This window comes from Capricornis sumatraensis, chromosome 21 (genome assembly GCF_032405125.1).
Source record: "Capricornis sumatraensis isolate serow.1 chromosome 21, serow.2, whole genome shotgun sequence".
Taxonomy (NCBI): domain Eukaryota; kingdom Metazoa; phylum Chordata; class Mammalia; order Artiodactyla; family Bovidae; genus Capricornis; species Capricornis sumatraensis.
The window spans coordinates 3,002,724-3,059,462 of NC_091089.1; the positions used below are offsets into that span (position 1 = coordinate 3,002,724).

Consider the following 56,739-nt stretch of genomic DNA (forward strand, 5'->3'; position numbering starts at 1 on the left):
AAAATTATAATCTAATAAGCAAATACCTTACAAGAAGAAATCAGCATAAGTTAATGCAGTGCATCCTTAAGGAACCAGACATGTCACGGAGGCTGCTACTCACTTCTCTAAACATTTACTGTATCGTCTGCTGCTACTTGGGAAGCTGAGGGAGAGCAGTTTTAATTTGCAGTTAATCAAGTGTTCTGAAACAAGCTGAAATTTCCTTAAATGAAAAATAAACATAGATAGATTTCGGTTTTTATCATACGATACTGACACTACTGGGAAAACAAGGCGTGCATGAATTATCAAAAGATTTAATTTACATGACAGAGGAAAAAAACAAAAAATAATTGTTACAAAATCAAACTGCAGGAAACAAATTTGAAAGAACTATTCACTTCTTTATACAGAAGTCTTTCTGAGCACCTGAAAGAAATCTAAAGAGCAGCATAAAGACCACTGAAATTGATTAGTTCAACATACAGTGAAGAAAATAACATTTTTAAAAATCTCAATTGAAAAAACTACTAATTATCTAATACTTTAGATTTCCTAACTTTTTTTTTTTTTTACAAGTTTTGTGGTTCATGCTCAAAGTTCAATCTGTGTTTAACATTTTTAAGTTCAGACATGTCAAAGCCTAAAAGTACAGAAGGCTTGTGATTTTTTATTGCTTTCATGCAAATATACCTTCTTTTTCCAAAAAATGAAGCCACATCAATTTTCCACACCCATAAAAGTGAGGATAACAATTCTATTTCCTTTTTACTAGGATATGGTCTCTTGTGGAAATAATCCCTAAGAAACTGCTTTTTGTCTTCGTAAGAACGGTCTTCGTACTTTTTAGGATTTAATGCTAAAATCTGAAGAGCGTCGTCACTAATGGGCGGTCCCTCCGTCCTGCCCTCACTCCGCTGCCGTTTAACAGGTGCAGCGCTTGGTGCCTTTTCCGGGGCTGGGTCTGCGTCCGCGTCTATGACGAGGGGCCGCTCCGCGCCATCCCTCTGGTCTTCGGCCCCGGGGTGGCCATCGGGCAGCTTTCTCTTCACTGAGAAGCTGGCGTCATGGATCACCTCGCCGTTGACTAAGAGCAGCTCGCTGTTCTCCAGGAGGCCGGGCTGGCCCTGCAGGTCGGGGCTGCTGTCCTTGGGGGCGCTGCGGCAGCGCAGCAGGTGGATGGCAATGGCTGCCAGCGTCATGTTGCCGGTGTAGACCCCGCAGCAGTGGATGCACTTGAAAGCCGGAGACTTCAGAATCGTGTGGACTGTGGGCGTGATGTGGTGCCTCTCCTTCAGATGCAGCTCGTATGCCTCCGTTGTCACAAAGGTGCCAAAGCAAAAGGGGCAGGTCAACACCTGCTTGCCGGGCCTCCCAGATGCACCTTCAGCCTGGGGCCTCACCTTGATGTACACGGGCACCAGCGACTTGGAGTGTATCCCCGCCAGGATGGCCAGGTAGACCTCCCGCTCGCCCAGCTCCTCCCTGGGCAATATGGTAATAAAGTCAAGGTGGGGAAACAGCAGGTTGCCGTTGGCGTCGATATCCAGTTGAAAACCTTTGTTACTGTAATCCATGGGCAGCTTCTTCTTCCCCAGGTGCATGGTCCGACTGTGCTCTGAGAGGCCTCTGATATCATGGAAGGTGCACGGGCAAAACAAGCAACCCAGGCCATGCATCAGTAAGTGATGGATAAGCTCCTCCTCCGAAACTAAGCACTTACAAGACAGACACCGCACTGTCTTCTCTCTCATCCACTTCAAAAACGGCGCACATGCGGCCAGTTTCTCTGGCTCCAGTTTGTCGGCAGCTTTGGATTCACTGTGCTTATGTGCCACTTCCATATGGACCTGGTACACATTGGAAGGGAAGAGCTCGTTGCAAACGGGACAGGTTTTCCATTGCTTGGCCTGTTTGAGCACGTGATTCGCCTCTGCCACAGACGAAGAGGCCTGAACAAACATACTCTGAGTGGCATTTACCACCACGGGAGGGGAGGGCATGCCGGCCATGGAACTGGCCATGTGGGCAGCTGTGCCTGACTGCAGGAGCTGGATGGGCATCTGGGGAGGGGCAACGGTGGCAACGCTTCCAGGGGGCACAGGCAAAGTGACAGATACTGGGGCAAGTGTGTATGTGGGAATGCCATTCACTTGTTTCCCTGTGGGGATGAGTTGTCGAAGAATAGAGCCCGACGTCAAGAAAGTGGTGTTTGGCGAAGCACCGGGTCTAATGGTCTGATTTGCAGGCAGAATGTTGGTATTCACAGACTGATTAAGCTGCAGGACCCCAGGCCTCACTGACTGGCCCACAGGAAGAACTCCTGACATGACCGGCTGACTGAGCTGAAGAACACCAGAGTTAATGCCCTGGTTCACAGGAAGAACGGCTGACGAGACTGTCTGGTTGGGGGGAAGGAGCCCAGGTGGGACTACCTGGCCAGGCGGGAGCACCCGCAGCGGGACCGTCAGCCCTGTGGGCAGTGCTCCCGAAGGGGCCGTCTGTCCAATGGGGAGCACCCCTGACTGAACCACCTGGCCAGTAGGGAGAACCCCAGAAGTCGCTGTCTGTCCTGAAGGGATGACCCCAGCAGGGGTCACCTGTCCTGCAGGAAGGACCCCTGACGGGACTGTCCGACTCACAGAAATCACCCCTGGCGAGACTGCCTGAAGCACTCCAGGGGTGACAGAGGGGTTGACAGGGAGGACCCCAGACCCAACAGGTCTATTCACCGAAAGAACTCCAGGTCCAACTGGCCTGCTTATGGGCCCCACAGGCTGGCTGAGTGGCAAAACCCCCGGGCGGATGGTCTGATTTATGGGGAGGACACTGGTTCCAACAGACTTATTTACAGGTCCAACCGTCTGACTCAAGGGCAACACGGGAGGGTTTGCTGCCTGATTAAGTGGCACTCCGTGAGAGAGAAAGACAGGCTGAGGCGTCGAGGGCGGCAGAGTGAGGCTGCTCTGGCCCACTGGCAGAGGGCTGGAGACCAGAGTCACGTGAGGCTGGGCTACGGCCGGCGGAGAGTGGGTGACACTGCCCACAGCCCCTGCAGCCCCCGCAGCCGGAGGGGCTGCACCCTGAACCGGCTGCACCATGGTCTGGCTCTGGCCGTTCTGTGGCAAGGAAAGATGGAAGCAAGATGAAGCTGGGATGCCCGGAGCGCTGCTATTCGGCGGTACGGCCATGTGTGCAGCTGGTTTGGGAGCAATATGCATCTGCTTCAAAAGGCCAGTCTTCTTAATATGTTCTGAGATCACAGACCTAAGCTTATTCTCCAAATCCCGGTGTATATCGGATGTCAAAATATGATACATTAAAGCGTCCTGGCTGCTGGCATTGGCGTTGCACTTTTTACAGTAATACCTGTCAGAAGGGGGCAACTTCTCTGCACAGAGGGTGTCGTCAGCTCCTGGATGCTCACCCATCTCCTCAGTTCTCAGGCCAAAGTAGGAGTTAATTAAGTAGTGAAAATGTGCTACCAGCACATGCTTCTTCATGCTGTAGTACAGTGTGTTTGAAAAGTTACATTTTAAACATGTAAAACTTATCACATCACTCCTAGATGATTTAGTTTCACCTGAAATATTCACTGTGTAATTCTGGACTTTCCGAGCAGGTGCATGGAACATTCTGAAGTGCCTTCCCACAACTCTGGGTTGAGAGGAAAACACGCAGTTTGGGCAAGGGATCACCAGCTCCTGGTCAATTTCATCTTCATGGTAACGATGTAAATGATTTTTGAATGACGTAAGCACTTTTGTGGAGTATTTACAGAGGCTACAACAGTATGGTTTTGTTCGATATCTCTGTTAAAAAAAAAAGTCAAGCATAGTTTAATAAAACTACATAGTTTAATAAAAATCAGATGCTACACAATCTACAGTTAACAAGTAAACAATTTTTTTTTCTTCTAACTTGCTGGATCTAGGACTGTGTTGTAAGGAAAAGCACCTACAGATAACACACATCACAAAACCCTTTTCCTTTTTTTTCCTAAAATACTTAAAAAATGTAACAACTGTTCTCAGCATTTAGGCCATACATACAAACTGTGTTTGGTCCCAAAAACATAGCTACCTGAACCCCGTTTCCAAAGCCAGCCATTAAAATCACAAATCTCATTATTTAACCCTGTACTCTGAATCATCTGCATCAACTGAACTCAATTCTCAGCAAGAAAAAATTACTTTCTCCCTTTCTCATTCCACTTTTCTTAGTTCCAAGTTGCTTTTACTCCAAATTCTAAAACTTCTGGAATGTTCTAACATAACCAAAATTTATAATTGTTAAACCGATCACCCGTCTTTCATTTCCCAGATTCCAGGAAAAGTTATGACCAACCTAGACAGCATAGTCAAAAGCAGAGACATTACTTTGTCGACTAAGGTCCGTCCAGCCAAGGCTATGGTTTTTCCTGTGGTCGTGTATGGATGTGAGAGTTGGACTGTGAAGAAAGCTGAGCGCCGAAGAATTGATGCTTTTGAACTGTGGTGTTGGAGAAGACTCTTGAGAGTCCCTTGGACTGCAAGGAGATCCAACCAGTCCATTCTGAAGGAGATCAGCCCTAGGAATTCTTTGGAAGGAATGATGCTAAAGCCGAAACTCCAGTACTTTGGCCACCTCATGCGAAGAGTTGACTCATTGGAAAAGACTCTGATGCTGGGAGGGATTGGGGGCAGGAGGAGAAGGGGTCGACAGAGGATAAGATGGCTGGATGGCATCACTGACTCGTTGAACGTCAATCTGAGTGAACTCCGGGAGTTGGTGATGGACAGGGAGGCCTGGCATGCTGAGATTCATGGGGTCACAAAGAGTCGGACACGACTGAGTGACTGAACCGAGGAGACAAATGGACAGTGACAACCACTGAAGACAGAGGGGCTGTGGCTCACTCATGGTGAATAAGCCTGAGGTAAGTTCAAGCCACAGATTGCCACTCTGACAATGTGGTATCTCTATGTAAGGCAAATATGGGGAATTCAACAAGCCTGGGGCACAAGAACAGACAACTGTACAACAGCTCACCAACTGAGAAGCACAATGTGTTCTGACATCCAGGAAGCCTTGCTGGTGTGCCGTGAGAGCAGCACGGCAGGCACCAGATCCTAGAGCTGGAGCACCAGAAAACACTGCGCCTAGCTTCACAAGCAGGAAGGCCGGGGCGTGGACAGGTTAGACAACGGGGCAGAGGTCTTCCCACTCTGCAGCTGTTTCCTGCTGACGCAGTGGCCGCGGCCACCCCCGGTCTTCCCAGACATGTGCCCGGAGACCACTCTCTCACACACACACATACAAATTCCCCTCCTGTGGGTTTTGTCCCTCTCTCTGCTAGTCACGCAGTCTTCCTCTTGGGTCACTGATCAGAGAAAGCACCCGAACACATTCAACAACATGTCACTACTGCCTTTTCAGCAATCAAGAAATCTCAGGTTCTGACACTTCCAGGAGAACCTATAAGAAACCTAGGGGACAGCCAACCACACATCACATTTTAAAAAATATGTTTCACCAATTCGGACACACTTTTTTCTATTTTAATATCTCAAATCTGGAAACACCTTACAACTGACAGTTTAATGCTGTACTTTAGTTTTATTTGTGGTTCATTTAAAATGGAGCCATGTTATACTTCATAAATACTGTATTGAAAAACCAGATACACCAGTTAAAGAGTCAACAGAACTAACAACTTGTTAATATCTGTTAGTACTAAACAGATCTTTGGATCAAGGAAAGATTTCTTAAATAAGACATCATAAATACAATCCATAACAGAAAATACATGCCTCCTGAGAAATCTGTATGCTGATCAAAAAGCAACAGTTAGAACCGGACATGAAACAACAGACTGGTTCAAAATTGGGAAAGGAGTACATCAAGGCTGTATACTGTCACCCTCCTTCTTTAACTTCGATGCAGAGTACATCATGCAAAATACCAGGCTGGAGGAAGCACAAGCTGGAATCAAGGTTGCCAGGAGAAATATCAATAACCTCAGATAGTCAGGTGACACCACCCTAATGGCAGAAAGCAAACAGGAACTAAACAGCCTCTTGATGAAGGTCAAAGAGGAGTGTAAAAGCTGGCTTAAAAACTTAACATTCAAAAAATGAAGATCATGCCATCTGGTCCCATCGCTTCATGGCAAATAGATGGGGGGAAAAAAGGCAAGAGTGACAGACTTTTATTTTCTTGGGCTCCAAAATCACTGCTTATGTTGACTGTAGCCATGAAATTAAAAAACACTTGCTCCTTGGAAGAAAATCTACGACAAACCTAGACACCATATTAAAGAGCAGAGACATAATTTTGCCAACAAAGATCCGTCTAGTTATGGTTTTTCCAGTAGCCATGTATGGCTGTGAGAGTTGGACCATAAAGAGGGGCTGAGCATCAAAGAACTGATGCTTTCAACTGTAATGCAGGAGAAGACTATTCAGAGTCTCTTGGACTGAAAGGAAATCAAACCAGTCAATCCTAAAGGAAATCAACCCTGAATATTTATTAGAAGGATAGATACTGCAGCTGAAGCTCCAAAACTTTGGCCACCTGATGCAAAGAGCCGACTCACTGGAAAAGACTCCAATGCTGGGAAAGATTGAGGGCAGGAGGAGAAGGGGATGACAGAGGATGAGATTGCTGGATGGCATCGTCAACTCAACAGACACGAGTTTGAGCAAACTTTGGGAGATGGTGGAAGGACAGGGAAGCCTGGTGTGCTGCAGTCCGTGGGGTTGCAAAGAGTCAGACATGACTGAGTGAATGAACAACAGTAGAAAAAAATTATAAACAGGATTTTATCAAAGTAAGAAATCTTCTCTTTGAAAGATACTTTAAAAGATAAAAAGACAAACCACAAGCTAGAAGACAATATTTACAAACCACATATCTAATAAAGGACTTGTGTCCATAAAACACACTGTGGACATGTTCAAGTCTCAGTAAGGAAACATATGACCCAATTTTTAGAAAACTGGCAAAACATTTAAGAGTCGAATCCTTTAAACTAAAGAGGGTATCCAGATGCCAAAGAAACACACGTAAAGACGCTCAACAGTGTTAGTCACTAGGGAGATGCACATTCAAACCAGAGAAGACACCACTACGCGCCTATTAAAATGGAAAATAAGCAGCTAAATCCAAAAGCACAAAAACCTTGACAGAGTCCAGTGAGGACGCAGAGCAGCCGGGACACCCACCACTGGTGGGAAAGCAACATGGTACAGGCACTTTGGAAAACAGTCCGGCAGTTTGTTACAGAGATGGACCATATAGTGTACAACCCAGCAAGCTCACACCTGGCAATTACCCAAGAGAAGTGAAAGCAAATGTTTAAAGAAAAACCTGTATGTCAAAGTTCTAGGAAAGTGATCAATCAGAAATAACTGGAGTGTGAGACCTTGGTTCACTGTAACAGAAAAATAACCAAGGAGAGCAGCAGAAAGAAGTGGAGTCAGGCATCCTGGGCACTGCAGGATGCCTTGTCTCCGAGATCATCCCTGTCTCCCCATCTGCCTAAGGCCCCATCTTCAGGTCCCGGAACAGCTGGGCTTCATTTCCAACATAACACGAGCATCTCCATCCCAATCCCAGATATCCAGCACGTCTCATTTCTCTGCAGCATGAGCCACATAATCCAGCCAAGTAGCACATTTCCGCTACAGTGGCCGAAAAACTGTCTTTGTTCAAAACTCCTATTTCCCAGACACAAATTAAAGAAGGCTGTCTACAGATGCAGAGCAAGGCACTAAAACTAGCAGGTGACACAGCCTCTACCACGCCAGGTAACAGTGGTTTATTTTTTCTGAATATGGTACCTATTTAACATATTCAATCTCCACTATTTCATATTGTTAAACTTTTTGCGGCCATTCACACAAACAAAAACTAAACTCCCTAAGGAAAAGAACCCTAACTTTCACCTCTTTGCATCAAGCACTCAGAAAGTTGTAGCAGAAATTCAAAAAATGTTTCTTGATGACGAGCATATAATTATACATTATATTGCATGTTACATATAATCTTTTAGGAATTCAGATGAGAAAAATCAGACAGGCCTAAGAAAATATTCACGAAGCCACGGTATTCAAAACAAGGCATATTTGAAAAGCCATGAGCTGTTCTGAGCAGAATAGCCAAATCAGAGCAATTTCAAGGAATCTTGTGTCTGTTGGTAGAGAGGGGAATGTCAGGTCAAGAAAGGAAAGAGACACCGAACAGGCAGAAAGCAGGACTCGAGAGGACAAGGTGACAACAGAAATGTTTACAAATAAAATTCTGACAGAAAAACGACTGACGAGTTACAGAAAGCTTTTTTAAGCCAGAATTCTCAAGGGCAACGTTATTTGGACAAATGGGCGGGGGAGGCAATGAGCGGAGGCTGGTCCCCTTGGGGCGAGCTGCCTGGAGTCGAAGAGGTGCTAACCCAGCGGCTGCGCGGCAGGAAGGTTTTCCAGAGGAAACACTTTACAGTGGAGAATTCAGCAGTATGACACACAGTTTAGCTGGAATCTGCTTACCTATGAGGTTTCAAATTTATTATAAATTGTGTTCCCTGATTCAAACTCCATATTTTTAATTTTTGAAACCACAAAACCACAATGGATGCTCAGACTTGAAGTCATTTCTTTTTACTCAGAATAGTTACATAACTCAGAAGCCCTTCTTATATCAGAGACATATAATAATAATATAATAATTTCACTGTATCACTTCATCAACTTTATATGCAGAGAACTCTCACAGCATCAACAATCCTGTATTATAAAACATTTAACTTTTTCTACTTCCCTAAATGTTTACATTATACCCTCCTCCTCCCTTTCATTCGTCTGCAACCCCGAAACACATGATATTCCTCAAAACTAAACCAACACTTACCCCACGTTCTGAGGAAACATGAAAATTGGAAATAAAAATACATACCACTTTCTTTCCAGAAGGTTCCCACAGAGAAATATCTCCCCATGATGTGTTATAAAAGTACTTCTCTCCTGGGTCAAAGCCTTTAAGGTCCTTTTAGAAAGGGAGAAAAAGAGAGATTATTACGTAATTTCAGAAGATAAAGAAGTAAGAACCCAATGGGATTCTTTGGCACTTAAGAAATCTACATGCAAGGGACTTCCCCGGTGGACCAGAGGTTACAAGTCCCAGCACTCCCAATGCAGGGAGCACAGGTTCAATCCCTGTCAGGGAAATGGGATCCCCTGTGCTGCACAGCGCAGAGAAATGGAGGGAGGGAGAGAAAGAAAGGGACATCTACGTGGGAAAACTGACATGAAAATATACCCCATGGCAAACTCTGACAGAGTTCCCATCAAGCTGGAGACCTGGGGAAAATGCTGAAATAATCCAAGTTAATAGTACAGCTTCTGTACCTCAGCAGCTGCCTTTCAATTTATGTCAAGTCCTTACAGAGTTTATACTTAGTAAACATATCTTCTGAGTTTCACGGTGTCTTAAATTCAATACACTTTTTTCTTCCTTTCCCACACTCTCTTGTTTGCGCTTCACTAAACTGTCCTATTACAGAGCTGATCTCCTTCCTGGCCACACTTGCTGGGGTGCTGGATTCTTTCCATGTCTTCAGTCTTCCATAAATTCAAAAACATACTAAATATATATATATGTAGTTTTAAAAATACAGTCTTATAAGAAATAAGCAGATGAGATTTCCCACAAATAATTTCTGAAAGAGAAAAACCACATGAGCAAACACTGTCTTCCCAGTGTGAACCCCATGGAGAAGCGTGTCTGGGGTGGGATGACGTGGGCACGCCAAGTGTTGCTACGCCAAGTGTTGCTAAGAAGTCAGACGGTGAATATGTAAGGCTTCGCCAGCATGCAGTCTGTCTGAAACAACTCAAGCTCACCACTGTGCACAAAAGCAGCCACAGACAGTACGTAAACACAGACAAGCAAAGCTGTATTTCAAGAAGTTTATTTACAAAATAGACAGCAAGCCAGACTTGGCCCAGTTTGCCTACCTCTAGTCTAAACACTCAAATAAGAAGTATAGAATGTCAGACTGAGTTAAAAACCACAATCCAATTATATGTTGACTGACTGGTTCAAAATCGGGAAAGGAATACAAGGCTGCATACTGTCGCCCTGCTTATTTAACTTCTTTGCAGAGTACATCATCCAAAATGTCAGGCTAGATGAATTCACAAACTGGAATCAAGACTGCTGGGATTCATCAACCTCAGATATGTAGATGATACCACTCTAGTGGCAGAAAGTGAAGAAGAACTAAAGAGCCTTTTGATGAGGGTGAAAAAGGAGGGTAAAAAAAGCTGGCTTAACACTAAACATTCAAAAAACTAGGATCATGATATCCAGTCCCATTGCTTCATGGCAACTAGAAGGTGAAAAAGTGGAAGCAGTGACAGATTTTACTTTCTCTGGCTCCAAAAATCCCTGTAGACGGTGACCACAGCCATGAAATTAAAAGATGCCTGCTCCTTGGAAGAAAATCTACAATAAACCTAGACAACATATTAAAAAGCAGACATCATCTTGCCAGCAAAGGTCCACTGCATGAAAGCTATGGTTTTTCCAGCAGTCATGTACGGATGTGAGAGTTGGACCATAAAGAAGGCTGAGCACCAAAGACCTGCTTTCAAATTGTGGTGTTGGAGAAGACGGTTGAGAGTCCCTTGGACAGCAAGATCAAACCAGTCCTAAAGGAAACCATTTCCTAAAGGAAATCAACCCTGAATATGGAAGGACTGTTGCTGAAGTTCCAATATCCTGGCCAAGTGATACAAAGGGCAGACGCATTGGAAAAGACCCTGATGCTAGGAAAGACTGAGGCAAAAGATGAAGTGGGTGGCAGAGGATGAGATGGTTAAGACAGCATCACCAGCAAGAATTTGAGCAAACTCCAGGAGATAGTGGAGGACAGAGGAGCCTGGCAGGTTATAGTCCATGAGGTCGCAAAGAGTGGAACACAACTTAAGAGACTGAACAACAGCAACAATTATATGCTGTCTACAAAAATTTCACTTCAAATACAACATCATAGAGAGGTCAAAGATAAAAAGAAGGAAATCCATGTCACGTGACCACTACTCCAAAAAAAGCTGATATAAATCACCAATGTCAAAAAGAGAGGGGAGGACTTTTCCCAGTGGCAAGTGGATAAGAATCCACCGGCCAATGCAAGGGACACCAGTCCAATCCCTGGTCCAGGAAGATTCCACATGCCGGGGTGCAACCAAGCCCACAACCTGCAACTGCTGAAGCCCTTGCACCTAGAGCCCACGCTCTGCAGCAAGGGCAGCCCCAGCAATGAGAAGTCAGCACCCTGCAAGGAACAGCCCACACTCGCCACAACTAGAGAAGCCCGCACAAAGCACCGAAAACCCAGCGCGGCCAAAAAATAAACAGAGATACCACTACGGTTCCTACAGATGAGAAAATAATATGAACATCATAATGCTGATAAATTCGACAAATTAAACTGACAAGGACAAATCTCTTAAAAGAACATAAGAAAAAGCTCACTCAGGAAAATCAGATAACCCGATAGCCTGATGTCTAGTGTAGAGACTGACTTCATAACTAAAGCCCTCCCCACAAAGGAAACTCCAATTCCAGACAGCTTCACTGGGAATTCTACTAAACATGGTATTATCAATTCTACATAGACTCTTCCAGAAAATAAAAAGGAAGAAACAACTCCCAATTCATTTCACAAGGCTGGCCAAGACTTGACAAAGATGTAACAGAAAATGAAAACTACAGACCGTACCCTTCAAGAACATAGATGAAAAATCCTTAACAAAATGTTTGCAAATCAATCCACGTACTAAAAAGGACCAAGTGGAATTTATCCCAGGGATAGAGGTTGGTTTAACAATTTTTTTTCTTAAAAAATAAAAACCATGTAATTTACTAGACTAAAAAAAGAAAATTATATTAATATAGAAAAGTCATCTGACAAAATTCAACCATCAGTCAATTTCTGCTCTAAGCAAAGTAAGAATAAAGAAATTTCTCAACCTGAAAAGGGGATCTCCCAAAAATATGTAGCTAACAACTATGCTGCATGGTAACATAAAGAACATTCTTACATCTATTTTAAGTTTCATTTCAAAAATTTTTTGAAAACCAACACTATCGAAAAGGGAAACCCTCCCACATTGCTGAAAGGAATGTGAAATCACACAACTACTTTGGATAATACCAAATCTAGGTATTTATCCAAGAAATATCAAAACAGCTGTCCACAAAACACACTTTTATAAGAATATTTGAAAAAAAAAAGTGCTAGCTGCTTAGCTGTGTCCGGCTCTTGGTGACCCCACCAGTCTCCTCTGTCCATGGTATTCTCCAGGCGATACTGGGGTGGGCAGCCATTCCCTTCTCCAGGGGATCTTCCCGACCCAGGATCAAAACCACGTCACCTGCATTGCAGGCAGACTGTTTACCATCTGAGCCACCAGGGAAGCTCTGTAAGAATATTTATAAGAACCTTACTCATAATAACCCCAAACCAGAAACAGCCTAGGTGTTCACATGAGAAGAATCAACAACTACTTACAGAATGGGATCCTCCACAGCAACATAAACGACCAGCTACAGAGAAACAACACAGAAGAATCTTCCCCAGGAGCACCTATTATTTCACTCATGTAACACATCAGACAGGCAAATCTCATCCACAGCGAAAATTTTCAGCATGATGGTAACCAGTGGGGTGAGGTGGAGTCTGACTTCCACACTGGGTCCTGTGCCCTGACAGGGGCTTGTACTGCATGAGTCAGGGCATTTCCAAACCCATCAACTGGAGACAGCTACGGTGCATCTCACAAACATATAAATTCCCCTCCCACTAAAAGCTGTAAAGAAATACTAAACTTGTGTTATGATACACCTATGCTGAAAGAGTTTAAGGGAAATTTTTTCAATGCCTGAAACTTAGAAATGCATCAAAGTATAAGACAGAAGGACTTCCCTGGTGGTCCAATGGTTAACACTCTGCACTCCCAGTGCATGGGGCCTGGGTTCAATTCCTGGTCAGGGAACTAGATCTCATATGCTGAAACTAAAGATCTCACATGCTGCAACTAAGACCCAGTGCAGCCAAACATAATTTTTTTTTAATAAGGTTGACACATGGGTGTATATACATATGCATGTTAATTTTATAGAATTTAGGTGGGAGGTACATGGGTTTTCATGGTACAATCCTTTCAGTACTTCTGTAGGCTTCAATTTTTCGTAAGAAAATATTGGAAAAGGAAGAAGTAAGCAGTAATGTTCTATCGCAGGAGATAAGAAGGGTTTAAGGGAAGACGTGCTTTCCACTGTCAGATGCAGGAAAAAAAGAGCTAGTATGGGCTTCCCTGGTGGCTCAGTGGTAAAGAATCCGCCTGCCAAGCAAGAGATATAGGTTCAATCCCTGGGTGGGGAATATCCCCTGGAGGAGGAAATGGCAACCCACTCCAGTGTTCTTGCCTGGGAAACATCATGGACAAAGGAGCCTGGTGGGCGACAGTCCATGGGGTCAGAAAAGAGTCAGATTCAATTTGTGACTAAAGAACAATAAAACACAATTATTAGGAAATAAACAGATTAACTATTTCAATATTTTCTGTAGATTAAGATATAGGAACATAGTGTAACATTAAAAAATCTGTTTATACATATAATGATCTCAGAAGATTGTCACAGGAGTGGGTTTAGTGCACCTTTTTGTAAAGCCTCCCTAATTCAGATCCAACAACATCAAATTTGCAAACACTGGTTTAAATGTTCCGACCTAATCTAATACTTGATGCACAGAAATTAAGTGCGGGAGCTGCCTCAGAAATGGCAGCTCTGCGTAGAGCAGCAGAAAGCAACACAGTGTGGTGCAGTGCAGCAAGAGCAGGAGCAGCCAAACTTCCAGGCCAAAGGCAGGCTGCCCCAGGGCTTCCAAAAGCAGGGGCGGGGCCACAGAGAGCTCCAGGGAGGGCAGCGCAACAGAAGACTGAGAGGAAAGGCTTGCGAAGTGACAATCCACAAGTCACAAAGCCAGCTATGACCATGGATCCAAGTTTCTACCAGATGGTCAACCTTAACCACTTTTAGCTCATGTCGCTCAATAAATCTGACAGATACTTTAACCAAGGGACCTTCTATTTCTAAATCCCCTTTTCCTACCACTTCTTTTAAGATTTCCGGCCCCCATGTGGCAGTATTTGTATCTCTGACAGTTCCTAATTGCGAAAACACAGGACAAAAGCTGCTAGGAACAGTAACAGTTTCTAATTTTTTAAACTCATTTATTTGGGCTGCACCTGGTCTTCGTGGCTGCACGCAGGCTTTCTCCAGCGGTGCCGAGCAGAGCCTGCTCTCCAGCTGCAGCGCGCTGGCCTCTCCGGATGCAGAGCACGGGCTCCAGGGCCCGTGGGCTTCAGCAGCTGCAGCTCGTGCACTCAGCACTTGCAGCTCGCTGGCTCTAAAGTGCAGGCTCGATGGCTGTGGTGCACAGGCCAAGCTGCCCCACACCATGTGGAATCTCCTGGACGAGGAACTGAACCCATGACCCCTGCACTGGCAGGTGGATTCTCAACCACTGGACCACCAGAGAAGTCCAGAACATTACTACTTTTAAATAAATTTGGATACTATTAATCACCTCAGTATCCATGAACATTTGATATATAACAGTAATTTAATGGAAGAGATCGCTTTCAACTCTCAGATAATGCTTCATTTACCTATGAATTTTTAGCCACCAGAAAAACTGTAATAACTCCCAAATAACTTCATGACTCCTCAAGGGTTCACATCATATATCAGCAATCTCTACCCTAAGCAGCACACACATTATACACGGAAAGAATATCTAATGTCTCCTCCACTTTCCTGGTCCCACCAATTAGGTGTGTGTGTGTGTGTGTGTGTTTAAACTGAACAACCGGTACGAGTCTCCTCTGCATTTTAATGAGATCCAGGCCTGGCCCTGCCTCACTAGGGTGACCAAACACCAGTATGACTGGGACTGGTCTCTGTCGTGGGTCCAGCACATTCAAGATATGCCACATACTCTCCTAGCACAAGTTCTGAGAAGTTTTTTAAGGTTTTACATGAAGAAATGTGAGTAAAATAATGAAGATAATTGATGTGACTATTTTACAGCATTAAAATGTAATTCTGGGGAAGCTCACATGATATGAGTCTCAGCGTCCTGGTGTTCACAACCGAACAGTTTGCTGGCTGCACACCAAAATTAAAACAACCTGAGAACTGAACAAAGATACGAAAAGAGATAATCAAAGAAACCAAAAGTTGTTTCTTCGAAAAGATCAACAAAATTTACAAATGTTTAGCTAGACTGACAGAAAAAAGAGAGAAAATAAAAATAAGTAAAACCAGAAATGAAAGTGGGTGTTTTACAACTGACCTTACAGAAATAAAAGGATTAGATGAAAATACTAACAACTGTATACAAACAAAATAGATAAACTAAATGAAATAGACAAACTCCTAAAAACACACTAATTATCCAAACTTATTCAAGAAATAGAAAATTTCAACAGACCTATAACAAGTAAAGATTGAATCAAAAGGCATAATCAAAAATATCAAAACAAAGAAAAGTCCAGGGCCAGATGGCCTCATTGATTAATTCTACCAAATATTTAAAGAAGAATTAACACCAGTTCTTCTCAAACTCTTCTCCCCACAACAGAAGAGGGGGTAATACTTCCTAATTCATTTTATATGGCCAGCATTATCCTAATAACAGAGCTAAACAGAGACATCACAAGAAAAGAAAATTACAAATATTCTTTATGAATAAAAATGAAAACTCCTTAACGGATACTAATGAACAAAACCCTACAGTGATTATAGATTATACACTATGACCAAGTGGGATTTATATCAGGAATGCCAGCAGAGGCAGCGTAAGAAAATCCATCAGTGTAATATACCAAACATAACAGAACAAAGGGGAGAAAACCCCACACAACTACCTCAAGTGGCAGAGAAAGCATCTGACAAAATCCAACACCCTTTCATGATCAAGAAAACACTCAGAAAAGTAGAACAGAGCTTTCTCAGCATGACAAAAGGCACTGATGGACACCATGATACTCGACAGTGAGACCGAAAGCATTCCCCCAGTACTGCGAACAAGACAAGGACGCCTGCTTTACTGTCCTGGAGCCCTAGCCAGAGCTCTTAGACAAGAAAAACAAATAAAAGGTATCCACAATGAAAGGGAAGAAGTATAACTTTCTATTCACAGGTGATACGATCCTATTAAGAATCCAAAGTGGGGCTTCCCTTGTGGCTGAGTAGTAAAGAATCTTCCTGCCAATGTAAGAGACATGAGTTCAATCCCTGATCCAGGAAGACCCCACATGCCGAGGAGCAAATAAGCCCGTGTGCCCCAACTACCGAGCCTGTGATCCGGAGTCCGGGAGCCGCAGATACTGAGCCACGTGCTGCAGCTACTGCAGCCCCAGCACCTGGAGCCCGCGCTCTGCAACAAGACAAGGCACCACAATGAGAAGCCTGCGTACCACAACTAGAGAGTAGTCGCCACGCTCCGAAACTAGCGAAAATCTGTGTGCAACAGTGAAGACTCAGCACCGCCAAAAAAAAGAATCCAAAATAAGCTACCAGAGGTAATAATAAATTCTGTAAAAATGCCAGGTACAAAATGAACCTACATAAGTTAGTTGTTTTTCTATACACCTGTAATGAAAAATCTGAAAAGGAAATTAAGATAGCAATTTCATTTACAATACCATCTAAAATAATAAAATGCCTAGGTATAAATATAACCGAAGAGGTGAAAGTCTTGTAGACTGAAAACTACAAAACATTATTGAAAGACATTAAAGACCTAAATAAATAGAAACACATCCTTTATTCATGGGTAGGAATACTGCCAAGATGTCAATACTATCCAGCGTGATCTATAATATAATCCCAATCAAAATTCCGATAGTCTGTCAGAAACAGAAACTCCAATCCTTAAGTTCATATGGAATTGAAAGGGGCCCCTAACAGCCTAAACAATATTGGGGGAAAGAAAAAACAAAGAAGTTGAACAACTCACTCTTTCCAACTTCAAAACTTAACACAAAACTATGGTAATCAAAACACTGTAATACTAGTGTAAGGACAAAACATACAGATTAATGAAAGAGAACTGAGAGTTCAGAAATAAATCCATGTAGCTATGGCCAAATCATTTTCTACAAAGCTACCAATTCCACTCAATGGGGGAAAATTAGTGAAATCAATGGCTCCAGAACAACTGGATTTCCACATGCGAAAGAACGAAGGTGGACCCTTGCACCACACCACATACAACATTATTACAGATCAATCACCTAAACAAAAAACTACAACCATCATACTCTTAGAAGAAAACAGAAAATCTTAACTTGAATCTGGCAATGGCTTCTCAGATACAACATAGAAAGCACTGCAAACACACAAACAGGACTCCATCAAAACATAAAACTTTTGTGCATCAAAAGATATTATCAAGAAAGTAAAAAGAGAATGGGAGAAAACATCTACAAATCATACCTAATAAGGGTTTAATATCTAGAATATATAAAAAACTACACCTCAACAACAAAAGGACAAACAATCTGATTTAAAAATGAACAAGACTTGAAAGCAAATCTCCAAAGATATACAAATGGCCAATAAGGACACGAAAAAATGCTCAACATCATTAGTGCCCACAGTGGCGAGCAAGGGAGGGAGAGAAAGAGGACGAGAGAAAAAGAACAAACAGCAAGGTTGTGGCTAAACTGGAACCCTCATGCGTGGCTGGTGGGAACTGAAAAGGGTACAGCCACTTTGGAAAGTTAGGTGGGTCCTCATAAAAGCTAAACAATTATTACATGATCCAGCAAAAAAATGAAAATAGGGCCTCAAACAGACACATGTGAGCCAAAGTGCACTACAGCGTTATTCACAATAGCCAAAAGACAAAATCAACCCAGGTGTCTATCAACAGATAAACTGATAAAATGCAGTATGTGGTTATATAATGGACTGTTACTTAGCCATAAAAAGGACTAACATTTTGACACATGCCACAACATGAACCTCAAAAACATTAAGTAAAACAAGTGAGTCACAAAAGATCCAATATTGCACGCTCCACTCACATGAAATGTCTTTAATAGACAAATCTATGGAGACATATAGTAGATTACAGGTTATCAGGGGCTGAGGTGGGAGCATGGGGAATTATTACTTAATACTTAAGAGTTTCTGTTTGAGATGATAACAACTAGAAGATGGAATCTAGGTGCAAAACAGTGCGAATGTAATTAACGGTACTGAATTTTACAGTTAAAGATGGCTAAATGGGCAATTTCCTGGTGGTCCAGCGATTAGGACTCGGAGATTTTAACACTACAGCCAGGGTTCAGTCCCTGGTCAGAGAAATATGATCCCACGAGTCACACAGCAATGGCAATTTCATGTTATATCTTACCTTTATAAGTACACTTAGAAGATTTAAGGGGGAAAAGAGATTAAAATAGTTCATTACTTACCTTATACTGACTACATACTGAAATAATATTTGTAACATACGAGGCTAAATAAACTAAATTATTAAATTAAAAAAATAAAGAACTGGAAAAGTCAAAGAGGCACTGCAGCCTACGCAGGTGCACAGGGTCCTGGGCTCAGAGAGATCAGTGCAGGCTGAGTCCCTGCCATCACCAGTTTTGAAGTGTTGATAATTTTAACTCTGAATTTGTTTTATGACGTGAAGTCTGACAGGACAATGAAGCACATGCCAGGGGCTTGAAGCTTCAGCTCACACACGGCCTCAGCGCCGCTGTTTCTGGGACAGAGCCTGTCCCTGCTCTCGGCCCCCATACCCTCCACACCCCCCGCCCCCACAACCACTCTGAGGCTCTCGTCCACCACCTGGGGCGCCAGCTGAGCTGTCAGGAGGTCCACATTCCACAGCCGCCCTGCTGAGGGCCAGGTTCAGACTCGGGGAGAGGAGGAGGCAAGGTGGTTACCAGCCTCACCCTGGGCTGGCAGCACCACGGCGTTTGGCAGATAACTTGGCACCTAGGGCCCACTCTGAATACAAGTACCAGAAGCATCCTGGCTCAGAAGCTGAAATCACGTGGGAGCCATCATCTGCCTGGGACAGCACACTTGTGGGGCCTGCTCATGGCCCCACATTTTCATTTTGCACAGGGCCCTTCAAAATAGCTAGCCTTTAATATAACTGATCAAATGTTGTTAACTTTTTAAGAAACTCTTCAAGATACTCTAAGGAGTTGCAGGGTTTAGGTCTACTTTTAGAAAAGGAGATAAGGTTCACGGAAGAGACTGTTTTCCCTCAGGTTTACTTTCTTCAGCCAGGTTTCTGACAAGAACTATACAGCGTATGATTTGAGGTCCTAACTCTTAGGATGAATGGAGTCATACACACTTTGGAACTCCAAGAAGGCAGAGTGAATTCTCACTATGAAGTCTGAAATGCTGGATAAGGAAACAGAAAGCACCCTGACAGGTGTCAGACAAATGCCCTCCTGTTTCATTTGGTCAGTGTTGGTTTTCATCACTTTTAACCAAGAATTCTAAATATTACAATGGATTAAGAGTAAGTACATTTGACATTAAAAAGTTCTTAATGTGGGATTCAGTGAAAAGAAAACACAAAGCTAGCACATGGTTAGAGCATGTCCTGTCTCTAAAAATCTGAAAAGGTATTAATATAACAATGTTTACCATGGAGATTCTAGGGTAACAGCGTACAAGCAAGTTATTTTTTTCTCTATGTTTCTATGTATATTTTCTAATTTTTCTATAATGAACTTTTATATTGCTTGAGTTTTCAGAAAGTCTGCAGAATATAAGACCAACTACAAATTAATAAAAACAAAATTTCCCCCCAAAAGAATTAGTAAAATTTAACCCAATAGTTAATTAACTAAAAATGCTGGTATGCCATTCAAATGTCTTACTTTTGTGAAATATACATAGATCTGTGTCAGCATAGTCTTGGAAAGAAAAAGTTAAGTCTTGAACAAATTGAGATGAGTGAACAATCTTAGACTGACTAAGGAAGCAAGTTAGTGAGCAATGTCCAGTTTTATGCAATGTCAAAATCAAAGGACTCCACGATGAAAAATTTTAGTTGCTACTGACATTTTATCTTAAAAAAAAACAAACAGTAAGTTTGTAACAGAATTCCATTTCAAAAGTGAATTCCCATTAAAGGAGACTAAAGAGAGATGACAACCAAAGGCAATACCTGACCTGAGGGACACAGACAAACACACAGCATCAGGTATTACGAGAGGTTTGGAGAAAAACAGAGCAGGTAAGATAATGAAGTGGAAAGAGCAGAATTTTAGGGGGAGACTTTTCTGGGGCAGCAACGTTTGACAAGCGAACTACTTGAGGTGTTTTCTTCAGAAAGTTTACTTTAGAGCAAAAATCAATTCTGACCATTAATGAGAATCCTGGTAATTATTAGTCTTTCAGCCCCTTTTTATAAATAAAATCAATCTGGTTCAAAGTCTGAGATTTAAAAATTAAGAAACTGAACTCTTCCTGTGCCAATATCTTGAATCAAATTATTCTCAACTCTGAAAAATTCAAAGCAGACGCAGTCCCTATTTTCAATAGGTATGAATTAAACATGCACAGAATGGCTATAAAGCTACATGCTGCTGCTGCTAAGTCACTTCAGTCGCGTCCGACTCTGTGCGACCCCATAGACGGCAGCCCACCAGGCTCCCCCACCCCTGAGATTCTCCAGGCAAGAACACTGGAGTGGGTTGCCATTTCCTTCTCCAATGCATGAAAGTAAAAAGTGAAAGTGAAGTCGCTCAGTCATGTCCAACTCCTAGCGACCGCATGTACTGCAGCCTACCAGGCTCCTCCGCCCATGGGATGTACCAGGCAAGAGTACTGGAGTGGGGTGCCACTGCCTTCTCCGATAAAGCTACATGGCAAACTTTATTTAACAATTTATTTATGCCGGCCATATATTCTCAAGTTATAAAATTATATGAGAACAGAATTCATCCTAAAGAATGTGACTGTGACTTTAATTTTTAAACTTTTGTAAGACTGCATGTATTAAATTCACAAATCAAAAAAGACAAAAGAAAACAAACAACCCTACCATATAAGTATGCATCCCCACTTGGGATTACTCTAATACTGAAAAACTGATTCAGTTTTTTTCTGTTAAATTTAAATAATTCAACATATTCTCCTCAAAGATCAAAAACAAATATACGCTGCAACTAATGGCTGCATACTGTCACCCTGCTTACCTAACTTCTATGCAGAGCACATCATGAGAAACGCTGGGTTGGAGGGAGCACAAGCTGGAATCAAGATAGCCGGGAGAAATATCAAGAACCTCAGATATGCAGATGACACCACCCTTATGGCAGAAAGTGAAGAACTAAAGAGCTTCTTGATGAAAGTGAAAGAGGAGAGTGAAAAAGTTGGCTTAAAGCTCAACATTCAGAAAACTAAGATCATGGCATCCAGTCCCATCACTTCATGGCAAACAGATGGGGAAACAGGGGCTGACTTTATTTTCCTGGGCGCCAAAATCACTGCAGATGGTGACTGCAGCCATGAAATTAAAAGACGTTTACTCCTGGAAAGAAAAGTTATGACCAGCCTAGACAGCATATTAAAAAGCAGACATTACTTTGTCAATAAAAGTCCATCTAGTCAAGGCTATGGTTTTTCCAGTGGTCATGTATGGATGTGAGAGTTGAACTGTGAAGAAAGCTGAGCACCAAAGAATTGATGCTTTTGAACTGTAGTGTTGGAGAAGACTCTTTGAGAGTCCCTTGGACTGCAAGGAGATCCAACTAGCCCATCCCTAAAGGAGATCAGTCCTGGGTGTTCACTGGAAGGACTGATGCTGAAGCTGAAACTCCAATACTTTGACCACTTGATACGAAGAGCTGACTCATTTGAAAAGACCCTGATGCTAGGAAAGATTGAGGGCAGGAGGAGAAGGGGACAACAGAGGATGAGATGGTTGGATGGCATCATCGACTCAATGGACATGGGTTTGGGTGGACTCCAGTAGTTGGTAATGGACAGGAAGGCCTGGCGTGCTGTGGTTCATGGGGTCGCAAAGAGTCAGACACAACTGAGCGACTGAACTGAATGACTATAAACTCCCTCCTAAAAGTAACTAAAAACTGGAGCCTAAAGCAGTCACTTTAAACCATAAAGACATAAATAAGAAGGAATGCTGTTCCTGGGCCTCATTTTAAGAGGTAGCACTTTCCACCTTGAGGCGTCTGACCTTTTCAAAGTCCCGTTCAGAGTCCCATTCAAAGAGTCCCCCTCAGCCCAGGGCCTCCACAGTTACTGTCTTCTCTTCATCCATTACTCGTGTCCTCTTACCTTCAGCAGCTCCTTGCAGCTGTCAAGCCCAATGTCCACAAGAATGCTTTTCACCTTTTTCCGTACCTTCCTGATGTTGTCAAGATTCTCCACGGGAATTTGAAACATTTTTGGAATTTTCCTTTAAAGAAAAGAAAACAAAATTATAATAAGTATATACACACAGACCCACACACACACACCCACACACACACACCCCCACACCCACCCACACGGCACTAGTGGTAAAGAACCCGCCTGCCAGTGCTGGAGACATAAGAGACATGGGTTCGTTCCCTGGGTCAGGAAGATCCCCTGAAGGAGGGCATGGCAGCCCACTCCAGTATTCTTGTCTGGAAAATCCCATGGACAGAGGAGCCTGGTGGGCTATAGTCCATAGGGTTGAAAAGAGCCGGACACAACCGAAGCAACTTAGCATGCATCCATATACCCACACACACACGTATGTGCATAAAATTTTTAACAGGGTAGGTAAAGAAAGCAGAGTAATTTTCAACAAATTATTCTGGGACAATTAGATTTCCACAATCAAAGAATAAGTTGGATTCTTTCCTATTAGTATACACAAAAATTAATTCAAAATGAGTCCTATACATCCATGCATAAGTGAAAACTTTAAGTCTCAGAAGATAACACAGGCATAAATTTTCATGACACTGGATTTGGCAACACGTTCTCAGGTATGCTATCATAGAGCACTAGGAACAACAGAAAAAGTAGCCAAGTTGGACTTCATCAAAATGAAAAACGTATATGCTTCAAAGAAAACCATCAAAATAATGAAAAGAAAATCCACAACATGGGAGAAAACATTTGTAAATCTTATTTCTGATAAGGAAATTATATCCAGAATATATAAAAAAAACTGATGACAATAATTACAGGACAAATATGCCAACTTAAAAACAGGAAAAGGATCTGGATATTTCTACAAAGACCATATACAAATGGCCATTAAGCACTTAAGAATATGCTAAACGACATTAGCTATGGGGAAAAGCAAATAGAAACCATCCTGAGATAACTCGTCACACCAACTAGAATGGCTGTCCATCTTAAAAGGAGCAGTAACAGTGCTGGCACGGAGGTGAAGAAAGCGGATCCCCCGTGCACTGCTGGCAGTAACGGCAGAAAAGTGGTGCAGCTGGTTTGGGAAAGTCCAGCAGGTCCTCAAAGGATTAAACATGTAAGTACCATATGAACCAGCAATACCACCTGAGAGAAATAAAAAACCTGCATCCAAACAAAACACTGCACAAGAATGTTCACAGCACCATTGCTCATAACAGTCAAAAACTAAAAAAGCGCAAATGTCCATCAACTGATAGATAAATAAAACGTGGTGGATCCGAAGAATGGAATATTATTTGGCCATAAAAAGTGAAGTGCTGATGCATGTTACACTGATAACCCTTGGGAAATATTATTCTAAGTGAAAGGCATCAGACACAAAGGACCACATATTATATGATTCAATTGACAGGAAATGTCCAGAATAGACAAAATTTACAGAGACAAAAAGGAGAACATTGGTTGCTTAGGGCTGAGGAGAATGGAAGGTGATGTGCACAAGGTTTCTTTCTGGAACAGTGACAATATTCTAAAATCGACTGTGGTGATGTTATGCACAACTCTGTGAATGTACTAAATAAAAACCACTGACTGTACACTTTAAGCAGATGAACTGTACGCAACGTAAATTACACCTCAGTAATGCTGCTTTTCGGCTTTTCTAGGAGATTAGTTGGTAAAGAACTTGCCTACAATGCAGGAAACCCAGGTCTGATTCCTGAGTTGGGAAGATCCCCTGGAGAAGGAAATGGCACCTCACTCCAGTATTCTTGCCTGGAGAACCGCATGGACAGAGGAGCCTGGTGGGCTATAATCCATAGGGTTGCAAGAGTTGGACACGTCTTAGTAACTAAACCACCACCAACTCTGCTTTTAAAATATCTGAAAAGGCATAAAAATTAAAATAAATCCTGCAGTAGCTGACCAGGATAAAAGGTACAGCTGTGACCTTATTCTCTATAATAAATACAGATTCTAAAAATATATATTTGTTAATGTGTATGCGAATATTGTACAGCTCAGGCCACTGCAAGAGCCTGGAAGTAGTTACACACCAGTAGCAGACCACGCCTTGGGCGCAAATCTTCCTCTCTAAGTATCACTTTCCCTTGAAAGGAAGCAGGGCTCCTGGGAAATGGCTGATTTCAGAGCTGGAGCACCGAAGAGACGAAATGATCCTATAGAGTCTTCTGCCAGAAAATAAAGGGGCTGCTCAGGAAATGGGGAGACATGTCCAAAGTACTCAAAAGAAGTCAGCTTGAAGAAGTTTCCACAAGCCAAAAATATGGGACAATGTGGATACCAAATAAATGACAGTAACAGATTATAACCTGCAGCCCTCAAGTTTCCAAAGATAATGTCACCATATCTTCCATCTACATGCTTTCCTCAGAACATGTCCGTGACATTCCTCCTAAGCAGCAGGGGCATCTACACTCCCACTCCTTGAACCTGTGCAGAACTCGGCAGCTCCCTCAACCAATAAAGCATGGCCATGTGAATGCCCAGGCTAGACCACAAAACGCCACACACTTTCCTTGCCCTCTGGGTACCATTACTCTTGGACGCTAGACTCCTTATTGCAAGAAGCTCAACTAGCCCACATGGAAAGGTTCCACATCAACCACTGGACATGAGAGTGAAGATGCTCTTAGAGCCTGCAGCTGTCCAGTCACCCCGAGTCTTTGAGTTTTCTCAGGTGAGGCCCCAGACATTGTGGAACATAAACGAGCCATCTCCCCCTGCTCCCACCTGAAGAATTACTGAATTTTTATATAAAATATTTCACTCCATGAAGTTTTAGGGTGGTTTGGTATTCAGAAACAGTTATCAAAATATAACCCACTAGAACATAAACTCAAATTCACAATAACAAAAATAATTAAATTTAAAGTTTAGTCAACAACAGGGTGTTTTATATCATTTCCAAGCATCTCCCCACAAAATACTCATTAATAACCAAGGGGAAAAGAGTAATTCACAGAAGTCTGGAAGACATCCAATTAAGAGACAAAATTCCCTGTAAACTTCAGAAGTATCCAGATGATACAAGAGCACCATTCATAATAGCCAAACTGTGGAAAAAATCCAAGCGTCCATCAAATGGTGAACAGATGAGCAAAACAGGACATACTCATACCACAAGACACTACGACAATAAATATAACTAGGCACTGATGCACACAACAGCATGAACATCAGTATCTCAAAAACATGATGCTAAGTGAAAGAACACAGATGCAAAGTCCTCATATTGTCTGAGTCCATTTATATGAAACGTCCAGGAGAAATCTACAGAGATAGAAGGTAGATTAGTGGTCAGCTGTGGGTAACTGCACATGGACAGGTTTTGGGGGAACATGCTGGAAATGTTCTAATACCAGATTGTGTTGTTAGTTGCACAATTCTATAAATTTACTAAAAATCAACTAATTATACTTCTTAAAGAGATGGGAACACCAGACTACTTTACCTGTCTGCTGAGAAGTCTATATGCAGGACAAGAAGCAACAGTCAGAACTGGACATGGAAAAATGTCCTGGTTCTTGGGAAAGGAGTACAAGACCGTGTATCGTCACCCTGCTTATATAACTTATATGCAGAGTTGTTGTTGTTCAGTCCCTAAGTCATGTCTGACTCTTTGCGACCCCATGGTCTGCAGCACACCAGGCTTCCCTGTCCTTCACTATCTCAGAGTTTATTCAAACTCATGTCCATTAAATCATTGATGCCATCCAACCATCTCATCCTCTGTCATCCCCTTCTCCTCTTGCCCTCAATCTCAAATAACCCAGCATCAGGGTTGTTTCCAGTGAGTCGGCTCTTCAAATGAGGCGGCCAAAGTACTGGAGCTTCAACTTTCAGCAGCAATCCTTCCAACGAACAGAGTACATCATGGGAAATGCCAGGCTGGATGACTCACAAGCCGGAATCCAGATTGCTGGGAGAAATATCACAATTTCAGATATGCAGATGATACCATTCTAACGACAGAAAGGGAAGAGCAACTCAAGAGCCCCCTGTTGAGACTGAAAGCGGAGGAGTGAAAAAGCTGGCTTAAAACTCAATGTTCAAAAAACTAAGACCATGGCATCTGGTCCCATCACTTCATGGTAAATAGATGGGGGAAAAGTGGAAACAGCAGCAGATTTTATTTTCCTGGGCTCCAAAATCACCATGGACAGTGACTGCAGCCACGAAATTAAGACACTTGCTCCTTAGAAGGAAAGCTATGACAAACCTAGACAGCACATTGAAAAGCAGAGACATCACTTGCCGACAAAGGTCCATAGTCAAAGCTATGGTTTTTCCAGTAGTCGTGTATGGATGTGAGAGTTGGACCATAAAAACAGCTCAGCACCGAAGAATTGATGCTTTTGAACTATAGGAAAAGACTGTTGAGAGTCCCTTGGACAGCAAGGAGATCAAACCAGTCAATCTTAAAAGGAAATCAACAATGAATTGGAAGGACTGATGTTGAAGCTGAAACTCCAATGCTTTGGCCACCTGATGTGAAGAGCTGACTCACTGGAAAAGACCCTGATGCTGGGAAAGACTGAAGGCAGGAGGAGAAAGGGACGACAGAGGCTGAGATGGTTGGATGGCATCACTGACTCAATGGACCTGAGTTTGAGCAAACTCTGGCACATAGTGTAGGACAGGGAAGCCTGGTGTGCTGCACACCATGAGGTCACAAAGAGTTGGACACTACTTAGTAACTGAACAATACTTAGAAAAAGAACATGCAAGGAAAAACTAAGAACTGTTTCAGAGTGTGAGAGACTAAAGAAAATTAAATACAATGTGTAATTCTAACTAGATTCTTTACTATAAATGATGTTTCTGGCTGGCAAAACTTCAATGTGGGCTGAGGATCAGATGGTAACAATGCATTGATTTTCTGATTTTGATGGTTGTGTGCTGGGTATGTAGAATGTATGTCCTTATTGTAGGAAATGGACAATATTGGAGTCATTTCGTGTCTTTTCTGGCAACTTAAGTTTCCAATAATTCAGGGGAAGTTCTCTGTACTACACCAGCAACTTTCTATAAATCTGAAACTATTTCAAAAAAGGTTTTAATGCACAAACTATAAAAGCTACGAACAAAATCAGTTAAATTTGAGTTAAAGAAATGTCAGGTAAAATAATGCCGATTTTCAAATGATCAAAACAATAACTTAAAGATTGATAATATCCACTGGTAGTGGCATCACTGACTTGATGGACATGAATTGGAACAAGCTCTGGGAGTTGGTGATGGACAGAGAAGCTTGATGTGCTACAGTCTATGGGGTCACAAAGTGTCAGACATGACTGAGCGACTGAACTGAACTGAAATGAACTGACTGGTAGTGAGGGTAAGTAGAAAAACATTAATTTCTCCATGTTTACACATCGACTGGCAGTATCTCCCAAGATTTTTAAACAATTTCTCTGGCTGGAAATTCCACTTCTAAACCCTTTTACAACTCCTCCTCCCTCAAGGATAAGCTTGGAACCCCTTCTAAGAACTCCCAGAATGGCCAGTTTATACTTATTTCACTGCACTCACCTCACTACATTGTAATTATTTCCTTATATACCTATTTTCCCTTTTGAACTAAACATCTCCAGGGCAGGAATCATGTTTCTCTGCACATCTGGGCCTATCACAGAGGTTCAAAATGGACAGGCTATTATGGAGGATTGGTGAGTTGGAGTCCAAGACATTCTAAGTAAATAGATAAGCATCAAAAAAAAATCACTGAGGAGGAGCCTGGTAGGCTGCAGTCCATGGGGTCGCTAAGAGTCGGACACGACTGAGCGACTTCACTTTCACTTTTCACTTTCATGCATTGGAGCAGGAAATGGCAACCCACTCCAGTATTCTTGTCTAGAGAATCCCAGGGACGGGGGAGCCTGGTGGGCTGCCGTCTATGCGGTCGCACAGAGTTGGACACGACTGAAGCAACTTAGCAGCAGCAGCAGCAAAGGAGTATCTGAATGTATTTGGCAAAAGGTAAGTAAACCTCAAAGCATGGACCAGAATAAAACGAGACATGAAAGGGGCATTAGAACTAACAGTGGGAAGAACTTTTCCTACTGGATAATAAGAAAATGTGAAGTATCGAGAAGCCAATTTGGAATGGGTACATTTTTCAGACAAGTTACCTATGTAAAAGTTATACTTCAGGTTCAGTAGAAAGCGAGTTTGAAGGATCACTTAGCATTTTAGAACCAGAAGATACAAAAATCACAGCAAGTAAAGTTTTAAAATAATAAAATTATTAACAATAAAATGCACTGAACTGGGTTCTAGGCTTCAAAAGCATAATTTAAAAGGCAAGTTGTCAAGAACCTTGTGGGACCATTCTTAAAAATTAAGCACAGAGTCACTTTCAAGCCCAGACTGGCTTCTCTGGCCAGAGCAGCCTCAACAGAAACTTCCCTTCACCTTTTCCACTCACTCCACCAGATGTGCTGGTCTGTCCTCCTTAAGAGTTCCCGGAGCGCTTCTTTCCCAAAAGCTGGCTGATAAATAGGACTGCCCAAGGTGAAGACCATCATCCACCTATGTCTACAACAAAGAAGCTAAATGTATTGCTTGCAAAGAAATCTGGCCTCACACAGGAAGTGCTGATCTTATCACAGTTGAGAAACAGTAGTACAGGGACAGGCCACATTTCACAGGATGGTTCCCCAGCTGCTCCTGACAGGCCATCTCTCAGGAGAAAGGCGCTGAAGAGGCTTCCAGTGATCAGGCAAGTTGTAAAGGGCTCTGCAGGTACTTGTTCAAGGCTTGGGAGAAGGGCCAAAGTCTTTGTGAACCTGCAGAATTCACTCCCATTCCCTCATCATTGTTGCTGTGGTTCCCTCCCTCAAAACAAGTACACAGGTCCATTCTTAATTTTTAAAAAAAGTTTCCTGTTTATAGCATTTACTGTTTTAGGGAAACCAAGTAAACACAATAAAATAAAAGACAGGTAAATCACAGAAGTTGTGTCAGGATCCTTGGTCTACTGTTGCCAACCACTTTGGGGTAAAAAAGCTGATTTTTACCATAATTTATCCATTCTCTAAGAGATGCAAGATTCTACACAAAAGGCCGAGTGGATTAATTAACTGGAAAAGAAGCTGCTTAATGCTTCCATGTATCTACAGATCCTTTACTGATGCTATTCTCTATATATTCTTAGTACTCAATTAAATCTGTATTTTCACCATTAGGAAACAGCAGGCTAATGCAGCTGTACTACCTACCAGGTTCAGTTCACAGTAAATTATTCTTTTCTTTTGTATTTTACTATTATTTTCAGCTGTGCTCGGTGCTTGCTGCTGCACACATGCTTTCTCTAGTTGCAAGGAGTGGGGCTTCTCTTGTTGCAGAGCACGGGCTCTAAACCCACAGGCTTCAGTAGTTGCAGCATGCGGGCTCAACAGCTGCACCATGCAGGTTCAGCAGTTGTGGCTCATGGGCATATTAGCCGCACAGTAGCTTCTGGAATCTTCCTGGATCAGGGATCGAACCTGTGTTCCCTGCACTGGCAGGCAGATTCTTACCTACTCTATCATCAGGAAAGTCCCACAGTAAATTACCTTTAATTTCGCAGCGTGTGGTAGACATGAATTTACCAAAAATCGCATTAAAGTGCAAAAGAAAACTGGAGAAAGCAATGGCACCCCACTCCACTACTCTTGTCTAGAGCATCCCAGGGACGGGGGAGCCTGGTGGGCTGCTGTCTATGGGGTCGCACAGAGCCAGACATGACTGAAGCGACTTAGCAGCAGCAGCAAAAGAAACTATTATTTTCCAAAGAGGCACTTAAAGGGTTTTTGTTGCTTTTTAGTATCACAATCATTTAAGAATATCCCATTATCAAAAAATAAACTGTAAAAAGTCATTCTGGTAATAAACAGTAATTTTTTAAGTCATAAAACTTTCTTGTAAGTTCCTGTGAAATCTAAGTTCTGAAACAATTTCACTTGCAAAACAATCCAGAACAATGATCTCACAAGCAAGACTCTGGAGCTACACTGCCTGAGTTCAAGTAAACTCCACAGTTTACTACTAGTTGTGTGATCTTTAGCAAGTTACTTAATCCCAGGGACTGTTTCTTCTGTAAAACAGGGACTGCACAACCGACTCAGTAGTTTTGAGGAAGAAAATTCATTTAACACAATAAAAGCACTTAGAACATAAGACTGTGAGTTTGCTATTATCTAACTCCAAAAACTTAAAATGCAACATCCAAAAAACTAGGATCATGGCATTCTATGGAAGCAGTCACAGATTTTATTTTCTTCAGCTCCAAAATCACTGTTGACAGTGACTGCTGCCATGAAATTAAAAGATGCTTGCTCCTTGGAAGGAAAGCTATGACAAAACTAGACAGTATTAAAAAGACATCACTTTGCCGACAAAGGTCTGTACAGTCAAAGCTATTGTTTTTCCAGTAGTCATGTACAGATGTGAGAGCTGGACCATAAAGAAAGCTGAGCACCTAAGAATTGATGCTTTTGAATTGTGGTGCTGGAGAACACTCTTGAGAGTCCCTTGGACTGAGAGATCAAACCAGTCCATCCTAAAGGAAATCAACCCTGAATATGCACCAGAAGGACTGATGCTGAAGCTCCAATACTTTAGCCACCTGATGTGGCCTCGCTGGAAAAAACGCTGATGCCACAGAAAGACTGAATCCAAAAGAAGAGGGTGGCAGAGAATGAGATGGTTATAGATAGCATCAATGACTCAATGGACTGAATCTGAGCAATCTCTGGGAGATACTGGAGGACAGAGGAGACTGGAATCCTGTAGTCCTGGTGCGGGGAGGGGAGGTGGTGTTGGCAGTCAGACAAGCTCCAAAAAATATAAGTGAAATGCTAAAACTACTCGAATACAGGGTTTTGTTGTTTCTTTTTAAGTAACTTTTAAAACACATGATATTTATACAATACATGAAAGCAAGAATCAAAGGTCTGGGTTCAAATACAGGAAGATTCCTTCTCTGACAGGCACCTTCAGCAAGTCCTCATGATTCAGTGTCCTCCTTGTAACACACTGCCAACAGGTCTGTGATAACCAGAGTGGCAGCCACAGCAGAATACTGGGGTGTGATCACTCAAAGTGACTACAACCATAAATTCACCAGAAACATATTGCAAACTTGGATCAAATTAAAAAGGTGTCCCAGATATCTTCAGATAGATAGGTATCTTCCCTGGTAGCACACATGGTAAAGAATCTGGGTTCCATCCTCGGGTCAGGAAGATCCCCTGGAGAAGGGAATGGCTACCCACTCCAGCATTCTTGCCTGGAGTATTCCATGGACAGAGGAGCCTGGCGGGCTACAGTCTACGGCGTCACAGAGTAGGACACGACTTTCACTCACTACTGTAGAGGAAGGTAGAGTGGTTACAAGAATTTTGTGTGTGTGTGAGTTGCTCGGTCGTGTCTGACTTTTTGCGACCCCATGGACTACAGCCCACCACGCTTCTCTGTCCATGGAATTCTTCAGGCAATACGGAGTAAGTTGCCATTTCCTTCCCCATCCTCTCCCGACACCAATCTTCAATTCCTAACCCTAAAACCAGCTCTCACATCCTTACCACTGCTCAGTCAGACGAGTGAGCCTGTCTCCTCCCAACTCCAGTCCCCCTCCAGACTAGCACCAGTACCCTTACGACACACAGATCGGTCACTTCCATGTCTAAAGACCACTATCTCAACAAACTCCCAATTACAACTAGAATATTAAAGTTCGTTCATAACATGGCTACCTACTCAGCAACAAGTTACACATATTCGTAAACATGTATGTCTGAACAAGTTACACATACATTACTTGACTTCCAACCAAAGCCCAACAGCGCTTTCCTCAACTCGCACTTTTTACGTGGTCCTCTCCCCCAGAGCGCTCCTCCCGACTCCCGGTCCCACGTGCGTGCTGAGCCCTGTGGGGCTCGCCGGTGCCCTCAAGCACTTGCCCATCTGCATCATAAATCACCACACACAAGAGTCCTCCAGGTCTCAAGAGGCTGCCATTACCCATTCCATTCAATTATAAAGTTTTAAGAGCATTCCAGCAAGCCTCCCATTCAAATTCAAAGAAAATACTTTAAACATTTAATTATTTAGCAACTGTTCAGTTAGAACTAGCGGCTACTATTTTCGACGTTCCCAAGCCAAGAGTCAGGAGAAATTCTGCGCGCTCTACGTAAGCGCGGTGAGCGGCGGTATGTGAAAAGTTCAACTGTAATGTCAACATCTGCACATCATCAGTATTCACACTGAGAACTCCAGGGTGAAGGAATTGGGGCTCCTCTCAGCTGTGCGCTCAAGAAAAAACCCGCCACAACGCAGGCAGCTGAGCGCGCTTCTGCCCGGCCCACGTCCGCGCTCGCTCCGGGCGGCCCTCCGGCTCCCAGCCCGCCCCTCTCCCCGGCCCTCCTCGGCCGCCGCCCTGTCCCCGCGTTCCCCTCGCCCAGATGCCGTCCCCCGCCCCGCCTCCCGGGCCCCATCCCCGCCCCCCTCGACCCCGGCCCCACGTGACGCGGAGGGACGACGGGCACCCTTCGGGCCGCGAGCCCCGGGCTGGCAGAACGTCGCGGGATTCGAGAGGCGGCCACGGGCCGCCGGGTGTGGGCGGGGTGGGGCGGGGCCGCCGCCGGGACTTCGCGGGCCGGGCCAGGGGCGTCGCCGCGGGCCGGGCCGAGGTTACCTACCGCTGGGCGCCCGCAGCGCCGCCGCGTCCCTCGCACGTCTCGCCGCGCCCGCTGGGGCCCCGCGCTCGCCCGCCTCCGCCCCGCGCGGCGGGACCCCCGCTCGGCGCGCGCCACCCCGCGCGACCCCGTCCCCTCCTCCCAGCTCGGCCAGAAAGAGAAAATGGCGCTCGATTGGCCTCCGGAAGTGACGCGCACCCTCATTTGCATGCCGATGCAGTTAACCAATGGGAGAAGAGCATGCATGGGACCCCCCACTGGGCACTGTCCCAAAGGCCCCTTTGGGCCCCTGCCTTAAGCTGAACTGGAGGCTCAGCAGTGGGAATGGGGTTCTGTGTTGAAGCCCCCTCCCCTGACCCCACTCTTGCTACAGTGAAGTGGCCTGCTAGCCTCTCACCATATCTACAAACTCTCGTGAGAGTTTGAGGTGATGGCGTCACTAGAGGGGGCGGGGCCCGTGCGTTGTCCTTCACGTGACCAATCACGTGGGTTCCCTAGAGCTTGGTCTTCATTTGCATGAGGTGGGGTGGAGCTAGTGGCAGTAGCAGGAATAGGTGGCCCCGCCCACATCTCAGAGCCAATGGGAAACCAGCTGTGAGTGGAATCCTGCCCTATCATTGGAGGATAGAACTTGAACTATCAGAACTTTGACAAGGATGCTCTTGGTACATCTTGGTGAACTGACTGGATAGGGTCTCCTGACTTCGTAATTATATCCTAAAGAAATTAATTTCACACTTTTTCTTGAGAATTCGTATTTTTAAGTTAGAGCTACTACGTGCTGTGCAGGAAAAAAGTTAATTGCATACATTTATAAAAATTCTTAAATGGCTTGAAAGTTCACTTTTGCCCAGCTTTGTAAAAAAAAATGTGAAGGGATAATATATTTCTCAAATGAATGTACCATAACGTGAATGGAGCTTTCAAAATGCCTATGGGTCTTCAACTGTTGAGTAAAGTGCCCAAGGGGTAAGAATAGAACTGCATTGCCCTCTGGGAACTTGAAGTTTAACGGGGAGGCCTGCTGTGTAGGCAAACTATTTTAATTTATTGCTCCTCAGTGACTACTCCAGCCCTTTCTCCCTTCACTGAAGCTGCCAAGCCATTACCTGCCCCTCCTCAACTTACTTTTCAGCACAAGACCATGTCTACTTCCAGAACACCAAGACCACCAAAAATGGTCTCCATCTATCTCCTCCAGCCCCACGTGCACACATTTTCCTCACCACCATCCTGATCAGAGTATGCGTCGGTTCACGCTCAGGACCAGTCCCTTCATTCCTGGGCCTTGTTTGCCCTGCCCGGCACCTCATTGCCCAGCCATTCAGTTCAGTTCAGTTCAGTCGCTCAGTTGTGTCCGACTCTTTGCGACCCCATGAACCCCAGCATGCCAGGCCTCCCTGTTCATCACCAACTCCCGAAGCCTAGTCAAACTCATATCCATTGAGTCAGTGATGCCATCCAACCTTCTTATCATCTGTCATCCCCTTTTCCTCCCACCTTCAATCTTTCCCAAAATCAGGGTCTTTTCAAATGAGTCAGTTCTTCGCATCAGGTGACCGAAGTGTTGGAGTTTCAGCTTCAACAGTCCTTCCAATGAGTATTCAGGACTGATTCCATCCTTTAGGATGGACTGGTTGGATCTCCTTGCAGTCCAAGGGACTCTCAAGAGTATTCTCCAACACCACAGTTGAAAAGCATCAATTCTTCGGCGCTCAGCTTTCTTTAAAGTCCAACTCTCACATCCATGCATGACTACTGGAAAAACCATAGCCTTAACTAGACAGACCTTTGTTGGCATTCCTCTCCCCTAATTTCAGCTTCTCTCTATGGGTAACTTCTGCTCAGTTTAACCCAATGACTAAAAACATAAGAGGCACTAAGTAAATGTATGAATTAATTTTAAAATATTCTTGAGTGCTGGGTTGATATCACTCAACCACAATTTGTTTTTTTCTCTACAAGAATCCAAGCCATAATTGAAGGAGAATTTGCTCTTTATAGTTATTTATGAATTATGATTTAACTTTATAATAAATCACAGCAGTAAATGGGTATGATGTCCCTATACATCTTTCTTGAAGAAATGGGTGGGATGAAAAGTTACAGCCTTCTGGTCACCCTTGACCCAGACCACGAGGCTCCAGTGGGAGGATCGTATCACATTTCTCCAAATGTCTTGCTGCTTCCACTCCTCACCGTGTGCTCTCTTGCGCCACCCTCACCCGCATCTAAGAGTGGGAAATTACAGGTATCCCTTGACCACCAGGGCTTCCATGGGAAAGAATCTCCCTGCAATGTGGGAGACCTGGGTTCAATCCCTGGGTTGGGAAGATCCTCTGGAGAAGGTAAAGGCTACCCACTCCAGCATTCTGGTCTGGAGAATTCCATGGACTGTATAGTCCATGGGGTCACAAAGAGTCAGACGACTGAATGACTTTGGCCACCAGTGACTTCCTAACTGTTAAAGAACAGATTTTAATCCTCATCTTCCCTTTCCTGAAGCCCTTCCCTCACATGACCTCTAATCTTCTCCACCCTAGCTAATTAGTCCTCACACCTTTACTAGCTTCCCCTTCTCAGCACATCCTTTAACATTTGCCCCATAATTCCTGGTCCACGTTCATCACCACGTCCTGGGTGCCAGGCGTTGTTCCGGGTACTGGAACCCCCATCCCTTTCAGTCATCACTCTCCGTCCTCTCCCTTGTTAATCTCAATGGCAGATTCAAACTTCATTATTTTGATTCCAGTGTATCCACCTCTCTCCTGAGTTCTGACTGCCAACGGGGTAGCTCCACTTGGGTGTCCCACCCACACCGCAGAGTCCACGTGCTCAAGGCTGAATGATCACCCCTCCTCCACAGTCCCTCCAACAGTAAGCAGTGTGCTTACCTAGCCTTCATTTTTCCCATCTCCAAATCTCTGACTTTACATCCTAATGCTCCTCTCCTGTAGCCCTCCTACAACGTGTGCCTCTCCTGGTGGGAACACCTGCACAGCTCAGGTCAGCTCAGGCGTCTCTGGGAAGGCTTCCAGTCAGCCATCCTAGAGATCTAGCGAAAGCAAGTCTGACCCTGTTGCTTCCCTTCTTCCCTTCAGCCATTCTGACAGTTGCTCAGCTTGAACACAAGCTCTCCAGTGCTGACCATCCCCAGCCCATCTCCCGCTCACACAAACACTGCACAGTATTTGTTCATGGGATTCCTTCCTTTTCCACAACCTGAACTGATTTCTATTCCATTGCCATTCAAGGCTGAGTTCTGCTGGCTTCTCTTCCAAGATCTCCCTGACCACCAGCACTGCACACATACCTGTGGCAAGATGTGATGGGTTCCTCTTGATATTCACAGAACACTGCACTAACTGTATGATCCTCATTTGCTAATGTATCTGTCTCTCTCAAGGAGTGCTGTACCAACAGGGGCCATGTCTCCTGGTCATCACTGTATCCCTGATGCCTAGGTTACTTTAATATAATTTATAATAATATTTTGATAAACATAATAAAACTTTAATAAATGCTGAAAGAATTCATTTTTCTCCCAACACCTTGTAAAAATTTTTGAACATACTGAATAGTTGAAATAAATGTACAGTGAACACCATCACCTAGATCTTACAATTAACAATTTTGCTGTATTTGCTATATCACCCAGCTATCCAGCTATTCATCTTTTTCATTCATTTTTTTATTGAAGCATAGTTGATTTACAATGTTTGTAAAGCAAAGTTGATTTACAATTTACAAGGAATTGCTGCTTTATAGCGAAGCGTTAGATACATATAGACATTCTTTTTTACATACTTTTCCATTATGGTTTATCATAGGGTATTGAATATAGTTCTCTGTGCTATACAGTAGGACTTTGTTGTTTATCCATCCTATATATAATAGTTTATATCTGCTAGTTCCAAACTCCCAGTCCCTCCCTCCCCCACCCCCACCCCCTGGACAGCCACAATTCTGTTCTCTGTGAGTTTGTTTATGTTTTGTAGATAAGTTCATTTGTGCCATATTTTAGATTCTACATATAAGTGATAACACATGGTATTTGTCTTACTGACTTACTTCACTTAATATAACCTCTAGTTGCATCCATGTTGCTGCAGATGGCATTATTTCATTCTTTTTTATGGCTAAGTAGTTTTCCATTTCATATACGTACCACATCTTCTTTATCCATTCATTAGTCAATGGACATTTATGTTGTTTCCATGCTATTGTGAATCAACTTTTCATCTCTTGTGCCATGGTTTTTTTTTATGCACTCAAAGGAAATTGCAGTTTTGGTCTACTATGTCCCTAAACACTTCAGCATGCATGGATATGTATGTTACAAATGACATTTAAAACTACAATTAACAGCTTTCATGTTGAAAGGACTGTCCCTCCCCATGACAGAGGAATGAACAATATGACCCAGAGGGACTCAGTCATCAAATCATTCAAAATCAGAAGTTAAACCTGAGGGCATATATGCTGGACATGTCACAGAACAAGCAAGTTTGTTCCGCTTCTTCTCAGTCTACTTGGTTTCAGTACAAGTACCAGATGCTTTGCTTTTAGTTGTTCAGTTGGGTCTAAATAGCCTGTGCTGGACTTTTTCTACACTCTCATCTGGTTCCTTCTATAATCAGCATCAGCTTTTGTAAAAATAATTGTCCACCACAAAAACAGCAATCTGGGTGACTACCTAGCCCCACAGCCTGACATGTCAGCCCACAGGGGGAGACCTTTGGGAGGGTGCTGCCTTGAGGGTCCTAGCTTCCAGATAAAAGTGACACATCATATATATGTGTGTGTGTGCGTGTGTGTGTGTGTGTGTGTGTGTTTTCCTCTGGGCAGACCCAGCCCCACATCAGGTGACATACCTTTGCAAGCAGAGTGGGCTGGATTTCCAAGTCACATAGGCAACTATACCTGCCAACGCACAAAGAGACAACTGTACACATGCCCATCTACATAAAATACATCTCTAAGGTTCATCCAAATCCACTGACATTTCTATGGAGAGATATTCTTTGTGAATACCTTAGATGTGATCTTGCCTTTCTCACCTTTGTTTTACATTTATTTGTGTCTGCTAGACACCAAGGAGACAGTAATGAGCAGAAAACAGAAGAAATTCAATCCTGCTTTCATAGAGGTTAGAGAACCATGAGGGAGATTGTCATTAGTGAAATAAGAACACAGTCAAAGCTTAATTATAACCTGAGCAAACACTCCTGAAGAAGGTAGACTCTCCAAGCATCCGCATCCCAGAGACCTGATGGGAGGCGCATTCTTGACAGAGGGGCAACCTTAAGTCAGAAGGATAAGTCAGCACGAGTGGGTCAAGGCAGCAAGTGGTAGTGAGGGGAGACGACTGCAGGCAGTGGGAACAACCCTGCGAAGTCCTTCCCTTCACTGTACTTCCAGTCTGTCCTCCAACCGTTTCTTTCTGCTTCTCAGGTTCCCCAGAATTATGTCTCACAAGCTGCTTTAATCAAATTAATCCTGCCTTAATGAAGAAATAGCAAAACATTGGGAATTTCTGATCTCCCAGTGGTATTTTTAAGTTTTTTATTAGAAGAGAGATATAAGTATTTTTAGGAGGAAAAAGTCATTATTTTAAAATTGGTTTACATATACTTATTCCCAAACTGAAAAATAAATCATCATAAAAGGTAGTGAAGGGGAAGAAGAATTAATATATAATTTTCAAGAAGCATAGAGATGTTACTGTCTCTCACAGATGAGGAAACAGCAGCTCAGAGAAATTAAGTAGGTATCTGAATTCACATCCCCAGCTGCGTACAGAGACAGGCCTTCCAACTCTTCATTCTTGGTCTTCCCATTTTTCTGCCCAAGTGCCCACAGTTATCTATAATCAACCGTGAACATCTGAACCCGCAAGGCAAGCACAGTGTAACCTCACCCCCTCCCACCTGAGCCAGCAAGCCTGCACTGAAGGCTTCTAAACCTCTTTTCTGGTCATCTTCTTCCTCCATGTCTAGTTTAGCCTCACTTTCTGGGTTTTGCACAAGTTCAGAGCCATCAACAGGCGACACTGGGACTTCATCTACCAAGCCATTTCTCCGTGTCCTCCCCACTGTGATTGAAACAGCTTTTACGGCTCCCATGCCTCTCCATTCCCGCCTTCGTCATTGTCTTTCCTTTCATGAAGTGCTGGTTCCAAACAGCTGAAAATGGAGGTGATTTTTGTTCATTTACATATCAGGACATGCTCTGAGTTTCTTTTAAAGAACCATGGGAAAAAATGACCTCCGAATTGTTTAGAGGAAAAGTTTATGTTTACGTTTTAAAATAAAACATCAGTGAAGCTCACTTTGAGAACTCACTCTGAACCCCAACAAACCGGATGGCTCTCCAGGGGACATGCTCAGGTTCTCAAGTGCTCTGCAGAGCACCCTGGCAGGTGCAAATGAAATAGCAGGCAGTTAAGAAAGCTTTGAAAGTAGACATTTACAAAAATTCAAACTATATATTTTATATAGAAAACAACAGTATAATACCTAATTCAGAATTTCTCCTTTATCAAAATTGTCAATTAATAAATTTCACTCTTTTCCTGTAAAGGCAGAATGCTCATCATTCTTCTAATAGGCACAAGGCTTAAAACTTAGCCTTTAAGATAAAAGCAATTTCCTCATATCTATCTCCAACATTAAGTGCATCACACACAAGCTTGTCTGCACAATACAGTATAATGTTTACATGTACTCTCTATCAATTCCTTTTTGCTTCCTTAGTGGTTTCCGCCTATCCTCTTTTGGGTTTTACTGTCCTTTATCTAACTCAAATTGTAAAGTCAGAAGTAAAATTTTTGTCTGGCCTTGCCCTGCTACACTGCTAATGCTCAGAAATCATAAATGGGAACCAATACTGTCTGCCCAGTGGATGGTCTACGTTCGCACTAACTCTTGTCCATCCTGGGGTACAGCTGCACCGCCAGTGGTAGCTGCAGGAGGTGAGGATCAGCTACCAACGGAGCCCTGTTTTGATGCTCTGATAATACTGACCTCCAGCTTTCAGAGGGGTCTCCATGGTCCCAGGAGTCATAGCCACTGTCAACAGCAGTCCCTTGTTCCCCTGCCCCTCCCTCCAAGCCCAGACAGACGCCCACCAGGGCCCCTCCCTGGTCTCCCCCATTAAAATAACAAGCAACCCAGTTTAAAAATAGGCAGAGGACCTCAACAGACATTTTTCCAGAAAAGACACACACATAACCAACAGGCACCTGAGAAGATGCTCAGTGTCACTGGTCATGAGAGAAATGCAAACTAAACCGAGACGTCACCTCAGCACCTGTCAGAATGGCTACTGTCAAAAAGACGGTAACAACTGTCGGCGAGGATGTGAAGAAAAGGGAACTCTCATGGACTGCTGGTCGGAATGTAAATTGGTGCAGCCTATATGGAAATTCTTTCTAAAACTGAAAACAGAACCACCATAAGATCCAGCAGTCTCTCTGGTGGAATTCAGAAGGAGAGTTGAGTGGAGGACTCCTGGCTTGTAGTTCTCAGACCGAGAGAAGGCAAATGGGTGTTTTGTTTGCAATCGTCAGTTCAGAAGAGACCACACCACCCGGTCCTTCAGCGCGTTCCCTCCCAGGGCGAAAGATCCGCTCCCTTCAAAGTCGCTCAGGAGTCTGGCCCGAGCACCAGAGACTGGGTTCACACCTGCCAGGTTCTAGCAGGCGGTCAGTTCCCGCAACGCAGGAAACCATTTTCTAGATTTTCTTTTAAACAAGGAACCTTGCTTCCATGTTCTGCTTTACAAGCTTGCAGAAGAACGTTGAGCGGTTTTCTCGCCGAGAGTCGGTGAAGCGAGCGGGACCCGGCCTGGCGGGAACTGCGACCTGGCGGGCGGGACACCGAGAGAAGGCTCCCCGCCCGCTGCCCGCAGCCCCCGGGCCCAGAGGCGCCTCTTCCCGACGCCGCCCCGCCCCGCCCCCCAACCCTCTCCAGGCTAAAGGGGAGCTCTGCCCCCGGCTCAAAGCATCTGGAGGTGTTTCCCGAGACCTGGAGACCCGCGTCCCCCCCGACACCGCCGGGTCTGCGCAGGGCCCTCGGAGGAGCCTGCCCGCGGCCTGGGGAGGGGGAAGCCGGGGTCGTCCGCGCCGCGTGTCCGGCGCACCGGGCGGGACCGGCAGCGGCTCCCACTCCGCCCGGGGAGCCGGCACACAGCCCCCGCGCCCGCGCGAGCTGCAGGCCGGCGCTGCAGGTGGAAAGAGCGGGATGAGGGGTTGGGGCGAAGCTCTCCCCCTTGGCTCGGCGGCTGGAGTGGTTTCCTCCTCAGACCTCGGAGCCGACGAGGCTTCAGGGTTCCCGCCCTTCAGTCCAGTTGCACTGCGACCCCCGCCGGGGCGCGGGGGAGTCTGGACGGCAGACCCCCGTCGTGAGAGCCGAGCGGGGCGCGAGCAGCGGGGCGGGGGCACCGGGCCGGGAGCGCCTCCTCGCACAAGACCCAGTGCTACCCGGGCGCCCGGCGGCAGGGCGGCCGGGGCTGCCCCCGACCCAGACGAGACACGGAGGTCCGCGCGCGTCTCCAGGCCCCGAGCCCAGGGGTCGCGACGCAGGTGTGCCTCGGTCACTCCGCGGCGACCCGCGCCGCCCCAAGCCGGCCTGAGGCGCCCACGGGGCTCCGCTCCACGTGTGCGGAGGGTCAACGCGCGACCCCCGGGGAGCAGCGGGCAAGGGCGAAGGGCGCTCCCCGGGGAGATCCTGCCGGAGACGCTCGGTGGGCCACAGCGCGTGCACCCGGGCCGGCAGCGCCGTGTCTCCAGGGAGCTCCGTGGAAACGCAGATGCTCGGGCCTCAGGCCTGCGTCCCCGGAGAGGTGGTCGGCCGCGTACAGTGTTACCGGACCCCGCGGTGTACACTGAAGCTTGGGAACGGCTGACCTACCTGACGAAGTAACAGACGCTGATGGAGCTCCTTAGCTTGAGACGCCTGGACTCGGTCCCCGTTTCCGCAGCAGTTTCGCAGAGAAAGAGTTCACCGACGTGCTCATGAGACTGGTTCGAGAGTTTCATTAGGTCAGCTCTTGCCAACTTCTCGTGATTAGCGTGGACGCCAGACGTCTTCCGAGGGCTCCCGCAGCCCTCAGGGGCGGACTGTCCGGCAGAACCCGAGCGGGCTTCAGCATCTGGGGGCGGGGGGTGGGGGCTGCCTGCTGCCTTCTCGGGGCACTAAGCACCGGCCAGCAGGAGCCGGGTTGGCCCGTTTCCGTTTGTAAGATGAGGACTGAGCTTGCAAGCCCGCGCCTTTCTGCGCCCTTCCGCTCCCTCTCACCCCTCTGCCTTTTTCCATCCCTGACTTGCTCCACTGCGCCCGCCTCACTGCCCCGGGACACACTCTCCTGTCGCATGCTGGAAAGGACCCCGGAGACAAAAGGAAGGCAACAACCCCATAGGTAGCCAGAAAACAGCCTGCCCACCGGGGTATCTGCAGGTCAGGTGTGTAATAGGATGCGCAGTTCCCAACTGAAGGCTCCCTCTTCCCATGATGGGCTCCGCCCCGCAGATATGGGGGGTGCAGCAGAGATTAGGACCTCGGGCTGCCTCTGGCTGTACCATTTACCTTCTCATCAACAGTGTGCAAGTGTTCACATTTCTCCACATCCTCGCCAACGCTTGTAATTCTTTTTAATACTAGCCATCCTAATGGATGAGTTGCTATCTTGTAGTTTTATTGTTCCTAATGTCCTATTGTTCCATCGTCCCTAATGATGAGTGCTGTTGAGCATTCTTTTCATATGGTTACTGGTCATTTGTACATCTCTGGAGAGAATTCTACTTAAGTTCCTTCGCCTGTTTTTGAATTGTTTTGTTGCCACTTGTGTTGTAAGCACTATCCATTCTAGATTTTAATTCCTTATCAGACATGATTTGCAAGTATTATCTCCCATTCTGTGGATTGCCTTTTTATTTCATTGATAGTGTCTTGGCACAAAAGATTCTCACAAAGTCCAACTTGCCTGTTTCCTTTTGATGCCTATGCCTTTTGTGTCATATCCAAGAAATCAATGCCAAATTGAGTGTTTTGAAGCTCTAGTCCTGTGTTTTCTTTTAAAAGTTTTAGTGTTAAGTCTTTATGTGGCTTGTGGGATCTTAGTTCCTCAACCAGGGGTTGAACCCATGCCTTTGGCAGTGAAAGCATGGACTCCCAATCACTGGACTGCCAGATAATTCTCTATATTGTTGTCTTACATTTAGGTCTTTGATACTCCTGAGAAATATATGCTGGTCAAGAAGTTAGAACTGGACGGGGAACAATAGACCAGCTCAAAATTGGGAAAGGAGTATGACAAGACTGTATATCATCAGTCTTATTTAACTTACACGTAGAGTACATTAAGAAAAATGCCAGGCTGGATGAATCACAAGCTGGAATCAATATTGCCAGGAGAAATACCAACTTCAGATATGCAGATAACACTCTATTGGCAGCAAGTGAAGAGCAACTAAAGAGCCTCTCGATGAGGGTGAAAAAAAGACAGTGAAAAAGCTGGCTTAAAACTCAACATTCAAAAAAAAAAAAAAAAGACCATGGCAGCCAGTTCCATCATTTCATGGCAAATAGAAGGGGGAAAGGTGAGAGATGTTATTTTCTTGGCCTCCAAAATCATTGTGGTGATTGCAGCCATGAAATTAAGATGCTTGCTCCTTGAAAGGAAAGCTATGACAAACCTAGACAGCATAACAAAGAGCAGAGACATCACTTTGCCAACAAAGGTTCAAAGCTATGGTTTTTCCAGTAGTCAGGTAAGGATGTGAGAGTTGGACCATAAAGAAGCCTGAGAGCTGAAGAACTGATGCTTTCAAATTGTGGTGCTAGATTCTTAAAGTCCCTTGGACAGCAAGGAGCTCAAACCAGTCAATCCTAAAGGAAATCAACCCTGAATGTTCACCAGGACTGATTCTGAATCCTCAATACTTTGGCCACCAGATGCAAAGAGCTGACTCATTGGAAAAGACCCTGATGCTGGGAAAGATTGAGGGCAGGAGGAGAAAAGAGTGGCAGAGGTTGAGATGGTTAGATAGCACCACTGACTCAATGGATATGAATTTGAGCAAACTCTGGGAGATAGTGGAGGACAGAGGAGACTAGTGTGCTGCAATCCACAGGGTTGCAAGAGCTGGACATGACTTAGTGACTGAAAAAATGTCCAACTTCATACTTGTTTTGGTCATGGCACTTGCTTAGTTCCCTGACCAGGGATTGAACCCTTGCTCCCTGCGTTGGAAGTATGGAGTCTTAACCACAGGACTGCCAAAAAAGTCCCCCACTTTCACACTTTTGTATGTGGTATCTAGCTTTCCCAGCATCATTTATGGAGACTTCCCTTTCTCCATTGTTTCCTTTGTCCACTAAACGATCTTGGTACCTTTGTCAAAAACCATCTGGCAATTTATGTGATGGTTCATTTCTGGGCTATTCTATTCCATTAGTTTATATGTCTGTCTTAAAGCCAACACCTAGTTTTGATTACTGTTGTTTTTGCAGTAAGTTTTCAAACTGGAAAATGAAAGTCATCCAGTTTAATTCCTTTTTCAGGATTGTGCTGACTGTTCAGAATCTCGAGATTCCTTATGAAATATAGTATAAGCTTGACAATTTCTAGAGAAAAAAAAAATCAAGATTTTGACAGACTGTACTGATCTGTAGAGTGCTTTGAGTAATACTTATGTTTTCCTAAGTCTTCCAATCAGTTAACTTCTTTCAGCATGTTTTGCAGTTTTCATTGTACAAGTCTTTCTCCTTTATGCTTAACTCCTAAGTATTTCTTTTTTGGCAGTATTGTAAATATTATTGTAATATCAGGTCTTGGGTTGTTGTTGTTTTTGCCATACCATATGGCTTGTGGGATCTTAGTTCTCCAACCATGGATTGAACCTAGGCCCCAGCAGCGAAAGTGCAGAGTCCTAACCACTAGACTGTCAGGGAATACCCTGTAATCACTTTCAGATCACTCATTGCTGATGTATAGAAACGTCACAGCTTTTTGTGTGCTGACTTAATCTTACTGCTTTGCAGGGCTCATTTATTAGATCTAACAGCTTTTCTTTGGTGTGGTATCTTTAAGATAGTCTATGTATAACACCATATCATCTGCAAACAGACCATTTACTTTTCCCTCTCTAATTTGTAGGCCTTTTCTTTTCGCTGCCTAATTTCTCTGGCTGGAACTTTCAGGACTATGTTGAATAGAAACGGTTTAAACAGGCAGGCATCTTGGTCTTGCTGCTGACCTTAGATGAAAAGCTTTCGGTCTTTTACCACTGGGTATTGTTTGCTATGGATTTTCTAATATAGATTTTATATTAAGGCAGTCTCCTTCCATTCCTATTTTGTTGAGTGTTTTTTCATGACAGGTGTTGAATTTTTTTTTTTGCATCATTTGAGATCATGTGGTTTTTCCAATCATTTTGTTGATGTGGCATGTAACACTGACGACTTTCCTGTGTTGAACTTTTGCATTTCAGGGATATATCCCACTTGGTCATGGTGTTTAATCCTCTTGATATGCTGTTGAATTCTGTTTGCTAGTATTCTGTTGATGATTTTCACATCAATGCTCATAAAGCATACTGGATTTCACTTTTCTTGGTCGTGTGTGTGTGGCTTTGGTGTTGGAGTTATACTGGCCTTCTAGAATAACGTGGTAAGTGTTCTCTCCTCATTTTGGGGGGAGAATAGTTAGCATACTATTATGAGCTCTGTTACATGGACAGCCCTGCCAGGCTTTGACAGTTACATCTAGAATTCAGGCAGGATTTCACAAGGACTTTCCTCACGTCTCAGTGGTTCTTCCTCCACTTTTGCTTTTCTGGTCACTAAAACACCCACACCCCACTACTGGTGGCTTGTGACCAAGATTCACGTGTATCTGATGTAATCTGCTTTGAAGACCCAGTAGTTGAGCATGGGAGCCAGATGGGGACAGTGACTCCTCCCGAGCCTCCTTGGTCCCAGTAACGTGTGACACAGGCATCCAGCCCGCAAGCCAGTTTGCAAGTCGTGGGTCTGAGCAGGGACCGACATCAGGAGCTCAACTTCTGGAAACGGAAGGACCAGTCTACACAACAAACACGCCACCACCACCGTGATGACGTTTGGTTGCTCTTCATGCAGCTCTCAGCCCACCCAGAACACGCGTCACCTACAGGGGCCTCTCCCCACTGCACTTCACCGACTCATGTCTGCAGAACCCACATCAAGCGCTTCTCCAAAGTCAGTTCATGGACCATCTGCAGAGTGGAGACACAGGGGATTTTATGTTTGGGGCTGAGTGAAGAGACTTTATTGAACATTTCAGAGTTCCTTCCGTACATATTCTTCGCAGAGCAGCTTACTTTAATAAGCTGGATCTAATAATGTCACAGTTCATGTTGAGAGGTGCTATGCATAAGTCAGTTTGAAAATGAAGATAATGCGGCAGGGACCTGCATTCTCTAAAACTGGGAACCGACATGCAGAGCTAAATGAAATAGTGTAGGGTGCAAGTTTTTCCTTCAGCTACTGAAAACTCTGAGGTCTTCAAACACTGGTGAGACTACCTGCATGCACTTCAGAGGGTAAAGTCAAACACTGAATGGCTAACTCAAGAGCTGCTGCTCACACAGCAGGTTCAGTGAAGCTCCTGGTTAGACAGAGCTGTTTTCTAGGGAAAGTGGAGTCCAGGCTGCTGCTGCTGGGATGCTACTAGAGGAGAGTCCGTTGGCACCCGGAGCTGCCATCCCCGGGGAATGTGACAGCACCTCCCTTCTGCCCTCTGCACCTGGGGCTCAGAATCGGTCCTGACACCGTACATGGCTGTTCTAGGAGGGAAGACAGCAAGATTCCTCTCACCAAGACTCAGGGCCCAGCAGCCGGAAGGCTACCAAGAGCCTTGCACTGAGACACTGCACTGAGTGTCAGCTGGGTGGGCTACAAAGGGAAGGGGTGTGTGTGTGCATGTGTGTGCTTTCACACTGAGACACTGTGCTGTGTGTATGTCTGAGTGTATATGAGTCTGTATGAGAGTTGGGAGGACTACAAAGGGAAGGTGTAGAGGTATGTGTGTGCGCGTGCACGTTCTCACACTGAGATACTGTGTTGAGTGTGTGTCTCAATGTGTGTGAGTGTGAGAGATGGGAGAACTACAAAGGGAAGGTGCCCTGAGGTCTAGGGAAGCTTGCTGCCATCCCGCTGGTCGTGGCCAGTTTGGGGCTGTCTCTGCTGCAGGGCAGGGCTTCCTCCCAACGGAAGCTACAGAAGACGACACAGCTTTCCTTCAACACGAAGGCTACAGCAGCACCATGAACTTTCAGGTAGAACTGAGATGGCATTTCTCCAGCCTCCAAGGGCACGTGTGTGAGCTCTGGTTCCAGCCTGGCAAGACAAGAGCACCAGAAACACCCCGGAGGCACCCCCAGTCCTTCGAGGCAGGCGCTCCCACGTGCGCCACACCACCCGTCAGCGCAGGTCCCGTGCACATCCTCACACTGGCTAGTCCTCCTTCTGGACATCTCTGGTCTGGACAAGAGGCTGTGTGAGCACCCACCTTCCTAAGGAAACACCCACACAGGTACCCACACCCCTCCAAGGCACCACACGCACCAGCCGCACAGCCATGTGCCCAGAGCGGGTACGCACATGGCTGGCCGGTGTCCCAGGACACTTGCTGGCCCTCCAGCAGGGGCCGCATCCCTGCCGGGCACTGCACCTCGTCCCAGGTGCCGACAGGGAACGGAGCATCCAGGCCACACCACTGCTGCTGGGATATGGGCAACCTTCCCAAGAGATGTTATGAGAAGGGGGATCACACACCCTGAAAGCCGCGCTACAAACGTCTCTTCTGTATCTCAGCAGGAACCCTTCTCCAATCATCTGAACTGGGTTGGTAGCATTTTCAGTACTTCAAGGGTGACACTTGGTGAGTCGAGACGCCCCAAGTTTAGGACACATTCTCTGTGTCAGACTCAGATGGTTATTTCCTAACGAGGCTCATCTAACACACGCACTGTTTGGAAGTCACAGAACAGAATCTCACATTCAGAAGAACTCGTCGGCAACTCAGGGCCAGGACTGACATCTCCATCAAAAGGCACTAATATGGCGCTAACCTGACTGCGGAGAGGACAGCCATTTACAGTACAAGGTGAACGAAGCAGGCAAAGCAGCACCTCTGTGAACAGAGGCCACATGTGCATCCCAGGACTCAAGTGTCCACGTGTATGCGTGTCCAGGAAGACCAGGGGAGCACGGCAGCCACGGATCTGGGGGCTGTGGAGAAACCAGTGAGTGAGCAAACGTGCACACGTGGATCCCAAATAAGGAAGCCTGACTGCTCGCCATACACCAAGAGGGTTTTACACCCTTCCCACAGGCCTCCCCTGCAACACTGCACAAAGGGTGCAGACGGCACCCACAGTGCGCACGCGCCCGGAGCCAGGGCACGATCCACTGCCTCCTGGTCCTTTCTCTCCAACTCAGTTCCTGCTCTGCTTCCTGGAGCCCCACTCGTACCCTGGGGCGCACTCCTCAGGAGGCCCCTCGATCGTCCAGGGGCTTGTCACTCCCCACCCTGCAGATAGTTCTTGGGAGAGAGGTCATCGTCCACATGGGGCTTAGCCTTCCTCCTCCTCATCTGCTTCGTCAGGTCAGCCATGTGCTCTGGCCACAGGGGGTCCGTGTTCCCATGCCCTCGGTCTCTCCTCCTCTTGTACTCCAGGATCTGCTTGTTGAGTGCCTCATGGTCAATCCCACACAGGTTCAAGTGTGCAGCAGGGCCCAGGGTATCACTTGGTGAAGCAGCGTCCAGGGCCTCGGGGTCACTGGGGGAGAAGGGGAGTTGTCACACCGGGCACAAATACCACATGGCATACGAACACTCCATCAGCCCCCTGCCCACACACCACGCCGCCACCTCTCCAGTGGGGCTGTGGAGCCAGCACAAAGCGGGCTTTGGTCCAGCGGTCTCCGGTCCAGCACTTCTCAACCAGCACTCCCGGGGCCTGTATGTGGCTCAGGCCCCCACGCTCCTGACGCAGACGTTCTGGGCTGACATCAAGTGTCAATGCTTCCCACTTAAACATGGCTAGGGCACTAGGCTAGTTAAAGAGAATCATGGGGAGCTGGTCTTTAGTTACCTGATGAACCAAAAGAGAAGACAAGTCCATTCTGAGGGCAAAACTAGAGCAATCCTCTCAAAACCCCAATCTGGCCACAGCACGCCCCTCACTCTCAGACCTGGAGGGGCTCCACACCCACAGGCGCTCCACCTGCCTCGCCCAGGTCTGCTCCCCACTGAGCTGGAGCTGGAGACTCACTGCCACTCGAGGCTTCTGCCCTAGCTCAGGGGTCCCCGTGTTGCCCCCCACCCCCAGGCAGGCTGGCTCCTGCAGGCCCCTGAGGCCCTGACGGTGCCCAAGTGATGCACAGATAGATGATCTAAGGACACAGGCTAGACATCCGGCGGAGCTGCTCCCTCACCTGGAATCCTCACGTCACCTTCTTAGAGGCCTACCTTGATGTTCACTGCTTCCTAGCAAAACGCAGGCTCCAAAGACACTGCCATCCACTCACAGCATTCCCCAAGCATTAGAGCAGGCCTGCTGGGAGCAGGCACTCGACATAATGCACGAGGGAACAGGGAGGGTGAGCTGCAACCACCAGCACTCAGCATCCAGGCCCCAGCACTCCCAGTGGGCCCGGAGGCCCTCCTGAGAGCCTCCCCAAGGTGCTGGGTAATTGGCCAGGCTGCCACCGTGGCCTGCCATGGGCCAACCCTGGGTTGGGCCTCAGGTCAAGACCCTAGGGCATAAACCAGGGCCCACTCCCGCTACACTGGGCTGGGGGCGGGCAGGACTATGCAGCAGTTGTGGAAACCAGCACGTCCATAGCTGCATGTGCCCACTTCAGAGATACACGTCCACATGATACCACCTGAAGTCATTTTGCACAAAGTCTTCTTTTTCACCCCGGGGTCCAAAATCAGCAATTGCCAGCAGCCGATCAATCTGAAACGGAACAGACAATGGGTTACTGAAGAGCTGTGCTTCTCCACTGCCTGTGCCCGAGCGGGGCGCCAGCGGACTGCAAGTGTCAGGCCGCGCAGAGCCACGGCCACCTCAGGGCCCGGCTGCGTGACAGGGCTCCCTCCCTGACGTTGCCCATGCCTGCAATCTTAGTTACACTTGTTCTGATAATGAACCGAGTCTTCTCAAAAGACTGTACTTAATGCATGTAAATGTTAGTCAAATTTACAAAGGAACCAGTTAAATATTAGTTGAATTACTGACACTGGTTTCTAATGAGGTTTTGTAAAATGCTTCAATTTTGCCACAGAATTTGCTTGAGGCAAACGTGGCTATGTGGGAGTCACAAAACCCGGCATTTGACTCTAGCTCTGCGCGGTGTGCGGGGCCAAGGCTGGAGATGTACTCTGCTCCTCAGCAGGCCCCAGCGAGGGCCCCCACCTTCACCTGCCTGCTCTGATGCTACCAGGTACTCCCACCCGGGCTGGGCACTGAGGCCTGACCTCCCACTTCAGTGCGAGCCCAGCCAGCCTGACCCACAACGGGGTCCCGACATCCACGTGAAGTCATCACCAACAAGTGATGCTATTAAAACCACAAGGTGAGAAGAGGCAGAACCGGCCACCAGTCCACAGAAAACCCGGCAACAGGATGATGATGCTACCTCGAGGACAAATGGGCCTCCTCTAGTTAAAACTGGGAGTTAACTCACATTCCTGATAGCCAATGGTGCTGAGCAACTCAGTGTGCACACTGGTACTACCGCCAGTAATGAGCACCCCTGAGTGTGAGCACTGGCAGGACCACCAGTGTGGAGCACCCCCGAGAGTTAGCACTAGTAGTACCACTGGTGCTGAGCACCCCTGAGTGTGCCCACTGGCAGAACCACCAGTGCTGGGCAACCCTGAGTGTGATCACTGCCAGTACCAGTAGTTTTGCCGAACTACCTAGATTTCAGTTTGGACACAGCTGATTACCCAGCCTCTTTCAAACATCCAGACCTGTGACCTGAAGACTGCATTCTATCCTGAGAACGCAAAGTAAGCTGTTCGAACTGCAGCGGCAGCAACTACTCGCAACTTTTGTTGCAACCAATATTCGAAATAAACTGACAGAAGACTCCAAGTTTCAGAGTTCAGAGTTTCCAGAACTAATTTCAAATTTCTGTGCCTATCCAAGCTGCTTACCAATGGATGATTTTAAATCTTAAAAATGTACAGAGTCTGAAAAACTCTGTTCTGACTTAGCCAGGGGAAGCAGTGACCATGCCCTTGACGGTCACCTGCCCAAAGCAGAAACCCACTCTGGTCCAGCCTTTACTCCTAACTATAGTGAGACAGAGTGCAGGGCAATGCAGCCAGCCATGGCCTGACCTTCCCTTGATGGCTCCACATGCAGGACCCGCCATCACCATGTGGCTCGTGTCCGACCCTTCAGCACTTCCCTTGAGCACGTGTGGTAGAACAGACAGGCATGAAGTGGACAAAGGCCGCCCTAGAGACACACAAGCATACAGGTGGGAGCATATACCCTCCCTCCAGTGACTTTTCTGGAAAGGAACTTACACAGCCAGGGAGCACCTTGCAACTATGAAATCTTCCTCCACAGAGAGTGAGATGAGTCACAGTTCAGTGAGAGCAGGGAGCCCACCCTCCGGGACAGGCTGGGCTCCTCCCACAGCCCCGCATGGGGACTCCTGCTGGGGTCTGCACACCACAGCCGAAACCCCACCTGGGCTGACAAGCGGCTCTGCATCTTCACTCCTGCTCCCCTTCTAGCGAGGAAACCACACACCCACGAGGCTATTATCCAAATAATGTTTCCAGTATAGGTTGTATGATGAGAAATGAGACAGCAATGTACAACTGGATCTTTGTCCTCTGTGGACCTACGCACTACCTAGTCTTACACTGAACATGCCACCGAATCCTCCTGCAGCGCTGCAGGCTTCTTCAGTGAACCTGTGAAGGTGTAAGACACCTCAATAACCCAGGAACTACCACCAGATGGAAAATGCATGTACATTAACAGGTTTTTAACCTCTAAAACCTGTACTTAAAACAAGGAAAACAACTACGAAACAATGACAGTTCCAGGACAGAACGTAAGTGTGTCAGCCTTGACGGTGTAAAGTAACCACAGACAGACTGAAACCCAGGGAAGCGAGAGGAGGCGGCACACTCAGTGGGCAGTTCTGACTGCGTCACGTTTATGAACCGAGAGACAGGGTTGCAGTTTTTGAGTGTGATACTCAAACTACAACTATGGGGTTGTCGTTGACAGTGATACCGACGAGCATCAAAAAATTAAAGCTAGGCAATGTGGCTTCCTCTGGGGAACCAGGCTGAGGACAGGGGCACAGGAGCCCTACTTTTCATTTGTACCTTTCCAAATATTACCTTTTAAAATCTGTACACAGTATTCTTTTGAATATTTAAAACTTCAACGTAAAGCTTTACACATACAAAAGTTGACACAGTAAAGAGGCAATTATGTAAAAGCCTTACCTCCATCACAGCTGCGTATTTTTTGTCCTGAACAAACACTATAGGCGGCACATTCCTCAGGGTCTGCTGGGACATCAGAAGATGCCTGGAGAGAAAATAGGGTCTGAGCAGCTGAGGTGACATCTGGCGGAGGGGTGCCAGAAATAGAAATGTCATCCCACAAAGAGGTGAGACATGAGTTTTGTTCATCACAGTATTCAAAGATGAAGTCTTCCTTAGCCAACTGCCACATTTCAACAGGGGTATAAAACTTGGGATGGCCTGCCGGGCATCACTGCCAGCTTCCTGTCCCTCCACTTACGCCACCAGCAGCAGCACCACAGAAGGGTGGCCGCCAGCCCCCCACCACCAGATGCCAGACACAAGAAACACTGCTGGGACATGCAAGCACAGCTGCTCAGCGACAGAGCTGGCACCCAGTCACGCGGAGACCTTTACACTGAAGCCTGGCGGTCCAAAGAGGTGGGAAACGTTCTGTTCAACTGCCTTTTCTGATTGCTGCTGCTGCTTAGTCGCTTCAGGCGTGTCCGACTGTGTGCGACCCCATGGACTGTAGCCCACCAGGCCCCTCTGTCCATGGGATTCTCCAGGCAAGAACACTGGAGTGGGTTGCCATGCTCTCCTCCAGGGGATCTTCCCGACTCAGGGATCAAACCCATGTCTCCTGCACTGCAGGTGATTCTTTACCACTGAGCCACCAAGGAAGCCCCACTTTTCTGATTACCTAAAAGCTAATCAGAAAACGATGCTGTTATCTCAACACTTGTTGGAAATCTCTCGTTTTCTCGTTTTCCTGTGAAATGTAAAAACTGAGAGTGACTGACCACTCTCTGATGCCCGGCTTCAGAGAGCACAACACTGCGAGGGATGCAGAGCGGCTGAAGCAAGAACACCAGACCCGCAGGACCCTGCTCGCAGTACCTACCCCCTCGCCTTCTAGAAGGGAAGCATGGGGCTTCCCTGAGGTCCAGGGGTCAAGAACCCTGGTCCAGGAAGAGCCCACACCCCTGGGGCAACTAAGTTCGTGAGCCCCAACTATGCAGCCTGTGCTCCGGAGCCCGTGCTCTGCGACAAGAGCTGCCCCCGCTCCCCACGGCTGGAGAAAGCCCGTGTGCAGCATCAAAGACCCAGAGCAGCCAAAAATAAATAAAACTTTACGCAGAAAAATGAAAGCCTGCCATTCAGTAGAGGCAGGAGGCCCAGGGAGAAAGGAGAGAAGCATGGAGAAAGCCCAGTTCTGAGGTTTGCCACGTTTTAAAGCCTGAGGAGAAAACTGAGTAACTTTTTTCCTACCACCCAGCTCAATGGTTCTCACAATTTTTGGTCTCAGAACCCCCTTTATACTCTTAACAATTACTGAGGACACCAAAGACCTTTTGTTTATGTGGGTTACATTAATCAATACTTAACACATTAGAAAGTGAAGCTGAAAAATGTAAAAATATGTATTCATTAATTCATTTAAAGTAACAGCTGTATTTTAAATGAGATTAAAAAGAGTGACACTGCTTACATGGTTTCAAATTCCTTTGAAACCCAGCATAATGGAAGCCAGCTAGCTTCTCACCTCTGTATCTGCATTCAATCTGTCCTACTCTTTTGCTTAAAAAAGAGGGAAATGTAAGCTCACGGATCAGAAACTGAAAAAGGAAGAGTATGTGAACAGCCCTTCAGAAAGGGGTCGATGTTCTCTGATGCTACACAGAATCTCAACAAAAGTAGTTTATTTAAGGCTGCAATGTGGAATCTGAAACCAGATGGATGGACAAGTCACTCTCTGTACATTAAAATCCTGTGATCCTCTTGCCCTCTGAATTGACCTTTCCCCATTGTTGATTCTGTAACATCATACATTGGTATTTTTCAGAATGATGATGCACTTTACAATATATCGTCTCCAATCTCATCAAAAGGGTCTTATAAACGGCAAAGCTGTCAAATTCACGGTAGTGGGTACAGGCTTTCTAAAATTCTCATTTTCACTGAAAGCTTGCATTTTATCACTGGTCAAACATGATCAGTTGTTTTCTTGAAGTTACAGGTTCACTTTACTCACTTTGGAGAAAATGTCTGTCAAATTCCTACATCTTAATAACCATAGTTGGTTCACTTGTTCTTCCAAGTGAAAAATGTGTATTCCGGGTCACAATCAGCAACCACAATATTTTTCCAAGACAACCACCAGGACTTCATACTTTCCACCACAGATACTAAAAAGATGTGCTGAAGGGTCAGATTTAATAAAGGGAGTAACTTCTGCTTATTCACCAAGGGTATTCTTAATGAAGCTGGCAGCTGATTACCGTGAGTACATGCTGACGCCACAGTGACGACCAGGACATCCTCAGTGCAAATGTCCACACAGCGAGAAAGGAAAACCACACCTCACCATGAAAACAGCTCTAACCTCATGAACATCCCCCCACAAAGGACCTCAGGGGTTCCTGGGGAACCAGGCCCCACTTAGAGAACCACTGACCTGGCTTGTGGCTTACAAGAAGATGTGAATTCTGCTCTGAAATTCAAGAAAACACTTCCCAAATTTTCCTTAAAAGCAAAAGTGGTGAACACACCAGCCGGCAGGCAGGGTCAGGCAGACGGCTCACCTCATGTGCGCAGCACTCCTCCGCAGGACGGCCTCCGTGTGTGCGTTCTGAGTCTCAGAGAGGGTCGCCCTCCAGAAGACGCGGCAGGCAGAGAAGTCTGAAGTCAGAGAGACCTGAGCCCCCCACCCCCGCCCCAAATCACTGTCAGTTCACCTGGGCTCTCGCGGACAGAGGGGGTCAGGAGATAGGCACTAACCCAAGGGCAGTCCTGGCTTCGCCCCCAGCACCAGCGCCCAGTGCCAGGGCCCCAGGCCCCTGCTGCTCCCCGCGCCCTGACCTGACTCCAGTCCCCGCCCCACCCCAGAAGAGCCTCAGTGCCCTCTGCCCTCCCTGGGTGAACCCACTCCACCCTGAGGGTGAAGCTGGCAGGAGCCAGCTCCCCGTCCTTACCCCGAGGGGAAGGCACACAGGCCACCATTCATCTGAGCCAGGTCTTCCTCTGATGACCCGCCTCGCCCCAGGCAGAGGACCAGGCGCTATCTGTGCCTGACCCCATGCCTTCCTCCCGACACCTCAAGGCGCACACTGAGCCTCCCTCCTGCCTCTCCCAAGCACGAGGCGCCTGCCGGGGTGTGAGGTCCCGTGGCTACCTTGCAGAGCTCCACGTTCAGGTCGCACAACTCCTGGCTCACTTCAGGGGTGCACAGCAAGTCTGTGAGCGCTTTGTAGAGGAGGCCGTTCAGGGCCCGCAGGCGTACCTGGTCTTCCTTCCGGGTTCTCCGAGAGGTGCTCTTCGTCAGGAACTCCAACTGGGAGGACTTGTGGGTCTCCATCAAGAAGAAAATGCCAACATTACACAGAGGCCAACATGACACCTATACGCGAACCTTACTGACGAGGGTCACCCTCAGCCACCTTAGCTTTCATGAGGATATACCTCATTTTACAGACCTGGACCCATCTAGATTTTACCTAGCATCCCTTCAAAATTAAAAGTATGGCCAAGTACATATATTTTTCCAAAAAAATTCTTAGTGAAATGTAATCCACATACCATAAAATTATCCCTCTTAAAAAGTACAATTCAGTGGTTTCCAGTATCAGTTCAGTTGCTCAGTTGTGTCCGACTCTGCAACCCCCATGGACTGCAGCACGCCAAGCTTCCCTGTCCACTACCAACTCCTCAAGCTTACTCAAACATCGAGTCAGTGATGCCATCCAACCACCTCATCCTCTTGTCCCCTTCTCCCCCTGCCTTCAGTCTTTCCCAGCATCAGGGTCTTTTCCAATGAGTCAGTTCTTCACATCATGTGGCCAAAGTATTGGAGCGCCAGCTTCAGTCCTTTCAATTAATACTTAGGACTGATTTCCTTTAGGATGGACTGGTTTAATCTCCTTGCAGTCCAAGGGACTCTCAAGAGTCTTCTCCAACACCACAGTTCAAAAGCATCAATTCTTCACCCCTCAGCTTTCTTTATAGTCCAACTCTCACATCCATACATGAC

At 45.8% G+C, this 56,739-nt stretch overlaps 2 protein-coding genes across 3 annotated transcripts in view; both read right to left on the reverse strand.

Annotated features, from left to right (window-relative positions):
• Positions 1-481: 481 nt before the first annotated feature.
• On the reverse strand, positions 482-22,488 carry ADNP2 (ADNP homeobox 2). Its single transcript, XM_068993893.1, has 3 exons — positions 22,381-22,488; positions 8,914-9,003; positions 482-3,794 (listed from the first exon to the last, which is right to left on the reverse strand). Exons 1-3 carry the CDS (start codon positions 22,486-22,488, stop codon positions 555-557), a joined length of 3,438 nt encoding a protein of 1,145 aa, XP_068849994.1. The 3' UTR covers positions 482-554.
• Positions 22,489-46,507: 24,019 nt separating this feature from the next.
• Positions 46,508-56,739, reverse strand: part of RBFA (ribosome binding factor A) — a 14,282-nt gene continuing 4,050 nt past the window's right edge. The window contains exons 3-8 of one of the 2 annotated variants that reach the window (XM_068993715.1): positions 55,885-56,061; positions 55,295-55,407; positions 52,689-52,773; positions 50,090-50,163; positions 48,671-48,978; positions 46,508-48,427 (exon numbers count right to left, since the gene is read on the reverse strand). In XM_068993715.1, the coding sequence (XP_068849816.1) occupies positions 48,717-48,978; positions 50,090-50,163; positions 52,689-52,773; positions 55,295-55,407; positions 55,885-56,061 (711 nt within the window). In that variant the 3' untranslated portion in view covers positions 46,508-48,427; positions 48,671-48,716. Of the gene's footprint in view, positions 48,979-50,089; positions 50,164-52,688; positions 52,774-55,294; positions 55,408-55,884; positions 56,062-56,739 lie in introns of both variants that reach the window. The other variant, XM_068993714.1, reaches the window with a different exon arrangement.

Bases quoted from the DNA above. Each gene is read 5' to 3' on its own strand.
- ADNP2 (XM_068993893.1), bottom strand. From the start codon at position 22,488: ATGTTTCAAATTCCCGTGGAGAATCTTGACAACATCAGGAAGGTACGG. The intron at 9,004-22,380 runs GTAAGAGGACAC...CCTTTCTAAAAG, and splicing joins GCTGCAAGGAGCTGCTGAAG to GACCTTAAAGGCTTTGACCC. The intron at 3,795-8,913 runs GTATGTATTTTT...TTTTTTTAACAG, and splicing joins AACCTTCTGGAAAGAAAGTG to AGATATCGAACAAAACCATA.